This window comes from Zingiber officinale, chromosome 4A, assembly GCF_018446385.1.
Source record: "Zingiber officinale cultivar Zhangliang chromosome 4A, Zo_v1.1, whole genome shotgun sequence".
NCBI classification, from domain to species: Eukaryota; Viridiplantae; Streptophyta; class Magnoliopsida; order Zingiberales; family Zingiberaceae; genus Zingiber; species Zingiber officinale.
The window spans coordinates 138,682,771-138,754,612 of NC_055992.1; the positions used below are offsets into that span (position 1 = coordinate 138,682,771).

The 71,842-nt window shown below is 41.4% G+C and overlaps 4 protein-coding genes across 6 annotated transcripts; 1 reads left to right on the forward strand and 3 right to left on the reverse strand.

Moving 5' to 3' along the window:
- Positions 1–12,889: 12,889 nt before the first annotated feature.
- On the reverse strand, positions 12,890–15,785 carry LOC121971438 (phosphatidylinositol transfer protein 3-like). 2 transcript variants are annotated; one of them, XM_042522703.1, is made up of 6 exons: positions 15,636–15,785; positions 15,420–15,492; positions 15,165–15,341; positions 13,965–14,063; positions 13,641–13,883; positions 12,890–13,572 (listed from the first exon to the last, which is right to left on the reverse strand). In XM_042522703.1, exons 2-6 carry the CDS (start codon positions 15,489–15,491, stop codon positions 13,264–13,266), a joined length of 900 nt encoding a protein of 299 aa, XP_042378637.1. In that variant the 5' UTR covers position 15,492; positions 15,636–15,785; the 3' UTR covers positions 12,890–13,263. The 2 variants fall into 2 exon arrangements, with proteins under 2 accessions (XP_042378637.1, XP_042378636.1); XM_042522702.1 differs by having other exon boundaries at positions 15,420–15,516.
- A 20,112-nt stretch (positions 15,786–35,897) lies between these two features.
- On the reverse strand, positions 35,898–36,544 carry LOC121971439 (calmodulin-like). Of its 2 annotated transcripts, none has more exons than XM_042522706.1 (2): positions 36,467–36,544; positions 35,898–36,271 (listed from the first exon to the last, which is right to left on the reverse strand). In XM_042522706.1, exons 1-2 carry the CDS (start codon positions 36,540–36,542, stop codon positions 35,898–35,900), a joined length of 450 nt encoding a protein of 149 aa, XP_042378640.1. In that variant the 5' UTR covers positions 36,543–36,544. The 2 variants fall into 2 exon arrangements, with proteins under 2 accessions (XP_042378640.1, XP_042378638.1); XM_042522704.1 differs by having other exon boundaries at positions 35,898–36,340; positions 36,467–36,542.
- Positions 36,545–49,143: 12,599 nt separating this feature from the next.
- On the forward strand, positions 49,144–51,570 carry LOC121973718 (calcium-dependent protein kinase 2-like). Its single transcript, XM_042525096.1, has 8 exons — positions 49,144–49,695; positions 50,204–50,347; positions 50,432–50,584; positions 50,662–50,777; positions 50,860–51,027; positions 51,094–51,221; positions 51,305–51,404; positions 51,478–51,570. The coding sequence occupies exons 1-8, from the start codon at positions 49,209–49,211 to the stop codon at positions 51,568–51,570; spliced, it is 1,389 nt and encodes a 462-aa protein (XP_042381030.1). The 5' UTR covers positions 49,144–49,208.
- Positions 51,571–51,888: 318 nt separating this feature from the next.
- On the reverse strand, positions 51,889–53,799 carry LOC121973720 (cationic peroxidase 1-like). The gene is made up of 4 exons (XM_042525097.1): positions 53,591–53,799; positions 53,319–53,528; positions 52,428–52,593; positions 51,889–52,358 (listed from the first exon to the last, which is right to left on the reverse strand). The coding sequence occupies exons 1-4, from the start codon at positions 53,768–53,770 to the stop codon at positions 51,967–51,969; spliced, it is 948 nt and encodes a 315-aa protein (XP_042381031.1). The 5' UTR covers positions 53,771–53,799; the 3' UTR covers positions 51,889–51,966.
- Positions 53,800–71,842: the final 18,043 nt, after the last annotated feature.

Genomic DNA, 71,842 nt, shown 5'->3' on the forward strand with positions numbered 1-71,842 from the left:
ATATTTTACAATCTACTTATGAAAAATATAAACAAATATATTAAATTTATTTATTAGAATAAAATTATAAATTTTAATAAGAATATTATTAAACCCAGCTCTCTGTCTACTCCCGGCCGGACCCTAGGGTTAGTCCCCCTCACTCCTCTCGAACCCAGCTCTTTGTCTACTCCCAGCCGGCCCTACGCCGGCCAGACCCCCAAAGCTCAGTCCCCTTGCTCCTCTCGGGCCCAATTGCCCATCTACTCCTAGCAGACCCTAGGTCGATCGGACTCCCAGGGTTTAGTCCCCTCACTTCGCTCGGGTACAGCTCCCCGTTTACTCCCAGCCGACCCCAATACTGGGCGGACTATTGATAGAAGACAATGTTGTCAAGGAATCACAATCACCTGTCAGAATAACGACTGTCCATCAAGGAATATTTGGAGGCTCTGCCATGTGCATAAAGTAGAACCTTCTTCCATCCAATGGAAATTCGCCGTATATCTTCTATCACCCGACATACCCTAACACCAGACATTCTCTGATATATGATGATTATGGAGGTTACAAAGGCAATATAATAAGGGAGGTCCTCTTTATTGGCCAGGTACGCTCTCACGTGCACATGCTCGCTCATACACGCATCTACTACATGTTGGTGTAATTTGCACTAATGATCTAACTCATATTTTGATGAATAACAAGGGGTTTAAAGTTAGAGTATTTTGTGGTCTAATTGCTTTACCAAGTGTGCAAGAGTTAACCGGTCTGAAGGACCTAACATCAAGCTAAAATCCAACTAGGTCCACGGGACGCAATAGCTGGTGGGAAATCCAGATAGGTCAGTGGGGTCCGATATCTGGCGGGAAGTTTGGTTGGGTCTAGGGGACCTAATAGCCAATTGAAGTCCAATTGGGTCTGCAAACCTGATAACTGGCGGAAAGACCTGGTGGGTCAAAGGCAAGTCAAGCAATTACAGTTAGTAAGTGGAGGTAAGCAACTGGAGGAGAGATCCAGTGAGGACTCTTTCCCCGTGTGAGGGAACTATAGGCGTCGGTCCAACTTAGGTCAATTTGGGAAATCTAAGCAGAGTCCTTGATTAGATCTTGGTCTCAGGGAGGCATGATCTAATTATTGCTATTTTATTGAATTGGGCTAACTTTATTTTGCATGATATACTTATTTTTGCTGCCCAAGACTAACTCTTTTTTATAGAGAAGAAGGTTGGAAAAAGAGGAGTCCGGGCGCCCGGAAGGAATCTGGGCCCCCGGACCAACTCGCCTGGGCGGGTGGGGCACCCGGGCGATCCGAGCGCCCGGAGTCAGTCCAGGCACCCAGATCCGAAAAGTTATCCCAAGCTGAGTTGGAGCGCGATGATTGGTCGGACCCACGTTAACGATCCAGACACTTGAAAGGGATCCAAGTGCTTGGAAGTGGATAAACTTCGTGGATGAAGTTTCGACGAGAGCTCGTCATGTCAACAGAGGTCTAGGCGCTTGGAGGGATTTCAAGCGCCTAGAATGGGCCTATATAAAGCCATTCGATCAGTAGCTTCAGAATATGAACTATTATGACTTTCATATTCAAGTGTTGCTCCGAAAAGACTCCGACAATACCGAAAGACTGCTCCGAAGTTCGAGGAAGAGAGGCTTCATTTTCCTTTTTGTTTGTTGGTAACTTTGTTATTATTTTCAGTTCTTGTACTCAACTTTTGTAATACTTTTATAAACTGATAGCGATTGCCCAACGAAAGCACTCGACAAGTGTGGACCTTGGAGTAGGAGTCATCGAAGGCTTCGAACCAAGTAAAAAACGACTTGTGTTAGCGCTTGATTTCTCTGTTTCCTTTCCTTCTTATTTCCGTTGCGTAACTTGTTTTTAGACGCGATTTTTGACGAACGCTATTCACCCCCTCTACCATCTTTCTGATCCTACAAGTAGTATCATAGCGGGTACCGCTTTGAATTGGTGCAACCACCAATCAGGCAAGAGGGTGACTTTTAAACTTTTTTTACATTTCTCTTTCCGTTCTTGAGCTTTCTCGATAAAATCTAAACTGGTACAATTATCTCTTTGGATAAATTTTTCCATTACAAACTACCCTGAATTGGTGCAACACCAATCGAGTTTTAATATCTCTATTTTCTGCCATACTGGTAATCCAAGATCTAGTCTTGGGACTTTTTTGCTCTTCCTCTTTATGTGCAAGGTTCCTTAAATGACCCAAAACGAGGGATACAACACTGTTCATCCTCTCCTCTTCAACGGGGATGATTTCCTGTACTGAAAGAAGCAGATGGAGGTGTACCTGAAGACTGACATCGATTAATGGTTCACAATTCGACGAGGATACCGGGCACCGGTGGATGAAGCAACAAAAGTATTGATTGAACTAAAAAGATGGAATCCAGAAAATAAGAAAAAAGCCTAGATCGACTTCAAGGCAACGAAAACCATCCAGTACGGACTTACTAAGGAAGAATTGAACCGCGTCGACCCATTCAAGAACGCTAAGGAACTTTGGGACAAACTGATCGAACTACACAAAGGCACAAGTGATGCAAAGGTAACGAAGCTTGACTTGTTGTTAAATAATCTTTTTAACATTAAAATGTAGGATAGAGAAACAACTACTCAATTGCACGTAAGAATTAAGGACATTCTCAATGGGCTCCACCTAATCGGTCACCAACTGGAGAATAGAGATGTAATTAGGTATGTCTTGAACTTTTTTCCTCAAAATGTACTGTGTGCATCTATAGTGGATGCCTATAAAGTTTCAAGGAACATGAACAAATTAAAACTAGATGAGTTATTTTGTGAACTTGAACTCCACGAACAGACTAACTCAAAGTAGGATAAGAAAAGTATTGCACTTTTTGCAAGTCTCTCAAACGAAGCCAAACATAAGAGCAAACCAGATTCAGAATCTGAATCTGACACAGAAGACGAAGAAGAACAACTCGTGAACATGGTCATAAAAATGTTCACGAGAAGAAAGAACAATTTCTCGAAAAAAAGGACCTACAAAAGGTAATCAAATCAAATGGTGTGAAGGCGAAGATTACATGCTATGGGTGCAACAAGAAAGGACACTACAAACATGAGTGCCCAAAAATAAAAGACGACAAACCCAAAATAACCAGAAGGAAGAAGGCACTCAAGGCGACGTGAGACGAATTGTCTTCAGAAGAATCAGACATCGAAGATCAAAAGCATCACAACTACCTCACACTGATAGCAATTGGACTGGAATCAGAAAGCGAATCAGAACAAGACGACGAGTTCGAAGATGAATTAAGTCACGAGTCCGCACTTATTTTTGAAGGTTCGAACAAGGTACCTTCTATCTTAACCTCTAAATTTTTTTAGAATAATTACATGTTTGAATAAACAATTAATTAAATATGAAAAATAAGCTGAACCACTTCTTGAAGAAAATCAACACCTCAAGGAAACGATTAAAAATAAAAATCAAGATATTAAACTTGAGGAGGAAAATATAATTTTAAAAGATGAAATTATTAAACTTGAATAATTATTAGAAACCTTTACTACAAGATCAATAAATTTGGACCTAATTCTTAAAACACAAAAGCTGGATATAATAAGTCTGTGCTTGGATATAAATTAAGGGTGGCAATTCGGTTCGGGTTCAAGTTGACGGGTTCGAGTTGGCAGGTTGGCGGGTTGGAAAATGACAACCTGAACCCGACCTGATTATGAATTCGGGTCAAACTATTCAACCTGAACCTGATCTGTTTATTTTCACTTGACCCGAACCCGACCCGTTTGACCCGTTTAACCCGTTTGACCCGTTTGACCCGAACATGACCTGAATTAATAAAGAAATTTTACATATTAAATTAAAAATTAAAAATAACATTTATCTACATAAATTGAAAATCCATATCATAAATGATAAATCATAGCAACATTGCAATCAATAGCACATATCTATGTTTAGGGTTTTTAACTTTTTTAAATTTATAATTTTAGTTTAAATTTATAATTATAAACGGGTCCGCGGGTTATAATTGGGTCATTTCAGGTTGACCCGAACCCTACCTGTTTATTAATTGGGTCAATTGGGTCGACCCGATTTCGACCCGAACCTGAAACTACCCAACCCTAATCTGATTTTTTCGTGTTCGGTTCGGGTCGTGTTTTCGTGTCGGGTCAAAAATTGCCACCCCTAATATAAATCCAGTTTGACAAATAAAATATTTATCTCTTTAATAAGTTAAAACAAGAAACCAACCAAAGCCTAGGTTCCAAAAGCATGTCTAACCACGCAAGTAGGACTTTAATTAATTCTATATACCCAAAAATTAAATTCATTACCTAAAACCAAATCCATATAACCCAAACCTAAAACATAAAAACAAACCAAATTCAATTTGAAAAAAAATAAATTTAAATCAAATAACTACAAAGCTAACTTAAATTCAAATTACCATCAAGTTTATTATAACTACAAAAATAATCGACATAAACCTAAAATCTAAATCTAAAAATTCAATAATTCAGGGGGAGACTCCAAATTAGTTGTCACCTTCAAAATAATAGTTTACCTGGTAGGATAATTAGGATTAGATAAAAAAGGAATAAAAATTTAACTTGAAAAATAGCACTGGAGAAGTTTTGGATGATAGTAGATTAGAGAAACTATGTTTATGCATGTCTAGGAAGATATGACTTCGACCCGATGCATTTGACTTAGTGGAACTAACTGAATCTATCCCTTAGCAATTCTAGCTGGTTAGACCAAAGTTTTGTTATTAAATTCAGTGGATAGTACTATTTGAAAATTTTTGAAAGTATGATTACCCTAATGATGTCCTGGCGACTCACCTCAACTTAGAAGTTTATCCAACAAATATTTATTTGTTGAACTCAAAGCTAAACTTAAATCTAACACAAGTTAAACTAAATCCTGAAATTTAACTTAACTCAACTCACAAAATTATAGGATCCCTTTGTCTTAAAACTTAGGCTGGGTGAGATTAAAATTAAATTAAAATAAAATAAATACCAATATTAATTTAATTAAATCCTAAAATTAAAATTAAATTAAACAAAGGTTAATTAACGCATTACATATAAATTATTTTAAAAATGTATTTAAAAATCTTTTTAAAAATTATTTTAAAAATCTTTTAAAAATTATTTTAAAAATTATTTTAAAAATTAATTTAAAAATATTTTAATTTTTTAAAAAAAATTCTTTTAAAAATCTTTAAAAATTAATTTATTTTTTAAAAAAATCCTTTAAAAAATATTTAAAAAATTATTTTAAAATTCGATTAAAAATATTATTCAAACACTTCACTAAAACTTAAAAATTTTAATTAAAACTTATACTAAAACATAAATTAAATCTAACTTAAAATAAAAGAAAATCTAAAACACTAAATAAATTTACATTAATTAAATAAAATTAAACCTAAAGTTTTCTTAAATAAATAAAATTAATTAACTTTAATAAATAATTTAACTTAAATTAAATCTAATCAAAACTTAAAGATGAATTAAAATTAAAAATAATACTCTCATTAATCAATTAACTCGGTTAATTAAATAAAATTTTAAGTTGATTAATCAAATTAATAGTGAATTAAGAGTTAATCAATAGACTATTATTAAGTTAGCAGCAAATGATTTCAATTAACTTAAAACTTAATTTTAATTTAATTAATTTAATTTAAGGTTATTTTTTAATAAATGATTAATTCAAATAATCTTATTTTAATCAAACTTAAATTAGTAATTATAATATATATATACAACATACTTATCTTACTATTTTATTAAAAATCTCCCCCCTCGACTAACTAACTTTGGTGAAGCCTAAAATGTATTTACGTTAATGTCCTTTTTTCTATTTACACTAAAAATAATTCCAAGGTTTATTAGTAATTCCACAAGCAAAACAATTAGTGATCTAGAGTTCGAGACTCAACTACAGCGTATTATTATGAATTTTTTTCATCATTAATTTTCTCTGGTTGTTTTATATAAAAATATATAGTTCTATTTAGTCTCATATCTTAGAATTGACAACACTATAATTAAATAAGCTTTTATAAATATTTTAGGCCGATGATGTTACAAAATATACTTTTCTTAGTTTTTTTACTAAGATAAGTATAATATTAAATTAAAATAATTTTTGCATAAGGAAGCTCATTATAGTAGTTTGTTGCTGGGATTCTCTATCGTCACTACTAGTGTCACTATTGCATGGGTCGCATGGGTCTGACGAATCTCACATAAATAATTAATTCTTGATTTATAAGGGTGACACTAGAAAATCCAAACAATTCGGATTTTCAAAAACCCAAATAATTTATATATTATTATATTACACACGCAACGTGTCACACTAGTGTAAATAATATATTTGCTGAACATTAAGTGTAACTCACACTAATTCCCTTAAACACTTAGGTAAAACTTTTTTAAAACTATCAAAGATAATCAGAAGTGCTAGGCTAAGACCTTGAAATTTAACATACTCAAACCCTAGTATAAATTAAGGGGAGTATTAACCTAAAAAAAATACAAATATTTTGAAAAATATTTTCACTTTGTTTTGAAAATTATTTTACTTTGAACAACATACCTTTAAGACTTGAAAATTATTATGAATATGTACTCTTAAAATTATTTAAAAATATTTTTAACCTGAAAATTTTGAAAACATGTACTAAAGATATTAGTAATTGAATGATTTTTATAAAATTATCATATTTAGGGGAGGATCAAATTTCAAAACAATTGTCAAAAAATCTAAAATGTTTACTTGAGAAATTTTTCCTAAAATTTTTTTCTTAGAATTTTATTTTAAAAATATTCATTAGAAAATTTTTCTTTAAAAATTATTCCTTGAAAGATTTTTCTTTCAAATTTCCTTTGAAAATGTTACTTAGAGACTGTTTACAATTTCTTTTGAAAATCTTAGAGAATTTTTCCTTAAATTTTTTTAATTTTACTTAGAAATTTATTGGTACAAATTTTAAAAAATCTTACTTGGAAAAATTTCTCCTTAAAACTATTTTGAAAATCTTTACTAGAAAATCATTGGAAAACATTTACTAAGAATAATGTTCCTTTGCAAATATTTACTTAGAAACTACTTAAATGTTTTCAGTTTCCTTAGAAGTTTTTTGAAATGATAAGTACTTTTTGTTCAAACTTCTCCCTAAGTCTGAAATATACAAGGTATCTACTTTCAGTTATTTTCTGCATTACTATGCTTGTATTTCCTTTATCCTATTTTTTTTTTGATAAATGACAAAGGGGAGGGTAAGGATTATTGTAAAAAAATAACAAATAAATTTGATCACGTAAAATAAATACAAAACAAACTAAGATCATTTGTTTGCTTTTTTACATATTATCTCAATATTATTTTTTTTTAACTTTAACTCAAGTTGTCATTGCATCAAAAAAGGGGAGATTGTTGGTGCAATTTACACTAATGATCTAACTCAATTTTGATGAATGACAAGGAGTTTAAAGTTAGAGTGTTTTGTGGTCTAAATGCTTTACCAAATTACCAAGTGTACAAGAGTTGACTGATCTGAAGAACCTGCCAGTAGGTTGAAATCTATCTAGGTTCGCGGAACCTGATAGCTAGTGGGAAGTCCAAATAGGTCAACAGGGCTCGATATTTGGCGGGAAATCTGCTTAGATCCATGGGACCTGACAACCGGCTAAAGTCCAGTTGGGTCTGCGGACTTGACAACTGATGAGAAGACCTAGTGGGTTAAAGGCAAGTCAACCAACTGCAGTTGGTAAGTGGAGGAAAGCAACTGGAGGAGAGATCCAGTGAGGACGTGTTCCCCATTGAGGGAACTGTAGGCGTCAGTCTAGCTTAGGTCCATTTAGGAAACCTAAGTTGAGACCTTAACTAGATCCTGGTCTCAGGAAGATAGGATCTAAGTATTACTATTTTACTAAATTGGGCTAACTTTATTTTGCAGGATATACTTATTTTTACTGCTTAGGACTAACTCTTGTTTTAGGGAAGAAGACTGGAAAAAGAGGAGTCTAAGCGCCTGGAAGGAATCCAGGCGCTCGGAGTCCGGGCGTCTAGACCAGCTCACCCGGGCGGGTGGGGCACCAGGGCAATCCGAGCGCCTGGAGTAAGTCCAGGCGCCCGAACCCGAAAAGTTATCCCGAAGCTAAGTTGGAGCGCGATGACTGGCCAAACCCACATTAATGGTCCAGACGCCTAGAAGGGTTCCAAGCGCCCGGAAGTTGATAAACTTCGCGGATGAAGTTTCGATGAGAGCTCGCCACATCAGCAATGGTCTAGGTGCCCGAAGGGGGTTCCAGGCACCCAGAATGGGCCTATATAAAGCCCTTCAACCAGTAGCTTCAAAATATCAACTATTACTACTTTCATATTCAAGTGATGCTCTGAAAAGACTCCGACGACACTGAAAGACTGCTCCGAAGTTCAAAGAAGAGAGACTTCATTTTCCTTTCTGTTTGTCAGTAACTTTGTTATTTTTAGTTCTTGTACTCAATTTCTGTAATACTTGTAGGACCCTTGGCAGCCAGTTAGAAGGGGGTGAATATCCCTACACAGAAAAACGAACCTTCCTCAAACTTTATAGCTTAATAATAATCAACACTTGCATAAACTAAATAAAAAACTGAAAAAGAAGAGGCACGAAAGGGTTAACTTGGTTACAACCAGAGAAGTTTTAATCCAAGGAAGTTGAAAGCTTACTAAACTCTCCTTCAGATGGAGAAGCCTCTTTACAGCATTCAAAGCACTCAATTACAGAACAAAACTAAAGAAGAATCAATTACAAGTATTGTTTTGAATCATTGGGACCAGGGTTGTATTTATAGTCATGGTCGGGCTGCCTAGAAGGGTTCCAGGTGCCTCCAGGGGATAAAACTTTATCCCCGTCATAACGAATCGCGCCAAACGTGATCCGGATAAAACTCTTTGTCCAGGTGCCCGAACCAAAGTTAACCTTATGTTAACTTGTTTGGTCCGGGCTCTTACTCCAGCTCTGCTCGCTTATGTCTGGGTCTTCCACTCCATCTTCGGCTCCACTTGCTTGGGTGATCTCGGCCATTCGGAATAGGGTTCACTCGAACCCAACTTCTGGCCTTCGAGCAATCTTCCGCTCCGGCTTCTCGTCCCTCGGAAACGTCGTGCACCTCTTTCTCGTCCGCCCGCATACTCTTCCACAGTATCTCATCCCTCGGACGCACCGAGCCCGTCGAGTCTCTCCCGTGTCATTCTTCCCACTAGTTGTGTCTTTCGCTCGAATTCCTATACTTATAAATTCCTGCACACTTAGACACAAGGGTTAAAAACCAACAAGACCTAACCTAATTTAGTTGATCACATCAAAACTATCTTGGGGTACTAACAATCTCCCCCTTTTTGATATAAATAACCTAAGTTAAGTTAGGGTAAACAAACGTAAAGAAATAATAATAAGATAATAAATTTACAATCAATAATTAAAAAATAAATAAATTACCCGCCCCCTAGACTTAATCTTTACTTCTCCCCCTTTGATCACATTAAATAGGGTACTTTGAATTGACTTTGGAAAATCTAAATTTAAAGTCTAAGGGAAAACGAAAAATATGAAAGGTTAAGCTTAAAAAAACTCTGGTTTTATAAAAATTTGAAAAAACTCCTTTAATTGTTGATAAATTTGACAGGGTTTGAACAAGAAAAATATTTTCACGAAAAGTTGAAGTAAAAAAAAACTTTGATAACTAATTCATAGAAAATTTTCTAGTAGAAAAAATTTCAAAAAATTATTTAGATAAAATTTTATAGAAAATAAGTTTGCTAAAATAACTCTAACAAATATGATTTTTATTAAATAAATTTTAAAGATCATAATTTTTCTAACAGATATTTTGAAAAATAATTTAAGTATTAGTTAAGTGCTTCACAGTAAGTCAATTAAACAATTATTGGCGAGGCACTATGCCTTCTTGGTTATTAGAGCAACAACCACTTTCTAGACAAAACCTTTTGAAAAATTAAATATTTAACTTTCTTTCTGAAAGCCCTAAGTCCAAAAAAAATCAATCTATATATGATTTTGGAATCAATATAGGTTCCTTCCTATTGGTTAATTAAAAATTTCTGAAAAATATATTTTCTAGATAATTTTCTAATTTTCTCCTTGTAATATCTAAATTGTCAAAAATCCTTTATAGTTCCTGAAAGTTGAAGCAGACAAATTTAAACATGCAGAATTCTTTAAGTTTTTTATTTGATCATTTAAATTTGCATTCTCAATTTTTAATTTTTAATTTTCAGTTTAACTTTGTCAAAATCTTCTAATCGACAAGAACTAGCTAAGGTTGTTTTTAACTCCTTATTTTTTTTCTAACTTATAACAATTTTTTGATAATAGTTTTATAAACTAAAATGGTTTGTTAGGAGGAAGAGACCGTATCTGACTTACCTTGTCGATCCTGCAATCTGAAGCTCCTCCTGAAGTGATGCTTTCTTTCAATGTCGCTCCCCTTTCATCGATGCTCTCGATGCTCATTTTGGACGAGCTTGTTTCGTTTTCGTTTTCTTGGTGACTTACCACTAGCGCAAGTCCGGCGAGGGCTTCGATCTTTGACTCAGACGACGTTTCATCCCACGTCACCTTTAAACTGTGCTTGGTCTGGGTTGACTTCTTATTCTGTTCTTTGCCCTTGTCCTTACTCTTTATTTTAGGGCAATTGTCTTTTACGTGCCCTTCTTTATTGCAGTGGTAGTATCTTATATTTCTTTTTTTTTTGTACCCTGCACTTGATTAACTCTTTTAGATTTAAATAATTTTTTAAATCTCCTTACCATTAATGCTGTTTTGTCATCGTTAAGTGATGTCTCAAAATCTAGGTTGTCCATTTTAGCTTTTAAGATAATGTTTTGTCTTGATTCCTTCCTTAGACCTGCACATCTTGACTCATGAATTTCAAAAGTTGAAAAAAAAGTTCTTCTAAAGTGCTTACCTCTAAATCCTTAGAGATGAAATATGCATCTACTAAAGTCGACCATTCCGGAGTCCTAGGAAATGGTTAAGTGCGTACATTAGAGAATCTCGATTGGTTATCTTTTCTTCGAGATTCGTGAGTCCGGTGATGAGCTCCTTGATCCTTGAGTGGAGGTGTGTGACGGTTTCACCTTCTTCTAATCGGAGGTTGCTGATCTGGTTCCGGATCAGGTCCCGTCTCGCTAGTTTTACCTCTGAGATCCCTTCGTGTAGTTCTAGGAATTTCTCCCAGAGCTCCTTGGCTGACTCGTAAGCTCCGATATGGTTGACTTCTTGAGGTGGTAAAACACTAAGCAGATGAAACTCTGCTTTGTCGTTTGCCATAAAGTTGGCGTGCTCCTTCTTCGTCCACTAATATTCTTCTTTGTCTTTCGAGACTACAAAACCATATTTTATAATTATTAATAATTCAAAATTTGTTTTGAAAAATGTCTCCATCTTTTTCTTCCAACTCGCTAATTCCCCCTCGAACTTCTGTGGGTTGATAGTCGGTCCGGTCATCTCGTGTGCTTCATTCGACGGTTAGTCCTCCTAAAGCAAACTCGCTCTGATACCACTTGTAGGACCCTTGGCGACCGGCTAGAGGGGGTGAATAGCCCTGCACAGAAAAACGAACCTTCCTCAAACTTTATAGCTTAATAATAATCAACACTTGCATAAACTAAATAAAAGACTAAAAAAAAAGGCACGAAAGGGTTTACTTGATTACAATCAGGGAGGTTGTTAATTTAAGGAAGTTGAAAGCTCATTAAACTCTCATTCAGACGGAGAAACCGCTTTACAGCATTCAAAGCACTCAATTACAGAACAAAACTAAAGAAAAATCAATCACAAGTGTTGTTTTAAACCATTGGGACAAAGGTTATATTTATAGCTTTGGTCGGGGCGCTTGGAAGGGTTCCAAGCGCCTCCAGGGGGATAAAACTTTATCCCCCGTCGCAACGGATCGTGTTAAAAGTGATCCAGATAAAACTCTTGGTTCGGGCGCCCAGACCAAAGTTAACCTTATGTTAGCTTGTTTGGTCTGGGCTCTTGCTACTTCGCTCGCTTGGGTCTGGGTCTTTCGTTCTAGCTTCGGCTCTGCTTACTTGGGTGATCTCGGCCATCCGGAATAGGGCTCACCCGAACTCAACTTCTGGCCTTCGAACAATCTTCCGTTTCGGCTTCTCGTCCCTCAGAAACGCCGTGCGCCTCCTTCTCGTCTGCTCGCGTACTCTTCAGCAGCATCTTGTCCCTCAAACGCACCGAGCTCGTCGGCTCTCTCACGTGCTATCCTTCTCACTAACTACGTCTTTCGGTCGACTTCCTGTGCTCCTAAGCTCCTACACACTTAGACACGGGGGTTAAAAACTAACAGGACCTAACATGACTTGGTTGATCATATCAAAACTACCTTGGGGTACTAACAATACTTTACGAACTGATAGTGATTGCCCAATGAAAGCACTCGACGAGTGCGGACCTTGGAGTAGAAGTCGTCGAAGGCTTCGAACCAAGTAAAAGACGACTTGTGTTAACGCTTGATTTCTATGTTTCCTTTCCTTCTTATTTCCGCTGGTAACTTGTTTTTAATCGTAATTTTCGACAAACGCTATTCATCCCCCAGCGTCTTTCCGATCCTACACTACATTCTTGCTTTCATACTTTCTTAGCTCGACATCTATTTGACTTGAGCGTGAAAAGATCTACGCCAAGGACCTCTTCCCTAGTTCTCCCTCTAACGCTCCCGGATGCTTGGTCTGTGGTGTGTGCAGGGTCGTGGGTGTCATCGGTGATCATCCCCCCTCTTTTTCAATCGGACTGACCCCTCGATTGCGGATACATTCAAATCTTTACATATCATAGAAGAAGAAGAACAAAACTGCAACAAAAAGATTAAAACTTTGGCTTTTATCCGATACATTAAGCAAGTGTGCTTTCCATCAGAAATGAATTCCACAAACAAGAAAGATAAGGGTTCTTGTTTCTCAATTTGATGCCAAATTCTAACATCTAAAGTTTCAGAAGAAAATATAAACCCTAAACTTGCCATCCATTTGACAGCTCAATTTGATGCCAAATTCTGGTCCTGATACAGTTCAACTCTTTCAGTCGAATCAATGTTCATTACCTGCCCTATGAATTATAACAGCTGAACTTTCATTCGAATCAGTAATGCAGATTTTCTCATTTGAATCATCTCGAATCTGTTACACTTTAGCTAATGAACTACCTCATTCTTCTCATTTTCGTTTGATCACACTTCGTGAACAGGCTTTGAGGATTTGCTATCACTTGAGGAAGTTGAATTCAATGCGGGTGGTGATAAGGCTTCTGGAGTGGATGATTTGAGCATCGGAGCAACGGAAACATACTTCTTGTCGTCCTCTTTCATTAGTTCAGCATACTTGTTGAAATTGAATTCAACTTGATTATGACCGCCGAATGAAGTTTCTAGCTTATCAAAGTCGAATAGCTCCATCATGATCTTCTGGCTATTCGGGTCGTCAGAGTAAACAAATTTTACCTTCTTGTATGTTTTCTGGTCCAGAAAGGGCTTCACTATCTGCAAAATTAAAGCGAGATAAGTTGAAGATTTGATCACACCACCATGAGAAGCGAGATGGTCATTACCTTCCAAAAGGATTCAAAGATCTTTGGGGGATTATAGAGGATTCCTAGAGCAAGTCTTTCCGGGTAGTAGTCCTGCAACACATGAGCTGTTTCACGGGTCACCTTTACCGATATGCTTGCCATGGTCCAGCCATGGAAATCGATAAGCCAGACCATCTGTTCTTGATCAGCTGACAAATTTAAGATGGCATTCTCCATGCAGTATACCAGGTATCTGATCTGCCCTTTGCTCGAGCTAGTGTTCTGATCGATTTCCAATAGTGAAATCATCAATAACATCGAAAAATCACCACCATCGAGATTGAAACAAATAGTGTTTCAAACCTGAAACCCAGGTCTCATAACAAGAACAGTTCTTCCATACTTGTCAAGGTAATTGGCTCTGTATATCTTTCCAGTCTCAGCTTCTTGAGCAATATCTTCCTGCAAGATGATCGAAACAATGTATCAAGATATGATCTAAATGGCAACTAAATATGCATCATCTCACTCAACAGTTTTGGCGCAAATGCATATCGGCAATTTAGTGAATCACGTAGGCAGATTTCTCTAAACTCCAAAACATGTACCCAACTTTTATATTTTCCAAGACACGTAGTCATTTCCAATTATACCTCTGCTTCATGAGCAGTCGACTCTATATAGTAGTCGAGTTCACCCGATTCCTAAACTTACTGCTCGATTTATAATCAACAATCAATTACTCATAAATCATCAGTGGGCTGCTAAATTTTTTGTACTCCTATTATATGGTAGTATCAAAATATATCAAGTTATATTAATTTTAAAAATCCATATCTCTATCTAGGTTATGATATCTGTGTCCAAGAGCATGGTTGCATTCAGGATAATGTAAGGAATGCAATGAACTTAGTTTTAAGTGCTTCTGAGGTGTCTACGACCATCAACAAATTTTGATCAAAACTAGTTGATCACATTAGGAACATCAGAATCACTTCAAAGCAAGATCATTACACTTCTAGGAGTCTTTTGAGTGTAACCGTGCCCTCAAACTTGGATTGCACAACCTAAATTGAGAGATGTGAGATTTTAAAATATTTACAACCTTGAAACAATTTCACTCAATCTAGGCTGTGAAATCCAAGTCCGCGGACACTTTAGAAACACTTCAAACCAAGTTTGCATTCCTTGCATCATCTTGAGTGTAACTATATGTGCCCTTGGATATGGATTTCATAACCTAGATAGAGCTAAGGTTTTTTTTTTAAAAAATTTACACAATTTTGAGACATTTTGAGAGCTATATAATAGTCCTGCCACATAATTAGAGTATCGACTGATGAGTTATAGGCAGTCGTCTGTTGATCACAAATGGAGCAGAGTAGATTTAGGAATCGAGTGGTGAATTCAACTGTTATTTACCTAGCAGTTGAGGCATAATTGAAAATGGCTCCGTGTTTTGATAAATATGAAAGTTGAGTATTCATTTCGAGTATTTAGTATCGAAAAGTAAGTTAAAATCACTGACAAAGTGTATGAAGAGACAAGTAGGCAATGGCATACCCATCTAATTGCCTCTGGTTTGTATTCAAGCCTCCACTTGAGAGTTTCTTTCAGCAATTTGCTCGACTTTTCAACATCCCAGTTTCTGGCATGGAGATACCTCAACACCGAAGCATCCGAACAGAAACTCGGAAACCGATTTGCCAGCGGACCTAATCGTCTGCGCACTTCATCTATCTGAGCATTCAAACACATCTAATGAACTTTTATGTATATGATCATAATGAATCAATCGACTTCAGATTTGACTCTAACCTTTACTTGTTGCTCCTGATGAGACAGGGATTTCTCAACACTGCTGGCTTTAGATCTCCTAAGATTCATCATCCTAAATAAAGCAAGTTTCAACTATCTGGGATTCAACAAGCAAATTGTTCATGGTTTTTCAGATGAACACAAGAAGAGCATCAAGTAGCCAAAAAGTCGATGATGATGATGATGATGATGATGATGATGATGATCAAACCTTACCAGTTGTGATCTTGGAAGAGGTGTTACCCTGTGGAACCAGGAGAAGAATTAAACTGAAAAAAAAGGAAGGGAAGAGTAAGAAGGAAAGGGAAGAGGGGCGTGCCGGTGGGTTTGGTGGATAAGGGTGAGAATGCCATGCCATGCGTGTTTGACCAGCTGTTGGAATTAATAAATACAGGAAAGCATTAACAAGAGAAAAACTTAAATTTTCGCGATTTTTTTTTTTTTTTAAGTTAGTGGAAGTTTCAAATCGCGGAAATTATTTATTATAACGTAAAATCAAACTGCGCACACTAAATTTTTCCTCGAAATTCAACATGAATACACCGGACTGCCCTCAGGAAATCTTCAATAGTTTTACAAAAACTTATTTTCATGATCTCAATATACCACATTATACCATATCAACATTTTAAAAATCTATTAAAATATCTCTAATAATTAAAACTTTAAATAATTTTTATGTGTTTCATTTTATAATATATAATTACATGACTATATACATATTATTGGGACCGAAAAGTAGCTAAAGAGAGGGGGTGAATAGCTCTTCGCGTGCTCGTCGTCGGCGTTGCTCGTTTCTTCAGAGATATGCAGCGGAAATATAAGAAACAAAAGCATACAACGCTAACAAGGATGGTTTACTTGGTATCCACCTCACAAGAGGTGATTAGTTCAAGGATCCACACCTACTCACGCACCCTCCACTATGAATAACACTCCTTTATGGTAACTACCAAAGGCGGAGAAGCCCTACAACACTCTCAATACAAGAAGAAGAAAGGGAAATACAAGATAAGCAAAAGCTTACAAGATGTGCAATAAAAACCCTAACCCTAACTTCTTCTTCTTGCTTTTGATCCGCCTCTTGACTTGGGAAACCTCCAAGAACCTTCAAGAACAGGCGATCTGAGCTTGAGAGAAGTGTGGAGAAGTCGCTGTGTTGATCTGAGATGAAATCGTGAAGTACTTTTACAGCCATCGCACGCCTGCAACTCAAATACGACGCAACGGTCGGATCCCGATCGATTGGATTGCTCCCAATCGATCGGGGAGGCTTTGGATCGATCCACGGATCGATCCAGAGCGCCTCTGTGCTCTCTGGAATAGCATGGATCGATCAGTGGATCGATCCAGGGCTTATCGCGCATAAACAGCAGCTCCCAATCGATCCACTGATCGATTGGGACCTCTGGATCGATCCACCGATCGATCCAGAGGGGTTCTGTTCGCGGGGACTCACCGGATCAATCGGCCGATCGATCCAGATCTTCTGGATCGATCCACTGATCGATCCAGATCTGCTGGATCGATCCACTGATCGATCCAGATCTGCTGGATCAATCGGCTGATCAATCCAAATCTGCTGGATCAATCGGCTGATCAATCCAGATCTTGGTTTTTGCCCAAAACCAAGTTCAAAGCCCCCTAAACCAACATCTAGTCAACCATGACTTGTTGGTACATAAGACCTAGCATCCGGTCACCCTTGACCAGCTAGGATTCTCTCACCAAGTGTCTGGTCAATCCCTTTGACCCACTTGGACTTTTCTCTTCTTGCCAAGTATCCGGTCAATCCCTCTGACCTACTTGGACTTTTCTTCCTCGTGCCAAGTATTCGGTCAATCCCTTTGACCTACTTGGACTCTCACCAGATGTCTGGTCAACCTTGACCCCTCTGGATTTCTCCTGCTTGGCTTCACTCACCAGGACTTTCCCAATTGCCTAGCTTCACTCACTAGGACTTCCTTCTGCCTGGCTTCACTCACCAGGACTTCCTTCTGCCTGGCTTCACTCACCAGGACTTCCTTCTGCCTGGCTTCACTCACCAGGACTTTCACCTGGCTTCACTCACCAGGATTTCCTTACTGCCTAACATCCCAGTTAGGACTTCCCAGTCAAGTATCCGGTCAACCTTGACCTACTTGACTCTATTTCATCCAACCTGATCAGACCCTGATCAGAGGGGAATTGCACCAGACAATCTCCCCAAATGCACAACTGCATTGTCAAACATCGAAACTCAAACCAAGACTCAAGTTTGGTCAACCAGGTCATCCTTGACCTGAGGGATATTGTACCAACAATCTCCCCCTTTTTGATGTTTGATAATAACACATTTAAGTTAGGCTAATCCCATAGCCTCAACCTCCTTCATGCCACTAGGTAATGAAGACATAAGTTAAACCCTTCATTCTCCTCATAAGAGGGCAAACTCCCTCTAGGTAATGAAGTCCTAACTTAAACCCTTTATTCTCCCCCTATTAACACACATCAACAAATGCCCCATCTTTGGGCGCACATCAACAAATTCACTTGTTGAAAACTCTCCCCCTGAAGAGTTGCTCATCGTTGTTCACAACTTCACTCGTTGTGATCAACACGATAATGAAGGTCTCATACCCTTCATTATCCTTAACTCTACATTCTCCCCCAATGTAGGCAAATGTCCATCCTTAAGCATTATCCACTTGAAACCACTTGAACAATGAGGATATCCACTCCCCATTAAAGTCCAAACGCTCAACCTTGAGCATGTTCTTAACGGAAGGTTAACCACCTTCCAAGGTTCATGAAAAATAATTTTCATGTCTTTAAAGAGTCCCTCCCCCTAAAGACATGGTGGTAACTTCTGTCATTGCACCAACAATGACTTGGAATCCCTAAAACTTTAGGAAACCCAATTTTAGAAGTTTTGAGGTTCAAATATTCAAAATTTGAAACAAACCTTAACCTAAACTTCAACTTAGCCTTCCTTAACCAATCCATCCTTGTTTTCCACACGAAAACACCCTTTTTATGTATACAAATGTATTTTCAGGGGTTTGGAATGGTTACCTAGACTAAAATAGGTTCAAAGATGCTGAAATCAGACCTTCCCAGCCAAAATCAGCATCTTCGATCGATTGGAGTTGGGTTCCAATCGATTGAACCCTGCTGAATCGATCCACTGATCGATTCAGTCTTCTTAGATCGATCGGCTGATCGATCCAGCGAGCTTCTGCTCGCGAGAAATGCCTTCTCAATCGATCGGCTGATCGATTGAGGCACTCCAATCGATCCACGGATCGATTGAAGGCCTGAAATTGCTGAAATTCAATTTCAGCTAATTTCAGAAACCCCTAGAAAATTCTACAAAATTTCAAAAATCGTAAAAATTTGTGTAGACATTATTTAGGGTATAATTTATCATGAAAAAATAGTTTTCTATGAAAATACATCATATTTTCAAAGATTGACACAAACTTGAGAACTCGCAAAAAACTTTAGTGTTTTCTTTAAGTTTGTGTCTAACTATTCAATGGTGATTACTATCAAAAGATAGCCTTCACCAAGGTTTTCCAAAATTATTTTAAAAACATTTTCAAAACCAATATCCCACCATATTCCTTGGGCTTAATGCACATTACTTGTACATTAGCTTTCCCAATGATGGGGAAACACATAACTATATGTTTTGATGAACTTAAAACTCAAAAGAATGCACTAAATCAACATCTTGAGTTTTGTTCATCATCCTAACATCTCACTTGTATCTAATGTGCACTAAAACACATACAAGTCATCTTATTGGTCATTGTGAGATATAAAGTTTGGTTTTGCCCTAATCTAGGGATCATGCATATCTATCTACGCATTTTGTGGATATTGAACATCCACTTGTTGATAATGTCATTTGTCCTTGCTTTTAAAGAATTAAACATAATGCATGATAATGTTATGGCATACATCAAAATGAAATAGCTTTCAAAAGAAAAATTCCTATAATTACATAATGTATGTATGACATGACATGGTATTTTTGTATTTTTCATAATAAGTCATGAATGAAAAATATAAAACTAAATATGGTGTTATGGCATGTGATGGGCAAACATAACATGGCAAGGTTTAGCATAAAAAAAATTGCCTAGATTATCTATCTAAGTATCCTTAATCTTAGCTAACTTAAAAATTAAACCTAGATTGTTCAAAAGTGCTTCAAGAAAATGTCAAAACCTATATTGGCATTTCTAATTCTCTTGATTAACTTATGCCAATTGAAATCGAGCTTATTCCTCAAATGTTGGCATATTTCACAAGAGTACCATTTTAAATTAAGGCTTAGATTTACCTTAAATTACTAAGCAAATACCAAAATCCCAACTTGGTATTTCTTATGTCTTTCCTAAACAGTGTCATTTTAAAATAAGATCAAGACTTCTCAAATTTGGCACATTTTACTCTTTTCGAAGAGTAAACAATAATCCTTTTCATTTTCAAAGGTTAATAATAACCTTGAAAATGCTCCTTGAGTGTCAATTTCTTCAAAGTTGGGTTAACTACCCTTCTTCTTAGAGTTGACACTCTCTAACCCTTCTATGGGGTAGAGAAGATGCTCCTGGGAACCCAAAACCTATTGGTGCTCCTTGGATGCTCTAGGTATTTACTAGGGATAACTTCCCTAGATACCTTCCTAGTGACCTTGTTTGGCTTCTTAGAAGTGTTGGTCACTTTTTCTAAGTCAACTCTAGGGATAGCCTCCCTTGTGACCTTGTTAGTGACTTTCTTAGACTTCTTAGAAGTCTTAGTCACATTTGTTGTTGCAAAGATACTTCTAGGGATGACTTCCCTTGTATCCTTGACTTGACTTCTAGACTTAGGGTTGGTTCCATAGCTATATGGAACCCTATGGTAAGTAGATACATCCTTTTTGATTTTAGGTTTGTATCCCAAACCTCTATGGCCCTTGGATGACCCTTGTTGTCCTAAACCTAGATTTTGCTCATTTTGCCCTTTAAGGATATTTTCCATCCTTTTTAGGGTCTTTTCTAGTTTGTCAAGTCTTGACCTCAAAACTTGATTTTCTATCATTAAATCTTTAGATTTTGATTTTTCATTACACCCATGAGCATTTTTGTTTCTAGACTTATAACTATGATCCTTAGTGTGATTGCCTAGATTTTTATCTATCTTCCTAATCCTAGGTGTGGTAGTCTTAGCATGATAAGGTACATGATTTTCTTTAATTTTATCATGCCTCCTATTTTCATGGTAAATAGCATTAAAATGATATAAATTTGACCTAGTATGCTTTTTATCATTTTGCAAGGAAATAGACTCAATAAAAGATACCTTCTTTTTTACCTTGGAGGCTCCCCCTTGAGTTGAGCTTCCTCCATGAGCCTTGACCACCTTCTTCCCATTAGGGCATTGACTTCGGTAATGCCCCTTTTGATTGCAAGAGAAGCACACAATGTGCTCCTTGCTCTTCTTTGTTCCGGGGATGGTCTCCTTGGGCTTCTCCTTGCCCTTTAATGCCACTTGACCCTTCTTCTTGGCCAATTTAGGACATTTGCTCTTGTAATGCGCATGTTCCCTACATTCAAAGCATATAATATGATTTTTATTATTAATTGAAATGTTTATACCTTTTTGTGTAGGGATGACACTTTCTCCTTTGGATCCGGAGGTAGAAGCTTCCTCTTGATCCGAAGATGATATTCCTCCATTTGATTTTGCTTGACTTGTGGAGATGGAAGCTTCTTCATCCTCTTCTTCTCTTGACCCGGATGTGGAGGATTCTTCTTGCTCTTGTTCCGGTGTCAATGAAGATTGCTCCCCCTCAATCCTAGAGGTGGAGGCTTCACCTTCTTCTTCATCTTCATCCTCTTGTACATGAAACAAGGAATATACTCCTTCCTTGCTCTTTTGATTGCTCTCCTTTGAGGATGAAGCTTCTTGGACCTCCTCTTCGGAGGTTGAGCATCTCTCAACCTCGGAGTCCTCCTCTTCTTGGTTTTGATCCATTGAGTCACCCTCTTTGGATTCTCCTTGATTTGGTACAGTGGAGGGGATCTCATGAATCCTTGCCAATTTGCTCCAAAGCTCCTTGGCATCTTCAAACTCTCCAATTTGCCCCAGGATGTTGCTTGGCAATAAATTGACCAAAAGCTTGGTCACTTTGTCATTGACCTCACATCTTTGGATTTGGTCTTGGCTCCACTTGCTCCTCTTGAGTACTTTGCCCTTGGAATTTGTGGGAGCTTCAAAACCTTCCATGAGAGCAAACCATTGCTCTATCTCCACCATTAAGAAGTTTTCGATCCTTGATTTCCAAAGATCGAAGCTTGTAGATGTGTATGGTGGAGCCACCCTTGTGTCAAATCCAAGTCCATCTTGGAATTGCATCTTGAAGTTGAGCTTCTTGAATTCTTTGACTTTGGTGAATTTGCTCCAACTTCTTCACCCTCTAGCTTTGCTTGTTTTGTTTGCCCCTTCCGGCGATGATTCCGGTGAAGAGCGACCTTGCTCTGATACTACTTGTTGGGACCGAAAAGTAGCTAGAGGGGGGGTGAATAGCTCTTCGCGTGCTCGTCGTCGGCGTTGCTCGTTTCTTCAGAGATATGCAGCGGAAATATAAGAAACAAAAGCATACAACGCTAACAAGGATGGTTTACATGGTATCCACCTCACAAGAGGTGACTAGTCCAAGGATCTACACCTACTCACGCACCCTCTACTATGAATAACACTCCTTTATGGTAACTACCAAAGGCGGAGAAGCCCTACAACACTCTCAATACAAGAAGAAGAAAGGGAAATACAAGATAAGCAAAAGCTTACAAGATGTGCAATAAAAACCCTAACCCTAACTTCTTCTTCTTGCTTTTGATCCGCCTCTTGACTTGGGAAACCTCCAAGAACCTTCAAGAACTGGCGATCTGAGCTTGAGAGAAGTGTGGAGAAGTCGCTGTGTTGATCTGAGATGAAATCGTGAAGTACTTTTACAGCCATCGCACGCCTGCAACTCAAATATGACGCAACGGTCGGATCCCGATCGATTGGATTGCTCCCAATCGATCGGGGAGGCTTTGGATCGATCCACGGATCGATCCAGAGCACCTCTGTGCTCTCTGGAATAGCCTGGATCGATCGGTGGATCGATACAGGGCTTATCGCGCATAAACAGCAGCTCCCAATCGATCCACTGATCGATTGGGACCTCTGGATCGATCCACTGATCGATTGGGACCTCTGGATCAATCCACCGATCGATCCAGAGGGGTTCTGTTCGCGAGGACTCACCGGATCGATCGGCCGATCGATCCAGATCTTCTGGATCGATCCACTGATCGATCCAGATCTGCTGGATCGATCCACTGATCGATCCAGATATGCTGGATCAATCGGCTGATCAATCCAAATCTGCTGGATCAATCTGCTGATCAATCTAGATCTTGGTTTTTGCCCAAAACCAAGTCCAAAGCCCCCTAAACCAACATCTAGTCAACCATGACTTGTTAGTACATAAGACCTAGCATCCGGTCACCCTTGACCAGCTAGGATTCTCTCACCAAGTGTCTGGTCAATCCCTTTGACCCACTTGGACTTTTCTCTTCTTGCCAAGTATCCGGTCAATCCCTCTTACCTACTTGGACTTTTCTTCCTCGTGCCAAGTATCCGGTCAATCCCTTTGACCTACTTGGACTCTCACCAGATGTCTGGTCAACCTTGATCCCTCTCGATTTCTCCTGCCTGGCTTCACTCACCAGGACTTTCCCAATTGCTTAGCTTCACTCACTAGGACTTCCTTCTGCCTGGCTTCACTCACCAGGACTTCCTTCTGCCTGGCTTCACTCACCAGGACTTCCTTCTGCCTGGCTTCACTTACCAGGACTTTCACCTGACTTCACTCACCAGGATTTCCTTACTACCTAACATCCCAGTTAGGACTTCCCAGTCAAGTATCCGGTCAACCTTGACCTACTTGACTCTATTTCATCCAACTTGATCAGACCCTGATCAGAGGGGAATTGCACCAGACAATCTCCCCAAATACACAACTGCATTGTCAAAAATCGAAACGTCAACCAAGACTCAAGCTTGGTCAACCATGAGGGATATTGCACCAACACATATTGCATCAATTTCAATATAAAAAATAATTTTAAAATTTTACTATTACTCTTTAACAATAAACTTCAAATCTTATATCCATAATGATTAAAAAAATTTTATTTAATTTTTTTATTTTACAAATCTCTTTAAAAATCTGGTATTGAAATGCCCTTTAGATAGATATCTTTGCTTAATTCGCTTATTATATAAATTTAGAACAATTAGGCTTCTTTTGGAGCTTTAATTTGGAGAGAGAGTTTTTTTTATATTCACCTAAGTATTATTTTCATTAAAATTGTTCTATATTATCATAATTTTAATTAAAACTATTTTAATAATATTTGATTAATTTTAATTGAATTGAATCATTTTGATTAAATTGGAGTTGTTTCAATTAATATTTAAGGAGTTTCTATCAATTTTAAAATAATTTTGGTTATATATTTTTAGAATATTGGAGCAATTTTAGTCAAACTTAATAATTATGGGGGTTAGATTATGAAGGACTTGTATGGCACGTTCAGGTCGGGACAAGGAAAAAAAGGGAAAGGACTGGGCCTCAAGTTGATGGTGATTTTGACTAAAACAACGCTAATTAAAATAATTTTAAACAAAGTTGACTCAAACAATTCTAGTTAACCGTTTTATTTTATAATAATTTTAATCAAAATTACTACAACTGTCTAATAATATTTAATAAGTTTAATTAAAGTTAAATTACTTTTAAATTAAAATAAAATAATTTTAATTAATATTTAAATTGTTTTGATCAATTTTAGTTATAATTAATAATTTTGACTAAATTACTCTAATTATTTTAGAACAAGAGTAATATTAAAATATGATCGACCACGCCCGCCTCCTCGCCGTCGTCTGCGCCGGGTTCAAGTCCCTCGTCGACCGCGCCAACGCCGCCAGCCTCCTCATGGACATTCTCCCCTCGCGCGTAACTTCTTGGTTGCGCACAGCGTGCTGAAGGATCCGGTGGTGCGCTGCCTCCTGGAGCAGTGGCCGGAGCCAAACTGCTCCAGTCTGATTCCTGCACGTCGTGAACGAGGGACGTCGCAACGGTGCAGAAGCAACGTGGCGTCCGCGCCGCGCGTCGCCGGACGAAGAAAATCCGTCTTTCGAATCGATTTTTGGATATTTCTTTGTCTGCCTGAACGAACTTTCCTTTCCTCCGCTAGAATCTCTCGCATCAGTGGCACCGTAAGCTCGCAGCGAGCGATTTGCAGGTGTTACCGCGAGCTCGATCACAGTGGCCACGAGAGACCTCGTAGCCTCGAGCAAGGTCACTCGCAACCGTGAGTGAGGCCGCTCGCGGCCTCGATCGTTGCAGCCTCGATCGCGATGGCCGCAAGCGATTTTGATCGCAGCGGCCGCGAGCCGGCCGCTCGCGGACGTGAGTGACCTCACAGAGGCCGCGACTGACCTTGCTTCCGCCTCGCCTCGCTGCTGCTGATGCCATGAACTTCACTTCTTTCCTTATTTTTTAGAGATTTTTTGTCACCTTGAATTCCTCTACTTCTTCAATCCACCCATATCCATAGAGTAAACAGAGGATCAAGCCAAGTTTTTGCAACTATTCACCTAAATGATTGAAGACATTGGTCTAACCTCCAAAGCATTTGGAATAGATCATCAATTAAAAAGTAAGCTCATGCACTAGGGGAAGACTTAGTCAAGCTAAACCTGGACACCTAAATAAAAAAAAAAAAAAAAAAAAAAGTAAGAAGAAGTAAACTCATCCAATGTAATAAGAGCATTCATAATGCTCTAGTGTTATAACACTTATCACATCATCAAAAAGCATGAGGCCCACTACCACGTATTCATTATAACAACATCCTTCTTTCACTCACATCTCTTTTAACGTTAATACTCATTATTCATGGACCCCACCGTCAACTCACTCATTTTAACATTATACCATATTAAATAAATATGTTTTAAAATATTTAAATTATTATTATTTTTTAATAATGATTTTATGTTTAAAAATAAAATTTTATTATTTTTTCAAAAATAAAATTAATTTTTTAAAATATTTATTAAATAAAATAAATGTTTATGAGAAAACAAAATTACAATGTTAGGAAAACGAAATTATGAAGTTAGGAAAATGAAATTACAACTAAACACCTAAAATTATAAAGTTGGGAAAACGAAATTACAACTGAACACCTAAAATTATAAAGTTGGGAAAACGAAATTACAACTGAGCGACTAAAATTACAAAGCTGGTAAAATAAAATTTATTTTAAATATTAATTCATGGATTGTTGTTGTATTGCCCCCAGATATGCTCAACTAAGTCGGCGCGAAGTTGGTGATGAACTTGAGTGTCACATAGCTCAGAATTTGTTCGAAGATAATCCTGAAATCCTCGGTTTGAGCCATGGATAGGTTGTGCGAGTTCGTCACCTTCTTCGTTATACCAATTTGTCACGTTACCTCCCTCATCCTCAACAATCATATTATGCAAAATAATGCATGCTAACATGATTTGTTTTAACCTTTTCCTATACCAATACCGAGCTGAACCTCTGACAATCGCCCATCAAGATTGGAGCACCCCAAATGCCCGTTCAACATCTTTTCTTGCAGACTCTTATCTTTCCTTAAACAACTTCCTCTTGGGATCCTCCGGACAAGGAAAAGCCTTAACAAAAGTAGTCCACTCGGGATATATTCCATCTGTTAGATAATAGCCCTTCGTATATGTAATGTCGTTCACCGTGAAATTAATCTCCGGCATATTTCCTTGCAAGACGTTGTTGAATATGGGAGATTCATATAACACGTTAATATCGTTACGTGAACCGGCGACCCGAAAAAATGCATGTCATATCCACAAGTCATGAGACGCGACCGCTTCAAGTACGATTGTTGGTGACCCATTCCCCCTTGTAAATTGACCTTTCTAAGCAATTGGACAATTTTTCTATTTCCAGTGCATACAATCAAGACTACCTAACATGCCAGGAAAACCATGTCTCTCATCATGCATTTGTAGAAGACGTTGAACATCATCAGCATTTGGCCTTCTCAAGTACCTATCACCAAATATTTCAACAACGTATTCGCAGAACTTGAAAAGGCACCTGATGGCAGTTGATTCACCCATACATAGGTACTCGTCAAGATGATCGGCGGGGACTCCATAAGCCAGTTGACGAATCGCAGCGGTGCATTTTTGTAGTGGTGACAACCCTTTTCTTCGTACAGCATCATCCCTTTGTTGAAAAAATGCTGAATGATTCTCTAATGCATTCACTATGCGGAGGAATAACTCTCTTCGCATTCTAAATCGTCTTCGAAATATTTCATCGTGATATACCGGGGTTATAGAGAAATAATCATTGACGAGTCTCTCATGCCCGGCTTCACGATTTCTTTGGACGAATCTTCTTCTGCGCGTGTCCCTCCTCTGATATGCTTCCATAAGTTGTTGGTGTTGTTGAAGAACCGATAACATCAGTTCTTCACCCGGATCATAAGCTTGCTCATCGATTTCAACATGAACTTTGTCTTCGCTTGTCGAGCTGGAACTTGAGCTAGAGTTGCCTGTAGAATGAGACATTTTTGGAGGAAACATATTTTAGTATATGTGTTTGAGAAATGGTATGATAGTCTATATATATTGTTTTTCTCATACAACGATTTTTTTAAACTAGCCGTTAAAAAGTAACCGTTTTATTAAAATTTATAAATTAAATAGCCGTTGTTTTTTTTTAATTAGCCGTTGGCTTTTTTAATTAAATATCTGTTGTCTTTTTCTAATTTTAAAATTTATAAATTTAAAATAAAAAATAAAAAATATATATAGCATGGGGGTGGGCCAAGGCTGGCCCACCCCTATGCAGCTTGAACGCGTTCAGATCATTGAACGCGTTCAAGCGTTTAATCTTAACGCGGCGTTCTGTAACGTCACGTTAAAGTTACAGTGATGTTATAACACCGCTTTAACGAGGCGTTGCGGATGGCCTAAGTAGCCAAAACAACAATGAAGATCATGATACATCATTAGATCTTTGACTAGTCTAAGGCAAGAATGTTTCGCTTTCTGGTCATTTTGATACCATCGATCTAGTACTTCTCGGTATTTACAGTGTCGAATCGATCGTCTCAGGCCAACAGTACAGAAAGTTGGATGCCAGCGAAAAGTTTAAATCAAATATCAGTGAAAACCAGGGGATGTCTCTAATGATGAAGTCGAAGAGAGTAACTCTTGTTGCTACCTCGTGAGTCTTGAGACAATTTGGAACGAGGTAGTTTTGGTAGGATATATGGAGGAATATTTCAATCATCTACCACAAAAGTTTGTTTGAGAGTACTGCAATTCAAGCACCAACGCATCTACCCTATCTTTTGTGCATTTCAACTTCTTTCCTACAGGGTTGTGCAATACTTTTGTGATCTGCAACACCATAATTGTACTCTGCTAGCCAAATCTATTAATTAGGACAACTGTAATAATTGGGAGAATAAAAACTAACTCCACATCTGACACAAGATTTGCAAAATGTTCAGATATTGGGATCCCGACAAAGCTCAAGTATCTGCACCATGAACGAACGATTCAAAACACAGGAGCACAATACAGAAAAAGCAATCAGACGAAATCAGTGACAGCCATTAATATATCGTCGCTAATTAATAATGAGATTAATTTTTTTCGCTGTTTAGTAATGAAATATAATATTGCATCGCTAGGGCCTTTACATTTAGTCATCGGAATCGCTAAACCACATTTTTATGATTGATTAACGACAAGGGACTAATATACTGTCCAACACTATTAGCGATGGATTAATTTAAATCTCTCACTAATAGAGATAGATTAATTAAGCGTTCGTCGTTGATAGATTAATTGATTTCTGTTGCTAGTCCTTAGTATTTTAGCCGATGGAAAATATCATTTTTCGATGGATTAGCAACGGATAATCCGTCGCTATTAGTAACGGATTAATATATTTTCCGTCTCTATTAGTGACGGATTAGTTTATTTCTTCCCTGCTCCAGCGATTCGAGTACTCCGGTAATCTCTCCTCCCTCTTCTGGCTTCTCCTCCTCCCACCTTCGGCTTCCCCACTAAAAAAAAACTAATATTTAGCGACGAATTATTTTGTCGCTAACATATCCATTTTCGTCGCTAACATATATTTGCGACGATAACTTTTCGTCGCTAGAATCGTCGTTATAAGCTTGTCGTAAACATTTATTAGTGACGAATATTTTATGTTTCGTCGCTAATATGTTAGCGACGTGATGAACCCGTCGCCGAACCATGTTGATTCGTCGCCAAAATGTTAGCAACGAATTAATATAATTTGTCCCTAACGTAATTGTTTGCGACGAAATATATTTAATTTGTCGCCAACACGTTAGCGACGATTTTTCTGATTCGCCGCTAACCGATCAAATTTCGCCGCAATATGTTTAATACACTTGACTGGTTAGCGACGAATCTGTATGAAATCGTCGCTAACGTGTAATATTAGCGACGAATTCCTATAGATTCGTCGCTAACATGCAATATTAGCGACGAAATAATATCTATATTCGCCGCTAATAATACATGTTAGCAACGAATTTCCACAAATTCGTCGCTAACCCTCGTTTTTTTATAAAGTTTTTTTTTATTTTCAATCATATCCTGTATACAAATTTACAAACTCATACAATCATCACAACTCTAACAACAATATTCACAACAATTACAACTATAACAATAATATTCACAAACTTATACAAGTACTAGCTCTAACAACAAATTCACAAATAAACTCACAAACAACTCATTCTTCTTCAAAGTATAGGTTCACAACTCTAGTGACATTTACAAACAAGAGATGCAAGTACTCAACATCAAAATCTAACAACAAGTAACATAACATATAAAGTACACAACAAGTAATAAGTTCAAAACATCAAATTCACATCCAAAAATCCGAACGAGTGCTCAACATATCTTGTCTTGATTTCACTGATGCTAACTCATCTTGGGTGCTTGCTAATTGAACTTTGGTGTTTGCTAACTCTTCTTGGATGGATTCAAGTTTCTCATACAATACGGTGTTAGTTGATCTGGATGATGAGATAGCATTTGAAAAAGTAGATCTAACTGGCTTTGGCTCACTTCCAAGTCTTCTAATGTATCCCGAACGAGTTTCCGTGATGAGTTTCCGTGAACGAGTTTCGCGCATTTGAAAAAGTAGACCTAACTGGCTTTGGCTCATTATATCTTGAACTTTCGCCGCTAATGCTAATTATTAGCATCAACAATAGAAAACTTGTTACTAATATATTATCGACAATTATTCCGATTCCAATTTCGCCGCTAATAATACTGATTAGCGACGAAAGTTTCCGGGTTGGTCGCAAATAAATACGAATTAGCGGTGAAATTTCTAATTTCGCCGCTAATCCGTTTTAATAACGAACCCACCCAATAAAACATTAACGGCGATTAATTTAATTCGCCGCTAATACTAAACTTTTAGTGACGAATATGCTAAACTCGTCGCAAAAATTAATGACTTTATGAAAAATTAAAATTTTAATATTATTATTAGTGACGAACTTGTATTTCGCCGCTAATAGTCCGATTTAGCTACAAACTATAATTGCGTCGCTAATATTTCGTCGCTATTTTACTATTTTCTTGTAGTGGATCCTCCTCTGGCATTTAAGTACTCCTCTTCTCCTCCTCCAGCACTACTCGAGAAGAGCTAGCTGTGGCTAGCACTGTTTAGCCGGTGCAAGCAACAATCGAGCAGTGCCAGTTGCAGCCGACACTGTTCGACGACCGCGGTTGAGCAATGCCTGTCGCAGTCGACATGGCTCGACGATCGTAGTCAAGCAGTGCCTGCCGTAGTCGACATTGCTCGGCAGCTGTGGCCGACATTGCTCCACGGCCATAGCCAACACTACTCGACGGCCACAGCCGACACTGCTCAATGACCGCAGCCAGCACTGATCGAGCGTCACTGACACTGGATGACATCTTATTTGCATAGTTCGATAACTTGATAGATAACTTGCATAGTTTCATGAGACCTAAATGATTTAAATATAATCATGCTTAGTTTGACATGATTAATCATGTTGGAAATTTTATTTCCATTAGGATATAATATATATGAACAAAGCTTGGATGTACAATATATCAGACAATGGATTTATTAGTCAAAATTTTTTTACTGGGGTTGAAGAGTTGGTGAAGTTCACTAAGTCTCATCCAGAATATTTGAATGGTGTCGAGTTAAAGTGTCAATGTAATCAATACAGATGTAGAAATACAACTTTCCGTGATGAGGATATAATGAAAATCCATATATGCAGGTATGAGTTTGTTCCAAATTAGTACAACTGATATTGTCATGGAAAGTCGTATGTATTTGATCAAATTGGACCTTCCGTTGCATCTTCATCCTACTCGATTGCTCCAAAGGAATCATCAAGGCATGCACTGCAATGCAATCAATGGCTCAAGATCCTAACATGAATGCATATGATCAATCGAATATAGAGGAAACACCTGCACCCAAAGTTCAGAAAATATATGACATGTTGAAGGCTAGTAAAAGAGAATTGTGGAAATGCATTCCTTCTAGTCATTCTCAACTATTAGCTACTGCAAGATAACTAAATATAAAGGCAGAACATCATTTCTCGGAATGAGGTTACGATGAAATAAGTCAATTGATGTCAGAGTTGCTCCCCGTTGATAGCTGCACGACTGATAGCTTCTACAATACAAAGAAATTAATAAGAAATTTGAGTTTGTAGTAGAGAAAATTTATTGTTATATTAATAATTGTATGATCTTTTGAAATAAAGATAGCGAACTAATAGAATGTAGAATGTGTAATCACCCTCATTAAAAGCAGAGTAGTCGCATGCTTGGGAAGGAGAAGAAAAATATTCTCTTGAAAGTTATGAATTACTTCTTGTTAACTGCTAGGCTCCAACGTTTGTATACATCTACCGCAATAGGAAGCCACATGAAGTGGCATCAAAATGATGTATATGAAGGAATATAATGTGTTATCCTTGTAACTCGCTTGCGTGGAAACATCTTGATACAACATTTTCCTCCTTTGTAATGGAACTGCGTAATGTGAGACTTAGACTTTTGGTAGATGGATTTCAGCCATTTGGAAATTATGGATAACAATATGCATCTTGGCAGTTATATTAACATCATATAACTTACCTCTATGGATGTGCATGCAAGACGAACTTATGTTTTTTATTGTGCTTATTTCAAGCCCTCAAAATCCAAAAGGATAAATAGATATTTTTTTACAACCTTTGATTGTTGAGCTGAACCATTTATGGAATGTAAAATCTGAGACTTATGACATTGCAAGTAAATCTAACTTTACAATGCATGCTGCTTTGTTATGAACGATTAATGATTTTTCAACATACTCAATGTTGTCAGGATGAAGCACGACTAGCAAGTTAGCTTGTCCATATTATATGAGTGAGTCTAATGCATTTTCATTGTCTTGTAGTGGAAAGATATCCTGGTTTGATAATCATCAAAAAATTTTACTAGTTGATCACTCATTCAGACAAAATAAGAAAATTTTCAAAATGAATGAAATAGTTAGAAAACTTTCTCCAGTATCGAAGTCAAGTGAAAAAGGTCTTGATAAAATTGACATTTATTAGATTTTTACCAGTATGTCAAGATGGTTCTGATGATATAAATAAGTACATTGTTAAAGTAAACAAGTATGATTGGAGGAAAAGAAGTATATTTTGGGAGCTACCATATTGAAATCATTTATTTATTTGGTATAATTTAGATGTGATGCATGTTGAGAGAAATTTTTTCGATAACGTCTTTAATAATGTGATGAATGTTCATGAGAAAACTAAAGATACAATAAAATCACATGAGAAATTAAGATAATTAGTAAATAGACCTGAGTTGCATCAGAATGAAATAACTGATAAATATTTAAAAGCATGTTATACATTAGACAAAGAATGTAAGCAAGCATTATGTACTTGGTTGAAAGCAATCAAAATTCCTGATGGATATATCTCACTGTGTTGATACGAACAGATTAAAAATGTTTGGAGCGAAGAGTTACGATTATCATGTATTCATGCAAAGACTAATTCTAATAGCTTTCTATGACCTACTTTCTAACAATATTTAGCAAGCACTTAACATAATTGAGTCTTTTTTTCAAAGATTTGACTTCAAGAGTTATTATGATATCAGATATGCTTCGGTTTCAGACAGACATTCCAATAATACTATGTAAACTTGATCGAATATTTCCACCTAATTTTTTTGATTCAATGAAACATCTACTTTTTCATTTATCTTATGAGACACGACTAGGTGGTCCTATGCAATACAGATGGATGTATCCATTTGAAAGATTTATGAAGATATTAAAGAATAATGCTCGTAACAAAGCAAGAGTTGAGAGATCAATATTTAATGCATATTGGTTTAAGAAGCAACTTTTTTCTATTCTTATTATTTTGCTGATAATGTGAAAACCAAACATTGTAAGTGTCCTCGAAATTCTGATTATACTCAACCAACAAACACATAGATGCTTTCTATTTTCAAGTTTCCTGGTAAGACAATAGGTGCAACTATTTCTAAATAGTTAAATGAACAAGAATATCATACTGTCAGGACATATATACTCTTGAACTGTGAAGATGTCAAATCATACATAGGGTAATAGTTTAAGTATATATATACATACAATATTGAAGAATATTTGACATGTTATCTAATATGTCTTCAAATTACCTTTTTTGACAGCTTGTACAAATAACAACTACATCTACAAAATCCATCAATAATTGCAAGTAAGATAGAGATCAAGTTAGAAGATGAATTTGCATATTGATTTCAAATTTATTTAAGTTAGCGATTAAATTATTTATTACAATGTAACTGTATGATATATGCATCTAATTTATATAATAACTATTATAATAAGTGAATGACCGTAGAATATCAAATGTGTAAGATGAAAGATTAAAAAATCTTGCATTAGGACCTTTCCGTAACATAACAGTCTGCTCAGGCATTATGTTAATGAATTCAAATTTCATGTGGCCCTACACGATTCACAAAGGCTTACGTATAATTCTAGTGTTTGCGTAAAAGGATCAACAAATAACAATGAGATTTAATTTGATTATTATGGTAGATTTGAGGAAATCAAGAAGGTTGAGTATCTAGCTTTACCTTTAAAAAGGTGTGTATTGTTTAGATATCCATGGTATGATCCAACTCCAAGAATAAGTACCAAAATACATCATTTCTATAATTTAGTTGAGGTTAACGTAAATAAAAGATTCAACAAGTTTGAGTCTTTCATCTTTGCAGTACAAGCCGATCAAGTATTCTATCTTGAGTACCCAGTAAAGACAAAACCTAGTGAATGGTTAGCAGTGTGTCGAATAAAATCTCGGTCAATCATAGAAATGTCGAACACTATATCTGCCCAAAGTCATGATGCATATCAAAATCAAGAAGTTGAGATACACTCAGTTGATTCAGAAATACAAAACCTAGTGAATGGTTAGCAGTGTGTCGAATAAAATCTCGGTCAATCATACAAATGTCGAACACTATATCTGCCCAAAGTCATGATGCATATCAAAATCAAGAAGTTGAGATACACTCAGTTGATTCAGAAATACAATCCACGTCATAACTACTTGTAAATATGAATGTCACTTACGAGAAAATAAATGATAGAGAGATGTCTAGTAGTGAGGAGGTTGATGAACCAATGAAGTCTAGCGATGAAACTTATAAAATGTTAATTTAGTTTATTCAAAATGACATCAAGTGATTAAAAATGATTAACAATGTCATAACATAATGTATGAATTTTCTTATAATTTTTTTTTCATCTCCCTAATTAGAAGGCAATATTATTTCAAATGTGTATATTATACTTATTATTTACCATATATAGTCATGCAATCAGCATATAGAGCATATTATGACCAAACTGTTTTGAGTGTTGTTGGTGACTGGTAAATAATTATGTATTTAGTAATTATTCCAGTACTTTATCTTCTTTTTATTTATCACACATATTTCATACATGATATTTTTCCACGCAACTTTGTCCTAGATGGTCACCAGGTAGCATCTTACATATCAAAAAAGTTTAGAGAATGTTTGCCCCCCACTAGTATTACATAGCAGCTCGTAGACAAGGACATGAAAATTTTTTATTATGGTGATTTTTTTAGTAAGTATTTTGAATAGAAAACGTATTTGCACTAAGAATGAGAGATTATAAGAAAAGTATATTATGATCTAATCGATAATCTAATCTCAATAAAATGTTACAAAATTAGCATATCAATCAAGCTTAAGTATTCGCACTAAGAATGCATGATTTAAAACATATGTAACCATCAACAGAAGCAAAATCTTGTACAGGAAGAGAGATTACAAGAAAAGTATATTATGATCCAATCAATAATCTAATCTCAATAAAATGTTCAGATGACAAAACTTAAGTATTTGCACCAAGAACAAATGATACAGGAAGAGAGACTAAGAAAAGTATATTATGACCCAATATAATCTAATCCCAATAAAATGTTCAGATATTAAGATATCAATCAAGCTTAAGTATTTGCACTGAGAACGCATGATTAAAAAAACACAGAAGTACGATATATAACCAATCAAAAGAAGCAAAATCTTGCTCAGGAAGAGAGATTATAAGAAAGTACATCTGATTCAATCAATAATTCAATGTCAAAAATTGTTCCGACGTTACGATATCAGCCAAGCTTAAGTACTTGCACTGAGAAGGCATGATTGAAAAAAAAAAAAAGAGTAGGATATGAAACCAATCAATAGTAGCAAAACATTGTACAGGAAGAGAAACTACAAGAGAAGATTATCCAATCCAATCAATAATCTAATGCTAATGAAATGTGTAGATCTGAGGATATCAACCAAGCTAAGTAATTGTGCCAGGAAGGCTTGATTAAAGACAATAGCAAAAATATATATATCTACAGGAAGTGAGATTAGGAGAAAAACATATCTAATCCAATGAATAATCTAACGTCGAGAACATGAGAAAACATAGATTGGACAACCTGAACACTATTGTGCAAATATAATGGCACACAAATTGATCAAGCTAGCGACGCCTATTTTGTTTTTCATCATCTGAGGAATTTGAATAAGATGAATTGTGACACGTGAAACACATTACATTTTAAAGAAACCAATTTGAAAAGATTCACATAGAAGAATCAACCACTAAAAAAACCACATTAAACAGAGAAGAGTAGAGAGCAAAGTGGTGAACCATCTTATTGATAACTTCCTTATTGTTCCTTCAAAGCTCATTTTGTCATCATAACCTTGACAAACTCGTCGTAGTTGATCTGGCCATCGCCGTCTACATCAGCTTCACGGATCATGTCATCGATTTCATCATCCGTCAACTTCTCGCCGAGATTACTCATGACAATGCGAAGCTCGGCAGAGGAGATGAAACCGTTCTGATCCTTGTCAAAAACTCGAAAGGCTTCTTTCAACTCCTCGTCCGAGTCGGTGCCGTTCAGCTTGCGAGCCATCAGATTGAGGAACTCGGGAAAGTCGATTGTCCCACTGCCATCTGCATCGACTTCATTTATCATCTCCTGTAACTCTGCCTCCGTAGGGTTCTGACCCAGTGAACGCATCACAGTCCCGATCTCTTTGGTAGTGACGCAACCTGCCGAAATGTGAACGAAAAAGAACAGAATGTCAAAATCGAAATCAAAAGATTTCAATCTAGTGTAATCTCCAATGGATTTTCCAAGTAAATCGATGTTCAACCTAAGTGATATTAAAAGGAACAAATCAAGAGAAAGAAGGGATCCAACATGAGACGCGAAAAGGATTAGGGTCGGAACGAAGGGCATCTAACCATCTCCATCCTTGTCGAATAAGCTGAAGGCCTCCTTGAACTCGGAGATCTGGTCGCCGGTGAGCTTCTCCGCCATGCCTCCTCACGGATCGAGCGCGAAAGCGATTGGAAGGCAGCGGAAGAAGAAGCGGAAACGTCGACGAGATCTCGAAGATGGTTTCTATTTATAGAAAACGCAAGGGATGGACGGAATGTTAACAGTTGCGTGACGGACGTTATATTTTTTATTTTATTAATAAAAAATAATAAATTTATTTTTAAATGAGCAAAAAATTAAAAATAAAAAAGCGTCAGATTATTTTATTTAAAAACGGTGTATCCCTTTATTCTTTTTTAAAAAAAAAGAATCTTCAAAAAACTTTTACTTCATTATTACTCCATAGAATAAAAATTATTTTTATTTTTATTTTTATTTAATCAAAATCTTATTAAGGTAGTGTTTGGTTCTCTCCTCGGAATATTTATTCAATGAGAATGAATATCATAGTATTGTGAAATGAGAATGAGTATGAGCTTGGGTATTATTCCTAAAAATAATATTTGGTTAGTTGAATATTTTCAATTTGAATGAACTTAAATTTCATTTCTTACCCTTAGAGGAAAATAAGAGAAAAAATTAGATGGAAGATAAAGTTGAATGTGAGAGAAAAAGTATGATGAGAGAGAAAGTATGATAGGAAAAAATAAAGAGAGAGAAAGTGTGATGAGAGAAAATGAGGAGAGAGAGCGTGATAGGAGAGATTGAGAAGAGAACAAGTATGATGAGAGAGAAAGAGTGATGGGAAAAAATGAAAAGAGAGAAAGTGTGATGAGAGAAAATGAGAGATTGAGAAGAGAAAGTATGATGAGAAAATCTGATGAGAGAGAAAGTGTGATGGGAAAAAATGAAGAGAGGGAAAGTGTAGTGAGAGAAAATGAGGAGAGAGTGTGATGAAAGAGAATGATAGAGAGAAAGTATGATGAGAGAAAATATGGAGAGAATGGTAAAAGAGATTGAGGAGAGAGAAAGTATGATGAAAAAAAGAGGAGATAATGGAGAGAGAAAATAATAAGAGAGAGTGTGTGATGAAAGAGAATATAGAGAAAATGATAGAGAATGTGTGATGAGAGAGAATGAGGAGAGAGAGTATGATGGAAGAGAATGAAGAGAGAGAAAGTGTGATGGGATAAAATATGGAGAGGGAGTATGGTAAGAGAGATTGAAGAGAGAGAAAAAAGGATGAGAGAGAAAGTATGATGAAAAAAATGAAGAGATAGAAAATAATGAGAGAGTGTATGATGGGAGAGAATACAGAGAGAAAATGGTAGAGAATGTATATAAGAGGGAATAAGGAGAGAGAAAGTATATTGAGAGAGAAAATGTGATGATATAATGAAGAGAGAGAAAGTATGATGAGAGAGAATAAGGAGAGAAAGTGAAATGAAAGAAAAAATGAACAAATATATTAAAGGTATTTTCGTCTAAAACTTAATTTTTATTCTCATTCCATCAAAACTCATTCATACCCAAATTTTTAGATTTCATTACAAAATTTTGATTCCATTCTCATCAACCAAACACAAGGTTTGAGAATGAATCCATTCCCTCATTCTTACTTTTATAATGATCCGGCTGTAAGAATGGGGGGCCCACCCTCTGAAGGGTCCCAGCCTAAGGACGGATGGAAGGCTGGTCAAGCGGGTAAGGGTCCGAGCGAAGCTAGAAATAACTCATCCATGGGCTTGGGTTTCCGACGCCAAGGCAGGAGGATCGAAGGGCCGAGCGGGAATCCGCTCGGCTGGGACCAAAGGGCCGAGCAGGTTGTCCGTTCGGCCAAGATAAGGGCGAGGGTACAAAGGTGGCCGAGCGGCCTATGCGCTCGGCTCGGGATATGGGATAGCAGCAGAAGCATGTCTGATGATTAGGCCGTACACAAGATCGCACGATGGAGGATCTTGCCGTCACATCATGGAAAGGTTGATACAGTAGCAGTATGGCCTCATGGACGTCTTCCTGACAGATCCATATCTGGGCATGGCCCTTCTGACAGACCCATACCTGGGCATGGTCAAAAGCAGGTGGTTGCTTTGATTGGCGCGCCCAGGCTTCTTTGAGAGGTCTATATAAGGTCTCCATTTCTTCACCGGAGGTACACGAGTCTTCTACAAAAAAGCCACTTCTTTGCTATTTCCTCGCCTGACTTGAGCGTCGGAGGGCCGTCGCCGGGACACCCCTCCCGGCTCGGTTTTGTTGCAGGTTCGCCGGAGCACCTGAGGATCTAGTAGGGAGCGCCACGTCCCCAGCGTTCGTTGACCCCTGGTTCGGACAGGATCAATTTGGCGCCGTCTGTGGGAACGCACCTGCATTCGAACAGGAACAATGGACGAGGCTGGACGACAACACACGGTGACGCTTTCAACAGAAGAACTCGATGCTCTAGTCGAGATGAGGGCCACCAAACTTATGGAGCAAAAACAAAAAGCAGCAGCCGAACGGCCGGAGCAACAAGCAACATCTGCGTCTGGTGGCCGAGCGGAAGCACCTCAAGCCAACGTCGCATTCCATCGGGCCTTATTTCGCACCCCTGAAGCCGCACCAGCTCGAAGAGATAGAGGCTCTTCTTCAGATGAAATGCCAAGGCGGGATGACAGAAAAGGGAAAGCTCCCCGGGCGGACTCATCTCCCGAGCGGATCAATCGCCAATTCTCGGAGGCTATTCTACGAGACCCTTTACCCAAGCACTACGTGCCTCCGACGATCGGCGAGTACAACGGAACAACGGACCCGGATGATCATCTGGGTAAGTTTGATAACACAGCTACATTCCATCAATATACAGATGGAGTAAAGTGTCGCGTCTTCCTTACAACTCTCTCGGGATCGGCTCAACGGTAGTTTCGGAGGCTGCCGGACGGATCCATCACTAGCTTCAAGGACTTCCGAACGGCCTTCCTCCACCACTTCGCCAGCAGTCGGCGTTATCAGAAGACAAGTGTCAGCTTGTTTGCCATCAAGCAAGAGCCAAGAGAATCGCTTCGAGCTTACATCCAGCGATTCAACCAAGTGGCGATGGATATCCCGACGGCCACATCGGAGACGATGATGAATGTCTTCACGCAGGGCCTTGTGGATGGGGACTTCTTCCGGTCGCTCATCCGAAAGCCGCCCCGAGATTATGATCATATTCTACATCGGGCTAACGAATACATAAACGTGGAAAAAGCACAAGCCGCCCGGAAAAAGGAAACTCCTACCGAGCGGGCACCTATTCATGCCGAGCGGAAACAGCACGCCGCTCAGCAGCCACCTAGAGGACCAAGAGCCGAAGCAGTCCGATCCCCCCATGCCAGGTCACACGTACAAGAAGTGGCTGCCGCTCGGCCAAAGCCAAAGAAGAGGTGGACCCCTATGTTCTGCTCCTTCCACCAGACAAATACGCACAACACGAAGGATTGTCGAAGTCTTCCCTTCGTGGCCAATCCCGTTCCCAGGAAAGCCGAATGACGGTCACCTCCCATCGACAGGAGACAAAGGACCTATGAAGCCGATCGGACACGCACCGAGAGGCGTCATCAACAGACGCCCGATCGGCACCGATCTCCGAGACAGGAGAATCGACGGGCGTCCAGAGAACGGTCCCGACCGTCCACTCGAGAAGAAGAAAACAGAAGCAATACTTCCCGGGGCGAGATCAACGTTATTGCAGGCGGGCCGACCGGAGGAGACTCCAACCGAGCCAGAAAGGCGGGCGTCCGGCAGCTGCAGATCCACGCAGTCGGCTGTAGCCAAGAGCGGGCAAGTGGACCGGAAATCACTTTCGGGCCCGGAGACTTAGAAGGAGTTGAAGTGCCCCACGACGACGCGCTGCTCATTAAAGCGCTGCAAATTGATCGAGCCGAGCTGCAGCCCATGACGACCCCCCTCTACGGATTTACGGGCAATGAAGTTCAGCCGGTCAGACAGATCCGGTTGGCTACCTCGCTGGGAGAGGAGCCGCTCAGGAGGACCAGGACAATAAATTTCGTGGTGGTTGACTCTCCCTCGTCCTACAACGTCATTTTGGGACGACCGGCGCTCGGCGAATTCCGAGCGGTCGTCTCAACCTTCCACCAGAAGATGAAGTTCCCCGTCGAAGACAAGGTGGGAGAAGTACGGGGAGACCAGTTAGCAGCTCGGCGATGCTACATCGAGATGGTCCGAGCAGAATCCAACTCCGCTCGGAAGGTGCCTCGAATCGAGGTAAATACTATCACTGAAAAGCCACCCGCCTTAATTTACGAGGAAAAAGAAGAGGTGCAGATTCATCCGACCCGATCGGAGGCCACGACTTTTGTTGCCTCTGATCTGGAGGAGAAGCAGAAGGAGGAGCTGATCCAATGCCTCCGACGAAACCATGATGTATTCGTCTGGTCGACACATGAATTGCCTGGAATTTCGCCGAGCATAGCACAACATGAATTGCATGTCCGACCGGACGCTCGGCCAGTGAAGCAGAGAAAAAGGGATTTCAGTGCCGAGCAGAATGCCATCATCCGGGCGGAAGTAGAGAAACTTCTGGAGGCCGGCCACATACGAGAAGTGCAGTTCCCGAGCTGGCTGGCTAACGTAGTATTAGTCTCCAAGCCGGGCGGCAAGTGGAGAGTCTGCATCGACTTTCGGGACTTAAACAAAGCATGCCCCAAGGACTTCTATCCTCTGCCCCGGATAGATCAGCTGGTGGACTCTACGGCCGGCTGCGAATTAATTTGCATGCTTGACGCCTATCAAGGATATCATCAAGTGCCGCTCGAAAAAGTAAGCTTCGTAACGGTCGACGGCACATATTGCTACAATGTAATGCCGTTCGGATTGAAGAATGTCGGGGCCACCTATCAACGCCTGATGAACAAGGTGTTCAAGGAGCAGATCGGGCGTAATCTGGAAGTCTATGTGGACGACATTCTTATCAAATCTGTCCGAGCGGTCGATCTCTTCAAGGACATGGAAGAAACCTTCCGAACGCTTCGCAAATATGGAGTCAGGCTAAATCCCCAAAAGTGCCTCTTCGGAGCAAAAAGAGGGCGTTTCTTGGGGTACATAGTGACCGAGCGGAGAATCGAAGCCAATCCCAACAAGGTGAAAGCTCTGCAAGACATGCCGCCTCCAAGAAATACATGGGAAGTACAGCGGTTGACCGGTCGGATAACTGCTTTGTCCAGATTCATCTCCAAAACCGCCGACCGGAGCCTTCCATTCTTCAAGATCCTGCGCAAGGCTACGAAGTTTCAGTGGGATGAAGGATGTGACCGAGCATTTGAAGAATTGAAAACATATCTAACTTCTCTGCCTGTACTTGCCAAGCCGATCGGGGGTGAGTCACTTTATATGTATCTGTCGTCAACTGAACATGCTGTAGGCTCAGCACTTGTGAGGGCGAGCGGCGAAGAGCAACCGGTGTATTTTCTAAGCCACATTTTAAAAGATGCTGAATCTCGTTACACCGGGCTCGAGAAGTTGGCCTTTGCTTTGGTTCTAGCCGCTCGGCGCCTTCGACCGTATTTCTTGGCTCACACCATCATTGTCCGGACGAACAGTCCACTCGGAAGAGTACTGTTAAATCCAGAAGCGTCCGGACGGCTCATCAAGTGGACGACAGAACTAAGTGAATTTGACATCCAATATCAACCCCGCTCGGCGATCAAAGCCCAATCCTTGGCTGATTTTGTAACCGAAGTGCAAAGGCCAGAACCGGAAGCTATGTGGAGAATATATGTGGATGGGTCCTCCACTCGGCTCGGAAGTGGGATTGGAATATTGCTGCTCTCACCTCAAGAAGAGAAGATGCACCTATCCGTCCTGCTGGATTATAAAGCTACCAACAACGAAGCAGAGTATGAGGCCCTCATAGCCGGATTGTAGGCGGCCCGGCATGTGGGTGCCGGTCGGGTGACCCTCTATTCGGATTCACAGTTGGCCGCTCAACAACTTTCTGGCACCTTTGAAATCAACAATGTTCGGCTTAAACTCTACGTTGAGGCTTTTGAAAAACTCAAAGCTACTTTCCGAGAGGTTCTTATACAGAAGATCCCCCGAACGGAGAACCAGGCAGCAGACAAGTTAGCCAAACTCGCGAGTTCAATAACACCAGTTGTCATTCAGCAACCAATTGAAAAAGTACTGCTGGTGGCGCACGTCGATCGGATGCAAGGCCTCACGTTTCCAAGCGACTGGAGGACACCTATTACAGAATTTCTCCGTTCGGGCACCACACCCTCCGATGAATATGCAGCCCGGCTCCTCAGAAGAAGAGCCGGTTGGTTTACACTCATCGGAGATCAGCTTTACAAGAAAGCTTTCTCGCGCCTGCTGCTGAAATGTGTAAGCTCGGAAGACTCAGCTTACATCCTCCAGGAAGTACATCAAGGATCATGCGGGGGTCATCCAGGCGGGCGCTCATTGGTCAAGAAGATCCTCTTAGCCGGATACTTTTGGCCAACTTTACAAATAGATGCCGCTCGGACAGTATCTACCTGCCTTTCATGCCAGAAGTATCACAACTTCTCTCACCGACCGGCCGAAGAAATGAAGGCGTCAAGCGTTTCATGCCCGTTCGACCAATGGGGGATGGATATTGTCGGTCCATTTCCGATGGCGGCTGGGCAGAGGAAATTCTTACTAGTGGCGGTAGACTATTTCTCCAAGTGGGTGGAGGCCGAGCCGCTAGCAAAGATCACTGAACAAATGGTTAAAAAATTCATCTGGCAACACATCATTTGTCGGTTCGGCATCCCTCGTCGACTAGTGTCCGACAACGGGCGGCAGTTCACAGGGAAGATGTTAGAGGATTGGTGCAAGAGCTACGGCATCGAGCAACATTTTACCCCCCAAAGCAACGGTCAAGCCGAAGTAGCCAACCAGGAAATTCTCCGTATTCTACGCACTCGGCTCGACCACGTGGGGGGGGGGGGAGTTGGCCGGATGAAGTGTCGGGCGTTTTATGGGCCATCCGGACAACTCCTAAGGACGCAACGGGCGTCACACCTTTTCATCTGGTGTACGGCGGCGAAGCAGTCATTCCAGTTGAAGTCGGCGTCGAGTCCGCCCGGATCCAGAGCTACGATGATGACAACGCCGAACGGAGAAACATGGAGCTGGATTTGGTTGACGAAGAGCGTGCCAAGGCATCCGTTCGGCTGATGGCGTACCGTCAACAGATGAAGCAAAACTACAACCGGCGCGTCATTCCCCGATCGTTCCAGGTCGGCGACCTGGTCTGGAAGAAAGTCAAGCCGGTCGGCGACGTCGGCAAGCTTGAAGCGTCGTGGGCTGGCCCGTTCAAAATCATCGAAAAGCTCCGCTCGGGCGCATATTATTTGGAGGATGAGGACGGCCGACAGCTAGATAGACCGTGGAGCACGAACCACCTCCAGCCTTACCGGGCGGGGTGAAAGGTGTGCCAATGTAAATCATCCTGTGTACTTTTTTCGACTAATACTGGAAATGCAGAAATGAAGAATCAAGAGAACAAATACAAGGCATTGGCGAGGAACGAAGGCCCCGCGCCGTTCGGCCGGAGGTAAATGGGTCGAGCCAAGCCCTCGAGGATCGAAGGCCCCGCACCGTTCGGACGGAGGTAAATTATCCGAGCCAAAATGCTCAATGCGGAAGACCCCCGTGCCGTTCGGCCGGCGTACGATATCCAAGCATCGACACAAAAACCGAAGGCCACGTGCGGGAAGCAAAGTGGTGTAATATGGCGCTAATTGTATATTTTAAAGCTGCGCCGAACAGGAGCGTTAAAATTAGCCTTAAACGACCGTCTAGCCCAGACGTTAAACCGTAGAGCCGCGCCGATCGGCTATAAATATCCGCGCCGACGAGCACCGTCGTTAAACATCGAGAGCCGCGCCGATCGGCTATAAACATCCGCGTCGTCTAGTCCAGACGTTAAACCGTAGAGTCGCGCCGATCGGCTATAAATATCCGCGCCGACGAGCACCGTCGTTAAACATCGAGAGCCGCGCCGATCGGCTATAAACATCCGCGCCGACGAGCACCGTCGTTAAACATCGAGACCCGCGCCGATCGGCTATAAACATCCGCGCCGACGAGCTCCGTCGTTAAACATCGAGAGCCGCGCCGATCGGCTATAAACATCCGCGCCGACGAGCACCGTCGTTAAACATCGAGAGCCGCGCCGATCGGCTATAAACATCCGCGCCGACGAGCACCGTCGTTAAACATCGAGAGCCGCGCCGATCGGCTATAAATATCCGCGCCGACGAGCCCCGTCATCAAACATCGAGTCGGTCCGGCGACTATAATACCCCGGGCGGATGAACGAATATCAGAATAAGACCGCGGAAACTACGAATATTAAAACATTCAGGCCCGATCGGGGGTTGGACCTTCGATACTTGGCATTAGCTGAATTCACGTAAGCCAGATACGTGCAGTGCGAGTAGTCTTCCCCGCTCGAAATTTGTTTAATGGGTTAAGCCGATCGGCCGCGTGACGGAGAACGCTTAAGAGCATGACTGACTCTAAGCATAAACGTTAAGCAAACAGAAAAATATTATAGATAATGAGCACGAAGACAAAGGCAAAGGAGCAGCGTTTCATTAGAAGAAAAATTATGCCGACCGGCACGTACAAAAAGTTTACATCCGCCGAGCGGATGAAATACAGGAAGTACTTAAAAAGGAACTCGCATCACTCCGGATCTTCAAAATTAAAGAAGGCGTCCGGGATATCATCAATCATGGCCGCCAGGTCGGAGGCGGGAATATGCATTCCCTCGGGAAGGTGGCCACCCTTCTTAAATACGCCATGGTGGCGAAAGTAGAAGAGACGTTGCCGCCGAATTTTGCGCCGAACCTCTCCGAGCGGAGGTATTCTTGGCGCGCTGCTGCTAGGCGGTTCGGCTCTCCCTCCTTATATTTTTTAAGTGCCGCTCGGGAAGCGGTTAAAGTATCTTGTACAGCCTTCAAGTCCACCTCGGCCTTTGTGCGTTCCGCCGAACGGACCTCTCGCTCGGCGTTCAGCTGGGCCTCCAGATCCTTGGATCGCTGATCTAGCGCACGGACATCTACTTTCATCTTGTCCAAATCGGCTACCGCTCGCTTCTTCCGGGCAGTAGCGCGTTTGGCATCCGCTTCGCGCTTCTTGACTTGGCCCTCTAGCCGAGCCACCTCTGTAGCCAGTTCGGCCTCGAAGGCTTGTTTTTCTCGCTCAGCAGACGCACCTCCCGACACTTGGAGTTTTTCCAGGAGCTCCTCCAGCTCGGCTAGCCGATGGCTAGTGGCGATTTGCTCAGCCCAACGCTGTAAGGGAAATAATGAAATCAGGGATCAAACAGTAGCATCTTGCGAGAAGAAAAATGAATTTACCTGAGTGGCCTGCTGCATGTTGTTGTCGCCGAGCTGCTTGGGCATCATGAGGGCCACTTGAATCTGCGCGTCCTCAAAAAGCTTGGCGAGCGGACCCGTCAGGGTTATTTCGTGAACAGGGCTCGAGGGCCGATCGGCGGACAGTAAATATTCCTCCGATGGGAATCGGAGGGTGGTCTTGATGGTCGGATGACCGGACGACGCTTCTTCAGTGGCGGCCGCTTGATGCGAAGACTCCCCTATGGTGGAAGTTTCGCCCAACCGACGTAAACGGCGACGAGTCCGGGGAGGAGAGCCGGAGGGCTGTGCGGTAGGCGAAGCCACGGGGGTCCCGATCTGTGATGGCGTGCGAGCAGGCGAAGTTACGCCGATCGGCGCCTGTGGTTCCCCCTCTTGTGGCGGCGGAAGGCTGGAGTCTCTTCGACGCTTTCGCCGAACTTCCAATGGTGGATCCCCGACCTGAGGAACCCCCAGCTCGGCGGGGGCTGAGGAAACAGGATCCGCCTCAACCTCCGTTGAAGCGGATGGGGCAGCTTCTGTTTCCGGCTGGGGATGAGACCCCGCTCGGCGAGCTCTTTTTTGGTGGCCGCCTCAATTTCCACGGCATTCAATTTCAAATGAGCGGTAGCCTTGGAGCGCCACATGACTTCAGCTGCAATGGAAGAAATTAAAATCAGTTAGATAAAAAAGGTGAAGGGAGTAAAGAATCTCTTACCCATGCAGTAGGGAAGATTGGCCCGAACGGGAGACAACCTAAAAATATACAACACCCCCTTGAGAAGCAACTGGTCGATCTTGTACCGCTGACCGGATAACCAGTTCACCGCATGAAGATAGGCTGGGTTGCTTCTGAACTTGCCGAGCTCCGGCTGAGACGTCCGCCATTTGGTTCGGAATGCTGGCCGCTCGGGAAGCCGGATATAGAAGAAAAACTCCTTCCAGTGTTTGTTGGAGGTCGACATATTATCAAAAAATCTAAAGCCTATTCTACTTTGGAAGATAAAAGTGCCCAGCTCGGATTGTTTAGGGTAGAAAAAGAAGTGGAATATTTTGGGGTCAAGAGGGATACTGTGCAGCTTAAAGAGGACGACCATTCGGCACCAGTTGGCCGAGCGGGATGCGAAAATAGTTACAAACCTCTAAAATAAAGGGATGGGTAGGAAATCTAAGGCCGCCCTGGAATTGGTCTAGAAAAAAACAAATGGTGCCGATCGGGGGGTCATGGGGCCGGTCAGTCGGGTTGGCTACAACTATTTCATAGTTATCGGGAATCCCATATGTCCGAACAAGGCGCCGAGCACCCCCCTCATCAAACCGACTCTCCATGGTCAGGTACCAAGGGCCATGAACACCAACAGCGGGTTCGGAGGAGCTTGCCATCTCGAAGAAGCAAAAAGATAGCGAGGAATCGAAGGAATGGAAGCAAAAGAGGCAAAACAAGTTGGGAAGACCTTGTAAACGAAGGGAGAAGACTCACTGAGAAGGAAACGGACGGAAAGGATCACCGGTGAGATGGTAGCCGCCGAAAAACAAGAACTGGATCGCCGGAGGTCACGGCAGAGGAAGAAGCAGAAGGCAACGCACGAGCGAATATGCGGCGAAGGAAGGAGACGGAGGCTTTATACGGCTGAGGTCGGTCGGCCTCCGCCGTCGGATGCAGGTCACGGAAGACAAGGTCATCATCTAACCGTCCATTTCAAAGCAATCGGCGTCCCATCGTACGGATCATCACCGCCACGCAAAAGGAGCCACGTGGCGCTCTGTCATCAAGCGCAATTAATGCGCCCATACCGCGCACGCTTCGCCTTAATGAAGAGGATTTGCGTGATTTTCGAGAAGATTTAGACAAGCAAATATCCACGTTGAGCGACAAGACAACCATAACTAAGAGCCGAGCGGCTGAATTTGGCAGAAGGGCCGAACGACCCCAGGGATATTATAAGCGACTGGAAGGCGACGACCGCCCGCTCGGACACATAGTCCAGTCAGTCGGACTCGCTGCCCCCTTCGACTAGACTTGAAGGAAAGGCAAGTGATCTGGCTGTAAGAATGGGGGGCCCACCCTCTGAAGGGTCCCAGCCTAAGGACGGATGGAAGGCTGGTCAAGCGGGTAAGGGTCCGAGCGGAGCTAGAAATAACCCATCCATGGGCTTGGGTTTCCGACGCCAAGGCAGGAGGATCGAAGGGCCGAGCGGGAATCCGCTCAGCTGGGACCAAAGGGCCGAGCAGGTTGTCCGTTCGGCCAAGATAAAAGGTGGCCGAGCGGCCTATGCGCTCGGCTCGGGATATGGGATAGCAGCAGAAGCATGTCTGATGATTAGGCCGCACACAAGATCGCACGATGGAGGATCTTGCCGTCACATCATGGAAAGGTTGATACAGTAGCAGTATGGCCTCATGGACGTCTTCCTGACAGATCCATATCTGGGCATGGCCCTTCTGACAGACCCATACCTGGGCATGGTCAAAAGCAGGTGGTTGCTTTGATTGGCGCGCCCAAGCTTCTTTGAGAGGTCTATATAAGGTCTCCATTTCTTCACCGGAGGTACATGAGTCTTCTACAAAAAAGCCACTTCTTTGCTATTTCCTCGCCTGACTTGAGCGTTGGAGGACCGTCGCCGGGACACCCCTCCCGGCTCGGTTTTGTTGCAGGTTCGCCGGAGCACCTGAGGATCTAGTAGGGAGCGCCACGTCCCCAGCGTTCGTTGACCCCTGGTTCGGACAGGATCATATAATAAGAATATTTTTAATATACAAATATTATTTTTATATTTTTAAAACATACTTTTTATTTTTTAAAAAATATATATATTCAAATAAAAATGGTAGGATAAGACTCACCTAATTATCAACTTAACTAAAAATTACCGCAACTTAACAACAACAATCATAAAATAACTTTTAAAATTGCCATTTATAGAAAGTTCGGACAGGGATCTGATTAGAACTCGAGTTGGATTCGGAAATAAAATCTAATGTCCCTGTCGTGCCAGCTCAGCAAGCAACCAAGAACAAGAATAACCCGAAGCCCATCCTTTTTTTGAGTTCGGTCCCCGTGAATCTCTCCCAGCCTCTGCTCCGGCGACTCACCTCCTCCAATCCAATCCATGGCGCCTCTTCTCCCATCAAAATCCTCCCTCTCCCTCTCCTCCCCTTCGCCATGCCTCGTCTTCTCCCCCTCTAGCAGCCGAGGCCGGCCAACACCCCCCTCCGCCACCCTCCCCCCATGGGCAACTGCTTTAACAAAGAGCCGGCCGACGAGGCGGCGGCCGCCGAGGTCGCCGCTGACTCTGGTGCCGAGGTGGATTCGGAGTCCACCTCCGCCATCCAGAAGCCCCCCGCCATCCCGGCGGCCAAGCCCGCCGCCCCGATCGGCCCCGTGCTCGGCCGGCCCATGGAGGACGTCCGCGCCACCTACTCCCTCGGAAAAGAGCTCGGCCGCGGCCAGTTCGGCGTCACCCACCTCTGCACCCACAAGGCCACCGGCGAGAAACTTGCCTGCAAGACCATCGCGAAGAGGAAGCTGACGAACAAGGAGGACATCGAGGACGTGAGGAGGGAGGTGCAGATCATGTACCACCTCTCCGGCCAGCCCAACATCGTCGAGCTCAAGGGCGCCTACGAAGACAAGCAGTCGGTGCACCTCGTCATGGAGCTCTGCTCCGGCGGCGAACTCTTCGACCGCATCATCGCCAAGGGCCACTACACCGAGCGGGCCGCCGCCTCTCTGCTGAGGACCATCGTACAGATCTTGCACACCTTCCATTCCATGGGGGTCATCCACAGAGACCTCAAGCCGGAGAACTTCCTCTTGCTCAACAAAGACGAGGACGCGCCGCTCAAGGCCACCGATTTCGGCCTCTCTGTCTTCTTCAAGCAAGGTCAATCATTTCCATTTCCATTTCCATTTCCGGCCATCTTCCTTTTCTTTAATTTTAGTCCATATATGACTATAGTACCGGCCTTTATTTCGTTCAAATTAAAGATCACAGATAGTCACAAAGTTAGACTAAATTTGAATGTTGCATTCATGACCGCTAATAGGATCGATATGTAGATCCCTTAGTAGGGTGAAGGGTTGTCTTTCCATTAGACAATCAAGTAAGTTAGCTAGAATGAATATGTATGTTACATTCATAGGACTAACAAGTATGCCCCCCTTCATATATACATGATAGTGTGAAATAGTGCCGGCTGTGTTAAATTCCAGAGATACCACGCTTTACCCGGGCTAGCATTCACCGCTGATTTACCTCCTCCTATGATCCCTGTGGGGCCAGGCCTAGGGGGTCGCTGGGCGGCGGGACCTGCCTTTTGCACAATGATAGTGTGAAATAGTTGCATCATCCTTTCCAAACAGAACCGACCTGACTTTTCTTTCCTGAACAGGCGAGGTGTTCAAAGACATAGTGGGCAGTGCATATTACATAGCACCTGAAGTCCTCAAGCGACGGTATGGACCCGAAGCCGATATTTGGAGCATAGGAGTCATGCTCTACATTTTCCTCTGTGGTGTTCCTCCTTTTTGGGCTGGTTGGTACATCTTCCTTTATTCCACAATTCACAACTTTTGTTCCTCATCGAAACAAAAATTAAAGCTAACATTGGTTCCAACAGAATCTGAACAAGGGATCTTCAATGCTATTCTGAGAGGGCAGATCGACTTCACAAGCGATCCTTGGCCAAACATTTCGCCCAGTGCTAAAGATCTTGTTCGGAAAATGCTACACATAGATCCCAAGCAGAGGCTAACGGCATTCGAAGTCCTCAGTATGATCTCCTTTTATTGAGGAACGGTAATACTTCACTTTCAGATACGATCCACTTATCGTGAACTCGCAATGCAGATCATCCTTGGATCAAAGAAGACGGAGAAGCACCCGATACACCACTCGATAACGCGGTTATTAACAGACTGAAACAATTCAGAGCAATGAACCAGTTTAAGAAGGCTGCTTTAAGGGTAAGCCTAATTTATACATAAGGTCCACAAACCCTTAAATTATCGATAAGTCTTTATCGTATTCGTATAACTTTATTTGCAGGTAATAGCCGGTTGCTTATCAGAGGAGGAGATTCAAGGTTTGAAGGAAATGTTCAAGAGTATGGACTCCGATAATAGCGGAACTATTACTTTAGAAGAACTCAAGCATGGTCTTGCTAAGCAAGGAACTAAATTGTCTGAATATGAAGTTAAACAGCTGATGGAAGCTGTAAGCTTACACGAACTTAATTATCGATTTACTTGGCTTTTGCACTAACCTTTAGTGGTCGTTCAGGCTGATGCCGACGGTAATGGAACTATCGACTATGAGGAGTTCATCACAGCAACGGTACACATGAATAGGATGGACAGAGAGGAGCATCTATACACAGCATTCCAATTCTTCGATAAAGATAACAGTGGGTAAGTTAGAGCAACACAACTTTTTTTTTTTTTGTAGTAGTAGATGCAACTTTTTGATGATCCAATTGTCGTATTGTTTTAAGCTATATCACGAGGGAAGAACTCGAGCAAGCTCTGAAAGAGAAAGGAATGTATGATGAAGCCGAAATCAAGGGTGTTATCGATGAAGCTGATGTCGACAATGTAAGTTAATGGAAATTAGTTGTTCATGATCAACAAATGTAACATCCTTTACTTTTATCTTACGATACAACAGGACGGTCACATCAACTACGACGAGTTTGTAGCCATGATGAGAATGGGGAATCCTGAAACGAATCCGAAGAAGAGAAGAGATGTGGTTATTTAACCATCAAAAGTGAATGTAAGCCAAACTGTTGTATGGTTTTATGTACAAATGTTAAGTTCTTCGCAAAAGAACTATACGAAAACTTGTGGGGATCAGCCGGAGAAGAGTTCGACTGTGTTTCTGTCATTTGAAGGGGGTTGTCTTTTTGTTCAACAGATTAAATTAATTTTACATGAGCAAATACCCTATGAAAGATCGAAGAAACTTTGACACTATTCGATTCGAGCAAGGAGCCTTTAGTCTCCTCGAAAATTGAGTGTCTCAAATATGTTTGATAGACTATTTTTAGTTCAACAAATACAATACTTGATACACGCAAAAACACAACTCCTTTTCAATGTTTTTGTACACACAATCACTATACCAATACTTTTTGTTTCTTCATATCGAGTGAAGTCAGTTGATCTTTCTGCAGTTAGTCCTTATTTCACCGTTTTCGCCTGTGAGAGGACCGATGTTGCCCATCTTTACCATTGCGCTAGCGAAATCCCTGAAGAATTTGGTAGAATTTTTGGCATATAAACTAACTTGAGAGCTGACTAAACCTGATTCATTGAGGTAGAGTTGTTGGTCCGAGTGGAGGAGCCCCCTCTTGTTCAATAGATTTTTGTAGTAGCCATTGTCGAAGACAGTTGGCGTCGACATGTCGAGCGGAGATAAGTCGTTGTCCTTGCCGAACATTGAGCACTTTGATCGCAATAGTGAAGCAAAAGATGAGTTTACATTGTTGTCGCTATAGATTCGTGTTCGGAACACGGTGCATCGCGCTTGGCCTATTGTATGAGAGCCTACAATGAACATAAGTTAAACTCAATGCTAAGTAAATAGAGTTTAAAGAGTATCGTAAATTGTATTACCGGAAAGAGCAATCATGTCAGTGATACTGAGCCCCTTCTTAGCAAATGCAGAGATGAGGATGTTAAGATCTGAAAATGGACTCGGGAGATCGGAGTTGCTGGAGCTTAAGCTCGCTGAGGTGGAGTCTCTCCTCCCTAGTTGAACCGTCCACAAAGGACCACCTAACTATAAATATTTCAATTGCAAATATTTTTTAATTAATCATTCTGTTTTGATAAAATTGAACCTCTAACCTAATCCAATTAAATAGAATCTTAAACTTAAATTTAAGTTTAATATAAAACTTTTTAGTTAATGCCAAGATAACCCTTTGTTGTTTCTATTTTTAAAATTAAAATGTCTCCATTCTAAAATCAAAATACATATTGTAGGGACCATTTTGAAAAGGAAGTATTTGAAAAAGGCTATTAAATTTTCAGGGAATTTTAGGAATTGCCCCCAAAATAAGGAAAAATATCAAAAACTCCTCTCAAATTTTGTTAATGCCAAGATAGCCCCTAGATATCTCTATTTTTCTTTATCAAAATGTCTCCATTCTAAAATCAAAATAAATATTTTGGGACCATTTTGAGAGGATGTATTCTTAAAAAAATTTACTAAATTTTAAGTAAATTTTAGAAATTACCCAAAATTAAAGGGAAAATATATAAAAAAACCTCTCAAATTTATTAATGCCAAGATAACCCCTGATAGGCTTATTTTTTATTTATTAAGATGTCTCCATTCTAATACCAAAATACAGATTTTAGGGACCATTTTGAAAAGGAAGTGTTTTGAAGAAGCTAATAAATTTTAAGAGAATTATAGAAATTGCCTCAAAATAAATTAATTCACATGAAATAATTTAATATTCAACAAATTGTATTAATTTATGGAAGGAGGCTACGTACGGCTGCGACGGCGTCGCGGGCGGCGACGGCGACGATGTCGGCGCAGGAGACGACGAGCGGGCAGGCGACCTCGAGCCTCGCTTTGATGACGTCGACGACCTCGAATCCCCTCAGCGAATCGCGGTTGGGGAACGCTGTCTTCTCGCCGGTGAAACTCCCGGCGACGTCGTCCAGCAACACCGACGCATCACAACCCTGTTCACGATCAGACTAATTAGAATTAATGCCGTGAATCAATCGAGAGGAGAAGGAACAGGCAGACGTTCTTGAACGAAGCAGTCGTGGAAGTGAAGCCGGAGCAGGGAAGCGGCGACTCGAGGATCGCCGGCCACGGCGGCTCTCACGGAGGCGCCGATGATGGACAGTGCGTCGGGGCAGCTGGTCTCGTAGAATTCCGGCGATAGCTGAGCTGAAACTGGTGGTGGTGCTGCCAGTAGCAGCGGCGAGATCATGAAGAGGAGGAGCAAAGGGATTTGAGAAGGCATTTGTTTGACCGGGGGGTTGAGGAAGAAGATTTGTATATTGCTGCATGGTGACTGAGTGGGTTTATCAACGGATCTACGTGATGGGTGTGCTTAACTTCTAAACATTAAATAATCAATAAAAATTAAAATATTATCTTTCGGCAATAGCTAACTTTTCTTACTATCAAAATACATACTTATATAAGTTTGATATTTGATATCAAAATACATACTATTTTACATTATACTTCACCATGATTAGCCATATACTGCATTATCAGTCAACTGCCGTGGACAATCAACTGATAAATTTGTCGTGCTCCGTTATATTACAATCTAATGAGCTCGTGATAAAATAATTTAAGATTATGTCAATTTCAGAATTTAGGCTCTAAAATTCATACCCAAAAGGCATGATTACACTCAGCAAGCTGCAAGCAATATCTTAATTTGAAATATTTTTTAGATGCATGAGGTCATCAACAAGTTTCAACAAAGAGTCGACAATAATTTTAGAAACTTCAGAATCACTTACCATTACACTTGAGTCTACTGGGTATAAGCACATCCTCAGATCTATATCTCACACCCTAAATCGACCACTATGAATTTTTAAAATCAATGTTGAAAGACCTAACTAAGTTATCATATTTATTTACCAACACCCCTAATATTCTGAGACTCATGTCAACAATTTGAAATTCTGAATACCGTGGGGTAATCAATAAATTTGTAATCAAAATTCGCTGAAGCAATTATTCTAAGGGAAAATTTGCATGCAGTCCTCATTGGTAAACAAATCTTTGTATATAGTCTCCATCTATGAAAATCTTTATTTTCACTCCCCAGTCAAACATATTTATCTAATTGCCCATGATATTTTTAGGTACAAAAAGTCCAAAAATCAGTATAAATATTCTTAAATTCAGTATATTAAATTAGAATCTAGTATATTTTCTATCAAATTGAATATGTTTTTTTTTTCACATCAAAATATACTCAATTTTAATTTAATGTGCTGAATTTAATAAGAATTATACTCATTTTTAAACTATTGTACCGAAAAATATGAGGGTTAATTTCGATAGAAAATATACTAGATCCTAGTATAGAATACTAGATTATAGTGTAAAATGTTGAATTTAACAAGAATTATACTTATTTTTAGATTTTTTTATACCTAAAAAATAAGAGGGACAATTTTGATAGAAAATTTACTCGATTTTTAATATAAAGTATTGACTTTAAGAAGAATTATACTCGTTTTTGGACTTTTTGTACTCAATTTTGGAATTTTTGTTCCTAAAAAATCTGAGGGGCAATTTAAGTATCAATATTTGCATGAGGGAGTTGAAACAAATAATACTTTGCATGGGGAGTGGAAACAAAGTTTTTTAGACATAAGGATTGCATGCAAAGTTAACATTGTGATTAGTGATTTTTCTCTAATTTACCGTTATTCTCTATTATTTTGAAATTATAATCAGTTATTATAACAATTATGCTATAACAGTTGTATGATAACAATAATATAACAACTAATAATTGCTAGAACTAAATTGATAAAGAATATTAAGAAAAAAAATCAAAGGAACTCCCTTTCACTATTAAAAAAAAAGACATTTACGATGAATTTTTTAAAAAAAATTGTAGTAAAAAAATTTTGCAACGAACTCTATGATGAAAATATTTTTGTAGTTAATAAATCGTCATCAAATCCTACGACAAAAAAATATAAATTCGTTGTCAATTCTACGACAATTATTTTCATCACAAAATTCATTACAATTTTGCAACAAAAATAAAGTTCATCGCACAATTCACCAAATGCAAATCTGCAATGAAAACATATTTTTGTCTTTGATTTAGCGACGAATCTCGTTTTCATCAGAGATTTACAATGAAAATAGATTCGTCACCAAATCTGAGATGAATATATTTCATTGTAAATCTGCAACGAATCATATTTTCATCGCAGATTTACAACGAAAATGGATTCATCATCAAATCTGGGATGAATTCATTTTCGTTGCAAATCATGATGAATCCCGTTTTCATCATAGATTTGCAAACTAAATGGATTCGTCGTGAAATCTAGAAGAAATCCATTTTCGTTGCAAATCTACGATGAAAATGGGATTCATCGCATATTTACTATGTACATTGATTTATGATAGATAATTTGGCGATGAAAATTTTCCTTTGGCAAATTCATCACAAAATGCTAATTTTTTGTTTAAAACCTGCCCATTTTGTATTTTATAATGTATACATAATATGATGTGATGATAAGGGGAGCCCACCTGTCATGGGTCAAATGGCACGAGGTCGGTCAAAGTCAAGACGGTCAAATCCCTCGGCCAAGGGTGGCTGACTGGCTATCCCGATCGGCAAAGGGGTGGCCGAGCGGATCAGCCGACCAGCTTGAATAAACCAAGGGTTGGTCGGGCGAATGGACCAACTTGTAGCCAGGTGCTCCGAGCGGCAGGTAAGCGAGGCGCTCGGTGCGCCCAGCCAACGCAAGGAATAACATTATACAGGAAGGGACAAGAAAACAAAAGAGAACACTCTGTCTATCATTAAATACGAATAAGCCAAGATAAAGAAGAATACTCCAACTATCATTAAGGCATAGAAGTTAAAACAAAGAAATCTTCCTCTGGCAGTTAATATCATTAAAACAAGGGCAGATGAAAGGTCACTAAGAGAGGTATAAAAGGATATGTCAGGTATGAGGAAAGACAAGATTGATCTACTTTTCAATTACCCTGTTTCTCTTCCTGATTCTGACTTGAGCGTCGGAGGGCCAACGCTAGGGACCCCTTTCCTGGTTTGGTTTTGTTTTACAGGAGGTCTTCATCCTGTCAGGAGGTCACCACATCCCCAGCCTTCCAACTTCTCATTCGGGCATGAATATTTTGGCATCATCTGTGGGAACGTAGCCTGCATCCGAATAAGAAGATGGACGACGCTGGACGACTCACAACGATGACACTGACACGAGAGGATCTTGACACACTAATACAAGCTCAAGTCACAAAGATATTGGAGCAACGACAGCAACAAGCAGGCCGATCGGCAAGCGCATGAGCTTGCAGCTTCGGCGGCGGGACAACGAGCTGAGTAAGGAGACCGAGCGAAACAAATATCCGCTCGGGAACCGAACAAGAGGTCGATCGACACTTATGGAGAAGCCCCTAATGCGCCAGGTCCATTCAACCAAGCTTTATTTTAGGCTCCCCCAAAAGAGAGGGGTCGAGCGGATAGAGACCAGGGATCTTCCTCAAATGAGGCATCCATACGGGATGCACAAAAGGGAAAAGCGTCGAAGGAAGACGACTCGCCCGAGCGAGTCAATTGACAATTTTCGGAGGGAATTCTAAATGACCCTCTGCCAAAGCGTTACACCCCACTGACGATCGGGGAGTACAATGGAACAACTAATCACAACGACCAGTTGGCCCAGTTTGATAATGTGGCCACCCTTCACCAGTATACAAACAGGATGAAATGTCGAGTCTTCCTTATCACTCTATCAGGATCAGTACAACGGTGGTTCCAACGATTGCCGAATAGCTCGATCCACAGCTTCAAGGACTTCCGAGCGGTATTCCTAAATCACTTTGCTAGTAGTCGTCGCCACCAAAAGACGAGCGTGAATCTATTCTCGCTAAAACAAGGATCATGAGAGACCCTGAGGGCCTATATTCAACACTTCAATCAGACGGCGATGGACATTCCAGCTATTTCCTCAAATGTGTTGGTGAATACCTTCACTCAAGGGCTCACCGGAGGAGAGTTCTTCCGATCGCTCGTTCGGCGGCCCCCGAAGGACTTTGGTCATCTCCAAAAAAAGGCCAATGAATACATTAATGTAGAAGAAGACCATGCAGTTGTTAGGACCAAAAGTAGCTAGAGGGGGGGGGGGTGAATAGCTCTTCGCGTTCTCTCGGTGCTCGGCGTTGCTTGTTCCTTCAAAGATGTGCAGCGGAAAATACAGAAACAAACACACAACGCTAACACGGTTGGTTTTACTTGGTATCCACCTCACAAGAGGTGACTAATCCAAGGATCCACACCAACACACACACCCTCCACTAAATAAAACTCTCCTTTGTGGTAACTACCAAGGGCGGAGAAGCCCTACAATACTCAATACAAGAAGAGAGGGAAAGGATACAAGAAATACAAGCTTACAAGCTTACAGTGAATACAAAACCCTAACCCTAGCTTCTCTTCTTGGCTTTGATCCGCCTCTTGACTTGGAGAGCTTCCAAGATCCTTCAAGAACTGGCGATCTTAGCTTTGTGAGCGCTATGGAGGAGTTGGCGAGAGCTCTGGAGTGAATCGGAGAAGTTCTGCTTGCAGCCATCGAACGCCTGCAGCTATAAACGACGCCAACGGTCGAATCCCGATCGATTCGAATGTTCCCAATCGATCGGGGAGGCTTTGGATTGATCCACGGATCGATCCGGCGCTTGATTGGAACGTTCGGATCGATCCACGGATCGATCCAGCTTTTAGAGCGGCCCCCAATCGATCCACCGATCGATTGATATCTGATCGATCCACGGATCGATCCGTGGCTCGTCTGGACGATCGATCCATTGATCGATCGAGCCGGATCGATCCACCGATCGATCAGAGCTCGGATCGATCCACGGATCGATCCAGACTTGGTTTTGTCCAAAACCAAGTCCCAAACATCCCTAACCAACATTCGGTCAACCTCGACTGTTGGTATGTCATGCCCAGCATCTAGTCACTCCCTTGACCGCTAGGACTCCCTTACCAAGTGTCCGGTCAATCCTTCGACCCACTTGACTTTTCTCTGCCAAGCATCACCAATCCCTTTGACCTACTTGGACTTTTCTTTCATGCCAAGTATCCAACAATCCTTCGACCTACTTGGACTTCCCAACACCTGATGTCCGATCATCCTTGATCCATCCGGATTTTCCTTGCCCGGCTTCACTCACCGTGGCTTTCACCCAGCTTCACTCACTAGGTTTTCCATCCGCCTAGCTTCACTCACTAGGACTTTCACCCAGCTTCACTCACTAGGGTTTTCACCGCCTAGCTTCACCACTAGGACTTTCACCGGCTTCACTCACCAGTGATTTCCATCCGCCTAGCTTCACCACTAGGACTTTCACCGGCTTCACTCACCAGATTTCCATCCGCCTAGCTTCACCACTAGGACTTCCATCCGCCTAGCTTCACCACTAGGACTTTCACCGGCTTCACTCACCAGATTTCCATCCGCCTAGCTTCACTCACTAGGACTTCCTTCCGCCTGGCTTCACTCACTGTGACTTCTTCTAGCTTCACTCACGTGACTTTCATTTTGCCTAACATCCCGGTTAGGACTTCCTCAAGTATCCAACAACCTTGACCTACTTGACTCTTCTTCAATCAATATCTTATTGTCAAACATCTAAACCCAAACCAAGACTCACCTTGGTTACCTGTGTCAACCTTGACCGAGGGATATTGCACCAACAATCTCCCTTTGATGTTTGACAATATCACAATAACACTTACAATCCCATATGTAGTTAGGCTAATCCCATAGCCTCCTTCTTCATGCCACTAGGTAATGAAAGCATAAATTAAGCTCTTCATTCTCCCCAAGAGGGCAAACTCCTCTAGGTAATGAAAGCCTAACTTACTCCCTTTCATGAGTCCTTTCATTCTCCCCATGACCTTCCCATAGGTAATGAAGGACTAAGCTTAACCATACATTCTCCCCTATTGGCACACATCAACCCATCGTTGGACACACATCAACCTATGCTCCACTTAGGCACACTTCAACAAATCCATTTGTTGAAGACTCTCCCGAAGAGTTGCTCATCGTTGTTCACAACATCACTCTTGTGATCAACACGATAATGAAGGTCCCATACCCTTCATTTATCCTTAACTTCTCCCTCAATGTAGACAACTACCCACCCTTGAGCATTATCTACTACTTGAGTGTCCACTTGAAATAATGAGGATATCCACTCCCCATTTCTCCCCATTTCAAGTTTAAATGCTCAACCTTGAGCAAGTTCACAACAGAAGGTTAACCACCTTCCAAGGTTCATGAAAAATAATTTTCATGTCTTTAAAGAGTCCCTCCCCCTAAAGACATGGTGGTAACTTCTGTCATTGCACCAACAATGACTTGGAATCCCTAAAACATTAGGAAACCCAAATTTTGAAGTTTTGAGGTTCAAATATTCAAAATTTGAAACAACCTCAACCTAAACTTCTACTTAGTCTTCGTTAACCAATCCATCCTTGTTTTCAACATGAAAACACCCTTTGTATGTATACAAATGTATTTAAGGGGTTTGAAATGGTTACCTAGACTCAAAGAGGTTCAAAGATGCTGAAATCAGGCCTTCCCAGCCAAAATCAGCAACTTGGATCGATTGGAGTTGGGTTCCAATCGATTGAACCTTTCTGAATCGATCCACGGATCGATTCAGACTCCCTGGATCGATCGGCTGATCGATCCAGCGAGCTTCTGCTCGCGGGAATTGCCGTTTGAATCGATCCATGGATCGATTCATGGAACTCCAATCGATCCATGGATCGATCGGAGCTCTGATAGTTGCTGAAATTCCATTTCAGTCAACTTCAGAAACCCCTAGAAAATTCTACAAAAATCCAAAAATTATGAAATTTCGTGTAGACATTATTTAGGGCATACTTAATCATGGAAAATAGCTTTCTATGAAAATACATCATATTTTCAAAGATTGACACAAACTTGAAAACTTACAAAAACTTTAGTGTTTTTCTTCAAGTTTGTGTCTAACTATTCAATGGTGATTACTATCAAAAGATAGCCTTCACCAAGGTTTTCCAAAAATATTTTAAAAACATTTTCAAAACCAATATCCCATCATGTTCCTTGGGCATAATGCACATGACTTGTACATTAGCTTTCCCAATGATGGGAAAGCACATAACTATGTGTTTTGATGAATTTAAAACTCAAAGGAATGCACTAAATCAACATCTTGAGCTTTGTTCATCATCCTAACATCTCACTTGTATATAATATGCACTAAAACACATACAAGTCACCTTAGAGGTCTTTGTGAGATGTAAAATTTGGTTTTGCCTTATTCTAGGGATCATGCATATCTATCTAGGCATTTTAGAAATGTTAGACATCCACCTAGGATGTCACTTGTCAATAAGTGTCGTTAAATGCCATTCGTCCTTAATTACAAGGAATTAAACTTAATGCATGATTATGTTATGGCATACATCAAAATAAAATAGCTTTCAAAAGAAAGATTTCTATAACTACATGATGTATGTATGGCATGACATGGTATTTTTGTATTTTTCATGATAAGTCATGAATGCAAAATCCAAATAAGATAAAATATGATGTCATGGCATATTATGAGCAAACAATCATGGCATGGTTTAGCATAAATAAAATATACCTAGATTACCTATCTAAGTATCATTAATCTTAGCTAATCCTAAAACTTAAACCCTAGATTGCCCAAAGTGCTTCAAGAGAGTGCCAAAACCTAAGTTTGCATTTCTTATTCCCTTGATTAATTTATGCCAATTAAAATAAACATGTCCTCAAATGTTGGCATATTCCATTTTTCCTCAAGAGTAGCACTTTTAAATTTAAGGCCCGGATTGCCTTAAATTGCCTAAGAACATACCAAAAACCCAACTTGATAGTTCTTATGAATTTTCCAATATGTGCCATTTAAGATTAAAATCAATTCTTCCACCATTAGGCACATTTTACTCTTTCAAGGAGTAATCAATAATTCCATTTCATTTTCAAAGGTTAACAAAAACCTTGAAAATGCTCCTTGAGTGTCAATTTCAAAGTTGGGTTAACTACCCTTCTAATCGGAGTTGACACTCTCTAACCCATCTATGGGGTAGAGAAGATGCTCCTAGGAACCCAACACCTATTGGTGCTCCTTGGATGCTCTAGGTACTCACTAGGGATAACTTCCCTAGATACCTTCCTAGTGACCTTGTTGGGCTTCTTAGAAGCCTTGGTCACATTTTCTAGGTCAACTCTAGGGATAACCTCCCTTGTGACCTTGTTTGTGACTTTCTTAGACTTCTTAGAAATCTTAGTCACATTTATTGCAAAAATACTCTTAGGGATGACTTCCCTAGTATTCTTGGCTTGACCACTAGACCTAGGGTTTGTTCCATAACTATATGGAACTCTATGGTAAGAGGGCACATCCTTCTTAGCCTTTGGTTTGTATCCCAAACCTCTATGGCCATTGGATGACTTTTGTACCCCTAAACCTAGGTTATGCTCATTTTGCCCTAATAGGATATTTTCCATCCTTTTTAGGGTCTTTTCCATTTTATCAAGCCTTGATCTCAAGACTTGATTTTCTATCACTAAGTCCTTAGTTTTTGGTTTTTCATTTGATCCATGAGCATTTTTGTTTCTAGGCTTGTATCTTACATCCTTAGAGTTATCGCCTAGGTTTTTACCTACATTCCTAGCCTTAGGGATAGTAGTTTTGGCATGTAGGGCCACATGCTTTTCCTTAAAGCCCTCATGCTTCCTATTCTTATGGTAAATCGCATTAAAATGATAAAAGTTAGAACTATCATGCTTTTTACCATAATGTAAAGGGTTAGGCTCAATAAATGTTACCTTCTTCTTTACCTTGGAGGCTCCCCCTTGCCTAGTGCCTCCTTGAGCCTTGACCACCTTCTTCCCCTTGGGGCATTGACTTCGGTAATGCCCCTTTTGATTGCAAGAGAAGCATATAATATGCTCCTTGCTCTTCTTTGTGTTGGGAATGATCTCCTTGGGCTTCGCCTTGCCCTTTTGTGCCACTTGGCCCTTCTTCTTGGCCAATTTAGGGCACTTGCTCTTGTAGTGCCCATGTTCCCTACACTCAAAGCATATAATATGATTTTTATTATTAATTGAAATATTTATACCTTTGCTTGTAGGGGTGGCATCTTTTTCTTTGGATCCGGAGGTAGAAGCTTCCTCTTGATCGGACCTTGATTCTCCTCCATTTGGTTTTTCTTGACTTGTGGAGGTAGACGCTTCTTCCTCCTCTTCTTCTCTTGACCCGGATGTAGAAGCTTCTTCTTCTTCTTGATCCGGTGTCACCAAGGATTGCTCCCCCTCAATCCTAGAGGTGGAGGCTTCATCATCTTGAATATGAAACAAGGAGTATGCTCCCTCCTTGTTCCCTTCGTTGCATTCCCTTGAGGATGAAGCTTCTTCTTGGATTTCTTCTTCGAAGGTTGAGTATCTCTCAACCTCGGAGTCCTCCTCTTGGTCTTGCTCCAAAGAGTCACCCTCTCTGGATTCTTCATTATCTTGTACAGTGGAGGGGATCTCTTCATGAAGCTTAGCCAATTTGCTCCAAAGTTCCTTTGCATCTTCAAATTCTCCAATTTTGCAAAGAATGGTGCTTGGCAATAAATTGACCAAAAGCTTGGTCACATTGTCATTTGCCTCGCACCTTTGGACTTGCTCCGGGCTCCATTTGCTTTTCTTTAGAACTTTGCCCTTTGAATTTCTTGGAGCCTTGAAACCTTCCATTAGAGCAAACCATTGCTCTATCTCCATCATCAAGAAATTTTCAATTCTTGATCTCCAAGAATCGAAGCTTGTGGATGTGTATGGTGGAGCCACCCTTGTGTCAAATCCAAGTCCATCTTGGAATTGCATCTTGAAGTTGAGCTTGATAGAATCTTGAACTTGAAGAATTTGCTTCAACTTCTTCACCCTCTAGCTTTTCTTGATATGCTTGACCCTTCCGGTGATGATTCCGGTGAAGAGCGGCCTTGCTCTGATACCACTTGTTAGGACCAAAAGTGGCTAGGGGGGGGGGGGGGGTGAATAGCTCTTCGCGTTCTCTCGGTGCTCGGCGTTGCTTGTTCCTTCAAAGATGTGCAGCGGAAAATACAGAAACAAACACACAACGCTAACACGGTTGGTTTTACTTGGTATCCACCTCACAAGAGGTGACTAATCCAAGGATCCACACCAACACACAGACCCTCCACTAAATAAAACTCTCCTTTATGGTAACTACCAAGGGCGGAGAAGCCCTACAATACTCAATACAAGAAGAGAGGGAAAGGACACAAGAAATACAAGCTTACAAGCTTACAATGAGTACAAAACCCTAACCCTAGCTTCTCTTCTTGGCTTTGATCCGCCTCTTGACTTGGAGAGCTTCCAAGATCCTTCAAGAACTGACGATCTGAGCTTTGTGAGCGCTATGGAGGAGTTGGCGAGAGCTCTGGAGTGAATCGGAGAAGTTATTTTCGCAGCCATCGAACGCCTGCAGCTATAAACGACGCCAACGGTCGGATCCCGATCGATTCGAATGTTCCCAATCGATCGAGGAGGCTTTGGATCGATCCACGGATCGATCCAGAGCGCCTCTGTAGAAGGCACCGTAAGTCGATCGCCCTTATCGCTTATGGTATCCCAATCGATTCCACCGATCGATTAGGAGGCTTTTCTCACGATTCCAAGCTTAAGCGATTACCTTAGTAACTTAAGCTATGGTAATTGACTAGGTTAGTCAATTACCAAACCCTAACTTCCCAATCGAAGTCTAGGATTCCTTTACCCAATATCCGGTCAAGCTTGACCTGTTAGAACTTCTTCATCAAGTGTCCGATCAATCCTTTGACCCACCTAGACTTGACTCCGTGTTCTAAGTATCCGATCAATCCTTTAACCTACTTGGACTTCTAATTACTAAGTATCCGGTCAACCTTAACCCACTTGGACTTACAATCTTGTGCCAAGTGTACGATCAGTCTTGACCCACTTGGACTTACCAATCACAAGGTGTCCGATCATCCATGAATCCATCTGGATTTTCACTTGCCTGGCTTCACTCACTGGGGCTTTCACCTAGCTTCACTCACTAGGTTTTCCATCCGCCTAGCTTCACTCACTAGGACTTTCACCTAGCTTCACTCACTAGGGTTTTCCTACCGCCTAGCTTCACTCACTAGGACTTTCACCTGGCTTCACTCACCAGGATTTCCATCTGCCTAGCTTCACTCACTAGGACTTTCACCTGGCTTCACTCACCAGGATTTCCATCTGCCTAGCTTCACTCACTAGGACTTCCATCTGCCTAGCTTCACTCACTAGGACTTTCACCTGGCTTCACTCACCAGGATTTCCATCTGCCTAGCTTCACTCACTAGGACTTCCTTCTGCCTGGCTTCACTCACCAGGACTTTTCTTCTGCCTGGCTTCACTCACCAGGACTTTCATTTTGCCTAACATCCCAGTTAGGACTTCCCAGTCAAGTATCCAGTTAACCTTGACCTACTTGACTCTTCTTCAATCAATATCTTATTGTCAAACATCTAAACCCAAACCAAGACTCAGCTTGGTTACCCAGGTCAACCTTGACCTGAGGGATATTGCACCAACAGCAGTAAGGAAGGAGACTACCACCGAGCCCGCAAGAGTATCTGAGCGACGACAGCCGAGCAGTCACCAACCACCTAAGGGTCCACAGTCAGGAGCCCCTCCACAACATGAGACCAGGACACATGCCATACAGTAGGTGGCGGTCGCTCGTCAGAAAGGCAAGAGGTGGACACCAATGTTTTACACCTTCCACCAGTTGACGACACACAACAACTGAGACTGCTACGACCTGACAGCTAGTCGGTCGACTCCGCACAGATATCACCGCCGATCACCACTTCTAGACCGGCGTTAATGAATCCAGTTAGCAGGACGAAGGAGGGAGGAAAGGATAGCTGAGCCATGCCGTTATCAACTATCAAGGAATGACCAAAGCCCTGCTTGACCCTCTTCCATACCATCAACAAGGGAGGAAGAGAACCGTAGTAACGCCGCTCGGGGGATATAGGAATGATCGCAGAGGGCCGACCGGCGGAGACTCTAACCGAGCAAGGAAGTCACATGCTCGGCGGCTTGAGATCCACGTTGTTGCCTGTAGCAAAGAAAAAGTTGAGAGACCTAACATTAGCTTCGGTCCTAAATATTTAGATGGAGTGGAAGTCCCCCACGATGATGTATTAATCATCAGAGTGGTAATTGCCAATTATACAGTCCATTGAACTTTTATTGATACAGGGAGCTCAGTAAATATCATATACAAGAAGACATTCGACCAATTGCAAATTTACCGAAGTGAGCTGTTGCCAATGGGGACTCCACTCTATGGCTTCACGGGCAACTAAGTGTTGCCGATCGGCCAAATCAAGTTGGTCATCTCACTCGAAGAGGAGCCCCTGAAGCGGACAAGAACAACAAATTTCATTGTGGCAGATGTGCCCTCAGCCTACAATGTCATCTTGGGCCGACCAACACTCAATGAGTTATGAGCGGTGGTGTCCACCTACTGCCAGAAGATCAAATTCCGGGTGGACGATAAGGTAGGAGAAGTAAAAGAAGATCAGTTAGCCGCTCGTGATGGTACGTGGAGATGGTCAAGTCTAAAGCAAGAACTGCTCGGAAAAACCTGCGTTTGGAGATAAATGTCATCACCGAAAAGCCCCCCACACTGGTTTATGAGGAAAAAGAAGAAGTCCAGATCCACCCTAGCCGCCTAGAAGCAACTACCTTCATTGCTGCCGATCTAGAGGGCGAGAAAAAAAATCGAAGCTGGTAGTCTGCCTCAGACAAAATCATGATGTGATCGCCTGGTCGACGCATGAGCTTTCTGGCATTTCGCCAAGTGTAGCTCAACACGAGTTACACGTCAGACCAAACACTCAACCAGTAAAATAAAATAAAAGGGATTTCAGCACGGAACAGAATTTGGTCATCCGAGCGGAGATAGAGAAATTGCTGGAGGTCGGCCACATATGGGAGGTATAATTTTTAAGTTGGCTTGCTAACATCGTACTGGTCCCTAAGCCGGGCAACAAATGGAGAGTCTGCATAGACTTCCGTAACTTGAACAAGACATGTCCGAAGGACTTCTACCTAATGCCTCGGATAGACCAAATGGTGGATTCTACGGCAAGTTGCGAGCTAATCTACATGCTAAACGCATATCAAGGTTACCACCAAATATCGCTCACCCGGGAAGATCAAGAAAAGGTCAACTTTATCATGGTCGACGGAACGTTCTACTATAACGTCATGTCGTTCAGGCTAAAGAACGTCGGCGCCACTTACCAGAGGCTAATAAATAAGGTGTTCCGACAATAGATCGACCGTAACATAAAGGTATATGTCAACGACATACTAATAAAATCTCCCAGAGCTATTGATCTTTGCACAGACATTAAGGAGACCTGCCAAACTCTAAGGACTTATGGAATAAACCTAAACCCGAACAAATGTCTGTTCGGCGCTCAAAGTGGTAGATTCTTGGGATACATCATCACTAAGCGAGGGATCAAGACGAATCCAAGTAAGGTCAAGATCCTACAAGATATGCCACCACCGTGCAACTTGAAGGAGCTCAATGGTTGACCGGGCGTATTACCGCACTGTCTATGTTCATATCCAAATCATCCGACCGAAGCCTACCGTTCTTTAAAGTGCTACGTCAGGCGACAAAATTCCATTGGGATGTCGAGCGCGATCAGGCATTCAAAGAGCTCAAGAAGTACCTCAATTCCTTGCCTATATTAGCTAAGTCGAGCGTTGGGGAACCGTTCTGGATCTATCTATCATCCACTGAGTATGCGGTCGGCTCAGCATTAATGAAGCAGAATGGGCAAGAGCAACAGCCCGTGTATTTTTTAAGTCATATATTAAAAGACGTTGAATTCTGCTACACTGGTCTTGAAAAGTTAGCTTATGCTTTGATACTAGCTGCTCGGAGACTCTGCCCGTACTTCCTCTCTCATCCAATCATCGTGATGACCAACAGTACCTTGGGAAGAGTCCTCCGCAACCCAAAAGCATCTGGCTGGTTGATCAAGTGGACAACTAAATTAAACAAGTTTGACATCTAATACTAGGGTCGGACGGCGATAAAAGCTCAGGCCTAGGCTGATTTTGTCACAGAAGTTCAGAAAGATAGGCTAGAAGCAACTTAGAGAATATATGTTGATGGCTCATCTACTCGACAAGGTAGTGGGATCGACATCCTGCTCATCTCACCAAGGGAAGACCAGATGCAACTTTCCGTCCGGCTGGATTATAGGGCCACCAACAACGAACCTGAGTATGAAGCTTTAATAGTCGGCTTGCAAGCAGCTCGACATGTGGGAGCCACGAAGATCCTCATTCATTCAAACTTCCAGTTGGCCGCACAACAATTGTAGGGAACGTTCGGGATTAGCAGCCTCTGACTCAAGTTATATGTCGAAGCCTTCGAGAAACTAAAGACAAATTTTCAGGAAGTCACTGTACAAAAGATCCCCCGATCAGACAATCAAGCCGCATATGAGCTGGCTAAGTTAGCTAGTTCAATATCACCAGTTGTGATCAGCCAGCCGATCGAACAAGTTTCCTTGGTGGCACATATTGGCCAGATGGAGGGAATCATCTTCCCAAGCGACTAGAGAATGATGTTAGTCGACTTTCTCTGATCGGGTAGTACGTCGATCGATCAGGAGGTGGCGCATCTATTAAAGAAGAAGGTCGGACGATTAACCTTGGTCGGGGACCAGCTATACAAAAGAGCTTTCTCTAGGCCATTACTCAAGTATGTTGGACCTGAGGACGCAGAGTACATCCTGCTAGAAGTGCACCAAGACTCCTGTGGAAGCCATCCAGACGGTCGTTCACTAGCTCGAAAGATTCTCCTAGCCGGATATTTTTGGCCAACTCTCCAAGAGGATGTCGCTCGGACGATAGCCACATGCTTGTCCTGTCAAAAGTATCACAATATCTCGCACCGACCGACTGAAGAGATGAACGCATCCACGGTGTCTTGCTCGTTCGACCAATGAGACATGGATATTGTCGGACAGTTTCCTATGGCGACGGGTCAGCGAAGGTTCCTGTTCGTTGCGGTGGACTTTTCAAAATGGGTGGACACCGAGCCACTGGCAAAGATAAGTGAGTAGATGGTCATCAAATTCATCTGGCAGAACATCCTCTGTCGGTTGAGCAATTTCCACCGGCTCGTCTCAGATAACAAGAGGTAGTTCGCCGGTCGGAAGCTCAAGGAGTGGTGCGAAAGATATGACATCCAACATGCCTTCACCTCAGTAGTCTACCCCTAGAGCAACGGCCTGGCGGGAGTCACAAACCGAGAGATCCTCAGAGACTTACAAACTCAGCTCGACCACGTAGGAGGTTCATGGGTCGACGAGCTCCCAAGTGTCTTGTGGACACTTCGCACGACTCCAAAGGAGGTGAGAGGTAACACCATTCCAGCTGGTGTATGGAGGAGAAGCGGTGGCCCCCATAGAGGTCGGAGTAGAATTCGACCTAGTGCAACTTTACGACGAGGGGAATACTGAGCGAAGGTTGATGGAGCTTGACTTGGTGGATGAAGCATGAGATAAAGTTGTCATTCGGCTAATGGCTTACCGACAGTGGATAAGGTAGAACTACAATAGAAGGGTGATTTCGAGCTCCTTTCAGGTTGGTGATCTAGTCTGGAAGATAATTAAGTCGGTCAGGGACGTCATCAAGCTCGAGGCACCATGGGTGGGACCTTTCAAGGCCGTACAGAAACTTCGCTCGGGGGCCTACTACTTGGAGGATGAAAACGGAAGATGACTCGAGTGGCCGTGGAGCACAAATCACCTCCAAATCTACGGGCCCAGGTGAGGTGCGTGAGCAAATATAAATGTACTTGTGTATATGCCTCCTGGATGCATGGCCGACATGAATAAAAACCAATGTTTTCCAGACTCTTGGGCTAACTGCCAAGTTAAAAGTCGAGCGACGACTATAAACCCTAGTCTTCACCAACAGTTGAGTGGCGACCTTAAACCCTAGTCTTCACCGACGGTCGAACGGCGACCTTAAACCCTAGTCTTCACCTACTATCGAGCAGCGACATTAAACCCTAGTCTTCACCGACAGTCGAGCGGTGACCTTAAACCCTAGTATTCACCGACATCAAGCGGTGACCTTAAACCTTAGTCTTCACCGACGGTCGAGCGGCGACCTTAAACCCTAGTCTTCACCGATGGTCGAGCAACGACCTTAAACCTTAGTCTTAATCGACGGTCGTGCGGTGACCTTAAACCCTAGTTTTCATCAACGGTCAAGTGGTGACCTTAAACCCTAGTCTCCATCAACGGTCGAGTGGTGACCTTAAACTCTGGTCGAGCGATAACGTTCAATCGGGCTCGATGGAAAGCAGTACACTAAATCGGCCTAAGGGAAAACGTGTTACTCAAAAGGCTAAGTTTTTGAAATATAGTGGTCGAGCAATTAGGAGTGGATCGATCGGCTATGGCTGCTCGTCACTAATCGGAGGGTCATAAAAACACACTTCGATGAAATTCTCGCAATATAAACAACTCACAAGTTCGCTCTGGTTTGCACAATAACGCGTAAACGACTAAAATGCAAGACGAACCAAAATAAAAATGTTGAATGGCAATAAGGGGAAGAACGAGCAAGAAAAGATCGTCGGACGGGAGACCATTCATTAATACTTTGCATGATAATTACAAACAGGCATGAAGAGCAATACAAAATCACTTGTTCAAGCAAACTCACTCCAGATAATCCATAGCATCGTCAGGAAGCGACTCAATCAACTTATCCTGACTGATAACCTTGCTTGTCATAGTGGTGGGGAGGTAGCCGCCTTCCTAGAGTTGGTTGAACGTCCCGTCAATCGCAAGATCGAACAGACGAAGTGCCCGATTGGCAACCTTGTCATTAAAAGCATCTAAGCGGATGTAGGCCTGTTTCCTAAGATCGAACCTGTTGGTGCGATTAGCACTAACGATCTAACTCAGGTTTTGATGAATGACAAAGTATGTTAAGTTAGTTTCATTGTGATCTAACGTTGTGACCAAGTGTGCAGGAGAAGCCGAGCTAGGTCGACGGGCCGACTGAATAGCTGGCACGAAGCCCAGATAGGTCGACGGGCTAATCAGATATTTGACACAAAGCCCAGCTAGGTCGACGGGCCGACCGAATAGCTGTCATGAAGTCCAGATAGGTCGACGGGCTGACCAGATGTCTGGCACGAAGTCCAGCTAGGTAGACGGGCTGACCTGATAGCTGGCACGAAATCCAGACGGGTCGACGGGCTGACCGGACGTTTGACAGGTAAGTTAAGGTAAGTCACTAGAGGGGAGTACCTATGAGGACGCGTTCTCGAGAAGGGAACTAGGCGTCGATTCAACTTATAACCATTTCGGAACTCTAAGTTGAGATCTTGACTAGATTCCGGTCTCGGTGAAACGGAATCTAATTACTATTCGTTCCTTATATAACTGTGGTAACACTTTATTTTGCAAGGTAGTATAATTTGCATTTTACCTCAGACTAACGTTTTCTTGCAAGTAGTTGGAAAATAGAGGTTCGGGCGCTAGGAAAAGATCCAGGCGCTCGAAATGTAAGTTTTATCCCAAAGTGACGTCGCAACGTAGAGCGCTCTGGTTGGCTGGGCTACGTCATAGTCCAGGCGCCCGGAAGGGATCCGGGTGCCCAGAGCCTCCTATATAAGGAGGTCTTCTCCAGAGCTTCAAAACAACAACAACGTCTTTCAACGCTTGCTCTTCTGCGCTGTGCTCCTGCAACACTGCGAAGCTTCTCCGACAACGTGCTGCTAAAAATTTCTTTTTCCTTTATTCTGTTGTCGGTATTCCTTTTAAAAAGTTCCTGTACTTACATTTGTAACATTTTTACGAACTGCTAGTGATTGCCCAACCAAAACACTCAACAAATGCGAGCCTTGGAGTAGAAGTCGACAAAGGCTTTGAACCAAGTAAATCGGATTGTGTTAATGTTGTTCTTTTTCTCTTCCGCTGCTTATTCTTGATACAATAATTTTTAAAAAAAAAACCCCACCCCCCCCCCCCCCCCCCCCTCTAGCGAATTTCTCGATCCAACAAGTGGTATCAGAGCAGGTATTGCTCCGATTTGGTGCAACCACCAATCAGACAAGAGGGTGAAATTTCTTTTCATATTTTTTCAGTTTT

Excerpts from the sequence above, each read along its gene's own strand:
- LOC121971438 (XM_042522703.1), bottom strand. The coding sequence starts at position 15,491 with ATGATGAATCTTAGGAGATCTAAAGCCAGCAGTGTTGAGAAATCCCTG. Across the intron at positions 13,884-13,964 it reads TTATGAGACCTGGGTTTCAG|AACACTAGCTCGAGCAAAGG; the intron begins GTTTGAAACACT and ends GAAATCGATCAG. Across the intron at positions 13,573-13,640 it reads TCTTTGAATCCTTTTGGAAG|ATAGTGAAGCCCTTTCTGGA; the intron begins GTAATGACCATC and ends TTAATTTTGCAG.
- LOC121971439 (XM_042522704.1), bottom strand. The coding sequence starts at position 36,542 with ATGGCGGAGAAGCTCACCGGCGACCAGATCTCCGAGTTCAAGGAGGCC. Across the intron at positions 36,341-36,466 it reads ATTCGACAAGGATGGAGATG|ATTACACTAGATTGAAATCT; the intron begins GTTAGATGCCCT and ends AATCCATTGGAG.
- LOC121973718 (XM_042525096.1), top strand. The coding sequence starts at position 49,209 with ATGGAGGACGTCCGCGCCACCTACTCCCTCGGAAAAGAGCTCGGCCGC. Across the intron at positions 50,585-50,661 it reads AACGGCATTCGAAGTCCTCA|ATCATCCTTGGATCAAAGAA; the intron begins GTATGATCTCCT and ends CTCGCAATGCAG. Across the intron at positions 51,405-51,477 it reads ATGAAGCTGATGTCGACAAT|GACGGTCACATCAACTACGA; the intron begins GTAAGTTAATGG and ends ACGATACAACAG.
- LOC121973720 (XM_042525097.1), bottom strand. The coding sequence starts at position 53,770 with ATGATCTCGCCGCTGCTACTGGCAGCACCACCACCAGTTTCAGCTCAG. Across the intron at positions 53,529-53,590 it reads TTCACTTCCACGACTGCTTC|TCTGATCGTGAACAGGGTTG; the intron begins GTTCAAGAACGT and ends AATTCTAATTAG. Across the intron at positions 52,594-53,318 it reads CCCGCGACGCCGTCGCAGCC|TTAGGTGGTCCTTTGTGGAC; the intron begins GTACGTAGCCTC and ends AAATATTTATAG.